Source organism: Tamandua tetradactyla, chromosome 11, assembly GCF_023851605.1.
Source record: "Tamandua tetradactyla isolate mTamTet1 chromosome 11, mTamTet1.pri, whole genome shotgun sequence".
In the NCBI taxonomy this organism is placed as follows: Eukaryota; Metazoa; Chordata; class Mammalia; order Pilosa; family Myrmecophagidae; genus Tamandua; species Tamandua tetradactyla.
The window spans coordinates 1065966-1138054 of record NC_135337.1 but is presented as its reverse complement, the minus strand read 5'-3'; the positions used below and the strand labels follow the sequence as shown (position 1 = coordinate 1138054).

At 43.4% G+C, this 72089-nt stretch overlaps 1 protein-coding gene and 1 pseudogene across 5 annotated transcripts; both read right to left on the bottom strand.

The window, feature by feature from the left end:
• Nucleotides 1-1819: 1819 nt before the first annotated feature.
• ZNF697 (zinc finger protein 697) lies at nucleotides 1820-29929 on the bottom strand. Of its 5 annotated transcripts, none has more exons than XM_077119728.1 (4): nucleotides 29868-29923; nucleotides 28645-28742; nucleotides 8892-9139; nucleotides 1820-6703 (listed from the first exon to the last, which is right to left on the bottom strand). In XM_077119728.1, exons 3-4 carry the CDS (start codon nucleotides 9097-9099, stop codon nucleotides 5301-5303), a joined length of 1611 nt encoding a protein of 536 aa, XP_076975843.1. In that variant the 5' UTR covers nucleotides 9100-9139; nucleotides 28645-28742; nucleotides 29868-29923; the 3' UTR covers nucleotides 1820-5300. The 5 variants fall into 5 exon arrangements, with proteins under 5 accessions (XP_076975843.1, XP_076975844.1, XP_076975842.1 ...); XM_077119729.1 differs by lacking the exon at nucleotides 28645-28742 and adding an exon at nucleotides 16006-16175 and having other exon boundaries at nucleotides 29868-29918; XM_077119727.1 differs by lacking the exon at nucleotides 29868-29923 and adding an exon at nucleotides 16006-16175 and having other exon boundaries at nucleotides 28645-29274.
• Nucleotides 29930-60587: 30658 nt separating this feature from the next.
• Nucleotides 60588-61100, bottom strand: LOC143650993 (male-enhanced antigen 1 pseudogene; annotated as a pseudogene).
• Nucleotides 61101-72089: the final 10989 nt, after the last annotated feature.

Genomic DNA, 72089 nt, shown 5'->3' with positions numbered 1-72089 from the left:
AAGAGGCACACTTATCCACTCTTGGTGGGAATGTCAAATGGTACAACTGCTGTGGAAGACAGTTTGGCGATTCCTCAGGAAGCTAAGTCTAGAATTGTCATATGATTCAGCAATACCATTATTAGGTATCTACTCAGAGGACATGAGGGCAAGAACACAAATGGACATTTGCAGACCAATGTTTCTAGCAGCATTATTTACAATTGCCAAGAGATGGAAACAGCCCAAATGTCCATCAACAGAAGAGTGGCTAAACAAACTGTGGTATATACATGCGATGGACTATTTCACAGCTGTAAGACAGAATAATGTTATGAAGCATGTAACAACATGGATGGACCTTGAGGACATTATGCTGAGTGACATTAGCCAAAAACAAAAGGACAGATACTGTATGGTCTCACTGATATGAACTGACATTAGTGAATGAGCTTGGAGAATTTCAGTTAAGAACAGAGACCATCAGGAGCTAGAAATAGGGTAGAGACTGGGTAATTGGAGCTAATGGGATAAAGACTGTGCAATAGGACTGATTGTAAAAATTCAGAAATGGATAGCACAGTACTACCTGATTGTAGCACGATAACGTAAGTACACTGAACGAAGCTGAATGCGAGAATAATAGAGGGAGGAGGGCTGGGGGCACAGATGAAACCAAAAGAAAGACTGAGATGGTATAATCTAGGAATGCCTCGAGTGTACAATGATAGTGACTAAATGTACAAATTAAAAAATGCTTTTGCATGAGGAAACAAAAAAATCACCTGGGGAGCTTCTATAAGATTAGATACTTGGGCCTTATCCCAGACCAATTCATCAATCTGCGCATTCTAGTGTGCTTCTTATGTGCAGTTAAGGTGAAGAAACCTCCTGCCTGAGTTAACCGAACTCGGATTCCATGTTGACCGGAGACACTTTCTCCACATGGAACACGGACAGAGCCTGCCCTGCTTATAAGCTGAGATCAGGCATCCCTTCAAGTGACAGCTCTGAGGCCCAGGTTTACTGCTCACCCCCATACGGCACCAAACACTCACTCACTTTAATATAGTTTTTCCAGGAGAAACGTAAGGAACCAGGAACTGGGTTACCAGTAGATGCTTCAGCCTTGAGGAGGGATTAGGATGGCCCTGCTGGGACCGAAACGGTTTGGAGACGTTCCATCAAGGAGGTGGATTGATCATTAAAAGGAAATAAGAACTTTGTTGCTGTTCCCCTTTTCTATTTCTTGTGGATTTCCACCTACAAACTGCTGTTTCATTGTTTCCATAAAGTTGAGCAGAAAATGAGCTAAAAAATATTTTGCCTAGCTGATTAAATTCCATACAATATTATCAGCAGTCATTAAGTTACATTTCTGAAAAGCAGGGGAAAGAAAATACTTTGTTTTGTGGGTTGGGAATGCATTTTTTGTAGATTACAGAGCAGACTGGAGACTGTCTCCCTTCTCCGTAACTACCCCCGCGCTGTCCGACCCCTAAAATGCCCCACAGGTTGGTACTTACGAGGAATGAAGACACAGATGATTAGAAATTGATACTTATGGTATAATACTGCTAGTTCCCAATCCCCCAAGGCCACACTGGGGCACAAGTGTTACGCTTCACTCCTGGTAAGAATGGGCAGACTACTTGGACGTTGGAGGGTTCCAGGGTGATCTAGGCCCTGCCCGGGCATTCTCGCACAGGAGTCAGCAAACTCCCATAAAGGGCCAGAGGGATGGTAAGTATTTAGGCTATACGGGTCACATCCACTCAACTCCGGCACTGCAGTGCCAGAGAAGCCAGAGAAAATGAAAACGTGGCTGTGTGGACGTGGCTGTGTTCCAAAAAAATTTTATTTACAAACAGAGACAGGCTGGATTTGGTAGTTTGTCCTCTGTGCTAGCAAAACATAACTTCCACTGACTGAACTGAGTGATATCCAAGGGATGACGAATAAGGAAGAAAACGTTACATGGTAAAGACTGATATGGATTTAATGACAAATATTCCATTTTGGTTGCTGAACACCAGAATGCTGTCCAAGGAACCATCATTAAATAAAACAACCTGAAAATAAAGCAATTCTCACATACACATATACACACTCACACAAAAGCTGTTACTATTAGGATCATTAAATTATTCACTATTTTAAGAGTTGTAAAATCATGTTACACAGAAGCAGAATGCACACACTTCAGAAAAACAGTTCAGATTGTCTATGAACACAGGTTTTTGATTTGTACTTTTTCACAGATGTGCAGCCTCTTGATCTCGAAGAGACCACATGGCTCAAGGGGTTAACGTCTCATCTTCTTCAGCTCAAAGCTCAAGATTTAGTCAAACCGTTTCACCTATTTAAACTGCTCCAGGTTTTGTTCCGTCAAGGGTAGGAGAGGAAGCTGCACTTGACCCAACTCCCCAGAAAACAAATAATACATCTGCCTCTACAGTCATTAACGAGTCGATGGAAGAAGTCTTCCAAACATCAACATTTCCAAGGGTGAACCACAGATAACAGGGTTTGCTGAAGAAACGGTATTATTCTAGTACTAGATGTAAGAAATAACTTCCTGAATGCATCTAACCCTTACTTAATGCAAGATACGTTCCCTGAAGAATTGCATGAAACACGGAATCACACTTTGAACGCGCCATGAGAACGAGGTGTCGGTGGCTGAACTGTTTTCTTCTTAGAAGGGATTTGCTCACAAAAGACGGCTGAGGTGGTGGCTGACTCTCTTATCCATGGATTAGAAAGAACAAGAGAGGAATATGAAATCCAGAGATTTCCACTGCACTACGTATTTTACATCAGCTTCAATGTCTTCTTTACATTAAACCCTTTCTCTATAGCTGCTGATACGTAACATATTTGATGCACAGATGAAACTGTGCAAAAATATAAAGACTGGCAACAAAAGGCCAATAGCCCATAAAGTAGATAATCAACTCATGAATAATGAAATGATGGATGAGATTTTTATAGTACAGACTTGAGAGAACTTAAAGCAGCTTGGAAGAGGTAGATGGAATGGAATGCATGGAATAAAAAAGGAGTATGATGACCTACAAACTGGCTATTTTATCTTAAAGTGGGTATTATATACTTAGATTTCAGACTCCATGAGTCAGAATAAATACTGGATGCTTACTTTGCTTGCACTATCCTTCACTAAAAGAAAATAAAGAAATCGTGTCTTCCAAAACTATCCATATTTTGAAAATCTGTTTACATTGTTGAATAACAATAAACTGATTAAGACAGTATCAACAGGCATTATACAAACCGAGAATTCTCAGGAACTATTTTTTTAATGTTTTCATAATGGCAAAAACCTGCTTTCTACAGTCCCCAAAGAATTTCTTTGCTAGAATACAGCTTTGAACAAGTGTAAATTATCGGCATCCTCAGAAACTGCTGGAACTGTAAAAACTTGCAAAGTGGTAATAATCCCGTAGCTTTTTTTTTTCTTCAAGTGTGTCCCACAGTTTGTAAAAATGCTTCCATGAAAAGTAGAATAACAATTATAGTGAAGAAAACAATACCGTTTTCCACAGCCGTAACTTCTAAAAGCTAACATACGGGAGGGACTTTCATCCTAGAGAACTGAAATCTATACAAGAGACATCTAACTATAGTCCCCTACTCGTAATGGAACATAGCTAGGACACTCTAAGAGACAAAGACCAGCTTTGTCAACAAGGACATCTTTGGCCCTTCTAGACTAGCCTTAAGTTTTCCATTTAGCATAGAATTTTCAGTGCCCTTACTTCGTTATATAAATCACAACAGGTAAGTCTTCCTAGCAGCTGAGCTGGAGAGCACCAAAGGCCAGACCACACCAATTCACACTGTCTCAGCCTCTTTTCAGGACAGGCTGCCTGTACTCCTAACACAGGGGTCCTAATACTGATCCACCTCACAAACACGTGAGAAACAGCTGACAATCATTAAAAAGCATAAAGCACTTTGCAAATATCAAAGTGCTATTTTGGCATTTTATATAACCACCAGAAAACATTCGTCGCTTGTGCTATTTGGCAATTTTGCATTCACGCCTCTCTCTGACTGCTCCCTCCTTGTGTAAAGACTTGAGATTTCTTCTGAGCCTCCAGTTAGAGGACAAAGAAATTCCTACTCAGAACAGGTCCCACACCAATAAGGATAGAGTTGGAAATTCAGGTCTCTCTTCCATTTCTAAAGTGGGGAGGGGATGTCACAGACACAAAGTAAAGGGAAACGAGACAAAGGAGACTTGTGCCCCAATCTGCGAACACCTTGCTTTCCTGTATTTCTCACCTAAGGCCAGTGAAACTCAGAGCTAGTTGACTTTTACTGTAGTTGGCTGGGGCAACTGTGGATGGTCTGAGCACTCGAAACACAGGCATGGGAGCTGGTCTGGGAAGGAGACAGTCACCCACAGCTGAAGTTGTTCCGTTTCCCTGTATTTAGAAGATCACAAGTGAGACCTGAGGACCTAACTGGGTCTGGCAGACACCTGACACCAGGGGCCAGGGGGCGGTCATTCACAGTGACCACCTTGAACTAGCATGAAGCTAGAATATTTTAAAGGAAGTAGCAAAGAGCCAGGAGCAGAACCTAGATTTCCCAGGCGACCAGAGAACCAGTTAGGAACGAATTTCTAAACCCCAGAGGTTGCTCCCTTGAAAGGAGGATGTGTAGTTTTGCAGCTCAAGTTTCCCCTGGATGCCTCAAAAATAGCAGCTAACTGACTCAGAGAAAGGGACCGGAAGAGTAAAGAAAATATCCTCTCCTACAGGATTGCCAAGGTTCCCCTAATTTTCAGGGGACCACAGTTGATGCGTGGGGTCAGGGCAAACGCTGGCTTTAATACCCGGTGGCGCAACCGGAACAGGCATTTACCCCATAACCCATTCCAACCACAGCCTCTCTCCTGATTCCCAATGGCCATTAAGGCCCACCTCAGTCTATTGCCCGCCAGCCCGTCCCCACCCCACCCCACCCCACCCCAACTCCCCTTTCTCCAGGTCCTCAAAGTGCCTGCTTCATGCCTTCATCCCTCCCTACAGTTTTGGAAGAAACCGTCAATCTCAAGCACATCTCCCAAACGGCTCCTTGGGTGGGAAGGAGACAGGCAAAACTACAGCACCCGGAAAGAAGTGCCCTCAGGCAGCCCTCCCCTCAAGACCCCTAACACCCAAAGACTCCCCAGTGGCTCTCGGATTGTCCCTCCCGCCCTCTCCCCGCGTCTCTCTACAGGACCCGTCCCCGGGCCATCTAACCTTGCGCATGCTCCCCAGAGCCAGCCCCTCCCTCCGGCCGGGCCCTCCCTAGCACAGGTGCAGCTTCTGGTGCTGCGCCAGGTGCGTTTTGTAGCGGAAGCCCTTGCCGCAGCCGGCGCACTTGTGCGGCTTGTTGCCCGTGTGGATGCGGCGGTGGCGGATCAGGTGCGAGCTCTGGATGAAGCTCTTGCCGCACTCGATGCACGTGTAGGGCTTCTCGCCCGTGTGCGTGCGCTGGTGCTGCGTGAGCGTGGAGAAGTCGCTGAAGCGCTTCTCGCACTGGCTGCAGCGGAAGGGCTTCTCGCCCGTGTGCACGCGCAGGTGGTTCACCAGGTGCGAGTTGCGGCCGAAGCCCTTGCCGCACTCGCGGCACACGTAGGGCCGCTCGCCCGAGTGCGTGCGCTTGTGCGTGAAGAGGTGCGAGCTGACGCTGAAGGTCTCCCCGCACTCGGAACACATGTAGGGCTTCTCGCCCGTGTGGACGCGCTGGTGCTTGACCAGGTCCGAGCGCCAGCTGAAGCGCTTGCCGCACTCGCCGCAGCCGTGGGGCTTCTCGCCGGTGTGGATGCGCTGGTGGTTGGCCAGGTGCGAGCGGCGCACGAAGCCCTTGCCGCACTCCCCGCAGGCGAAGGGCCGCAGCGCCGCCGCCCCCGCGCCGCTGGCCGCCGCGTGCGCCCGCCGGTGGCTCAGCAGGTGCGAGCTGAGGCTGAAGGCCTCGCCGCACTCCGGGCACGGGTAGGGCTTCTCGCCCGTGTGCAGGCGCCGGTGCTTGAGCAGGTCGGCGCGCCAGCTGAAGCTCTTGCCGCAGTCGGCGCACAGGTTGGGCCGCTCGCCCGTGTGCAGGCGCAGGTGGTTGGTCAGGTACGTGTTGCGGCTGAAGCCCTTGCCGCACTCGCCGCAGCGGAAGGGCTTCTCGTGCGGAGGCCGGGCCAGCGCCGGGCCGGGCCCGAAGCCCCCCGGCACGCCCACTCCCATCATCCCCACCACCGGCCCGCACTCGCCCGCGAAGCCAAAGGGTTCCAGCCCCGCCGCGGCCGCGGCCTCGGCCAGACGGTGTATGCGCTGGTGCTGCAGGAAGGCGGCGCCGGGGCTGAAGCTCTCCCCGCAGTCCGGGCAGATGGTGGGCGCCTCCATGATGCTGGCCACCAGGCTGTCGAGCTCCCCGAGGTCCACGGCCACGGGGTGGTGGAGCCTGCGGAAGCGGCGGCGGGCAGACTGGGCGCCCCTGGGTCGACTCCCCAGGGACAGGTGCCGCCTCCAGGGCAGCACGGGAGCGGGCGGCTGCTCCGCCTCCTCCCCCAGCCGGTTCTCTCCAGCGCTCTCCTCCTCCTCCTCCTCCTCCTCCTCTCCTCGGGGGCTCCGGGATGCGCTGTCGGACTCGGACAGTGCGGGGAACATCGCTGTCTCAGCCACGCTGGGTTGACCATCCTCTTCCTCGCTCCGCAGCCCCTCTGCAACAGAAGAGGGGGCGGGGAGGGGCGGTAACTATACCTGGCTCTTAAAAGGTATTAAATAAGCCCTCAGGAAGCGAGTCTCCTCTTGGGCAAGCCTAAATCAGAGAGGCTCTGCAACCCGAGGAAATCTCATCATTGGCCCCCTTTGCGCAGCAGTGTTGGGGGCAGGTTGCCCCGGAGTCTCGGCCCACCCCACTGCCTTAGGCTCCCCTCAGCAGAGCCCTTTGAAGGCCGGGTCGGTCTGCAGGCCTGCGGGGTGGTCGAGTCTGAGCCACGTGGGACTGGGAATGCCCTCCGGAAGGGAGGGGTGCGCATTCCAAGAGCTCTAGCCTGAAAAAGACAAGTCCATATGCAAGCTCATGGGCATGGAATCTAGAATATAGGCTACCAGGAGATAGAATGAAGCTAGAGAATGGGGCGCGGTTGGTTAAGATGTGCACAATTTTTATTTAGGTTGAATTTAAATGAGCGGAAATGGAGAGAGGTGATAGCACGTTATTGTGAATATAATTAAGTGCTGAATCGTTGCGAGTGTGGTTGATAGGAGAAGTTTAGAGTCATCTCTGTCAACAGAAGGAAAGCCAGAGGTTAAAACCTGGGAATGTGTAAGCTCAGTAAGTCTTGTGATGCACAATGACTGTGATTAACAGTACAAATATTAAAAATTTCCTCCATGAACTTGAGCAAATACACAGAACTATTACAAGGAGTTAATAACAGAGTGGTATGTGGTAAAGAATGCACCTACTGCAAACTGTGGGCTATACAACACAGTATTCGTATCTTAATACATCAGCAGTGACAAACGTACTATACCAATGTTAGGGCTCAGTGATGGGAAGGGGGAATAAAAGGTACAGGATGTTTTGGGTTTTCTTTCTTTCTTTCTTTTTTTGCCCTGAAGTAATCAAAGTGTCTGAATACAATCAATCGATGGTGATGAAGACACAACTATGTGATGATACTGTGAGCCACTGATTGCATACTTTGGATGGATTGTATGGTGGGTGAATATATCTCAGTAAAATCGCATTAAAGGAAAACGTTTTTAAAAAAAACGATGGTCCGTTCTGACCTGACCACAGGAAAAGATCACCTAGCATAACCAGGCCCTGGACTGATTTTTAAAATAGAGTTGGTCTGAAACAGCTTAAGGTAAAAAACCAAACTGAACTCGCTCCAACTTACGTACTTTACACTAAGTGTGAGGGAGAGTGTTCCAGTAGATAAGAGGGGAGTGAGCAGGCAGCCCGGAGCCAGTAACCTGGGTTAGAGACTGGTCCAGAACACACAGCTGTGGGCCTCTCACTGCTTAGTCTGAAGCAGGGCAGTCAAGGATGATAGTGAGATGCAAAGGACCGTGGGCTCACGGACACCGAGGGGAGCAGGCAGTTGGGAGCCAAAGGCTGTGTCACGGGAAGAAATGTAACCTCCTCGTGCTGGCATAATGAATTTCAGCTCATTTCTGTCCCCAAGGGATGCACAGAGCAGGATAAAGCAACAGATGCCCAAAGACTAAACCAAGGAGATGGAAGGAAGCCAAGTATCAACTCTTCCAAGTGAGGAATGAGGTATTGACAGCCCTTGGCAGCAAGGCTATTGGCTGCATGAACCTCGGCAGGTTACTTCCCACAGAATTTACCTGTCTGTAAATGGAGGTGATGATTCTAACTAAACACAGCACTGCCCAGCACTATGCCATGTTCAGTCTTTACATGCAGCAACTCTTTAAACCCTCCCAACAACCCTACGAGGTAGGTTCTGATACTACCTGTGTTCCCTGCTACAGAGTGTCATTAGAGATGTTAATTCTATAGTAGTACACCGGATGCTGCCAAGTGCTGCCCCAGTGAGTTGCCCTGTGCCCGCCAGCACTGCCCCTCTGAGACTGGACTGAAGCATCTTGTTTGGACCCACCAGTAGAACTGAGGCAGGGCAGGCCACGGTGGCTCAGTGGCAGAGTTCTCACCTGCCATGCCGGTGACCTGGGTTCGATTCTTGGTGCCTGCCCATGCAAAAAAATAATAATAATAAGGCAGTAAAGAATCCTCTAGAGTATGCCTCCACAACGAATGCAGCCCCTGTTGTAAAACTTGAGCTAAAAATCAACGTGAGTGGGCAGTACCCATGGAGAGTCCAGCTTTCTCCTCACCTGTGCACATGTCTGGCACTGTTTCCCTCTCACCTGAGTTCCCTCTTAGAACTTCATGCTGCAGAGTGGGGCCCATCTGTTCCGGGGGGTTCTCTCTGTCTTCTGTGTCTTGTAGATTACAGCCCGTTCCCCTTTCTCCTGGGTCCTCTTCCCTGTCCTCAGAGTTCTCGAAATCAGAGCCCATCCCTTTGTCCTCCGAGTCCCGGGCTTCACACACACCCTGCTTATCTTCTTGTTCCATACAGGAAGATGCACACAGGGGAGATGACCAGGGATCCCTGCTGCAGGCAAAACACAGAGAGAAAGGTCACATCAGTCTGGTCTCATCCCCCTTCACCATGTCTGGTCTTGACTTCCATGAAAATCAGTGGCACAGTCCAAAAAAAATGTACAGTGTCCTAAGCCCCAGTTGGCAAATCTCAGCTTTACTCCACGTTTTGGAGTAAACAGGACCGAGTGGAAAGGAGGCTGGTCTGGGTGGCAGAGGAAAGGTGGCATTCCTCATTCTGAGGCCACATGCCAACTCTCACGGGACTACAACTTGATCTGTTCCTGTCTCGGAAGTGGATATCTAGAAGCATTGGCTGTGTAGTTTAACAGTGGGGTAGGTACTATCATTTTACAATTGAGAAAACTTGAAGCTCAAAAGGACACTGCTAGCCTCAGCATGCATAGCCTGTGAGCAGTAGAGAGGGGACTGAATCTAATGGTACAGCGTCCAAGTCCAGTCCTTTCCTTACTCTTATTGCAGCTTGCCCTCCTTAAGCCTGTAGGAATCTTGTGAAGAATTTAGCTACTTATGAGTGGGCCTTTAAGAAGCTAGAGGAAAAGTACATTCAAGGCACAAGTATAAGAGAAGCACGGGTACAGTGACCTCATTTCTAAGTCCATACACAGCCTGGCGTTGGGGTGCAGATCTGCTGTCTTGCCGGAGAGGAGAGCAAAGATGATTCAAAGCTTTCATGGATACAATGGGGGCAGGTGGGAGAGGCACAAGGAACCGCTGTATTAAAAGCTGTCCACGTAGTCCTTATTACATTTTTTAAACTTTTTAATTGTAGATAAACCTTAGCAAGAATGCACTGCGTACATGAGGCATAATCAGTCACCCCTGTACAGAAAAGCCCCGTATGTGAATTGCGGGGCAAAAAGGACATCCGATTCCTAAACCTCTCATAGATGTCAATCTTGCACTTCACATTTAAAGGGCCCTCTGCCAAGACTGGGCAATGAAAGCCAAACATAATTTCGTTCTATCATCCATTTCTCCTCCAGCTTCCTTGAAGGCAGCGGAGCAGTTCCCAGGGTACAAATCTTGAGTGATGACTTTGAAGAGAGCTCTCTCACCGTCTCGTCAGTCCCCAGACAGAACATTCAAGAATATGGCTGAGCAGCTGATGCCCCTCCCTTGGCTGGGAGTTTTTCTTGCCTCTTCCATTGAGAGGCTTCCCCAGCACAGCCCTGGCTGGGCTACAGCGTCTGGAGTGGAACGCAGCAGTGACCATTCTGTCACCTAGTGACAGTTCTAGCTGGGCGGGCCCTGCCCCACAGCCCAGGGCAAGTCAATTAGCCTCACATTGTCATCAGTGGAAGGAGGGTAATGCTACTTAACCTTTCTCACCAGGAGGGTGTCAGAAGGAAACTAATTAAGAAGCACTTTGGAAAATACTGCCGAGACTAATTAATGCCTGAGTTTTATGAATACAGAGTACACTATTTTCTTTTAAGTCCTGGAGTCATTCGAGCACACCTCAAAGGCACGCCAGCCCTTCCATCGTTTTTGGCACACGCACAGCCTCAGGTGGCATCACACTATCTCCTTTCTCAGGAATGATGAGAAAGCCCTTCTTTGAGTGAAAAATCAAGCCCTTCCCTTCAGTGTCATAGGAAAATGGCGGGGTCTGAGGTTGGTTAGTAAGCAGTATCTAGGAATGCAGCCACGTTTCTATAGAATGGACGCTGTTGAAAACTCCAGATTTCAAAAGCTCAGAGAGGTTTTCTTCTACCAGATAGTAGGTGAGAAATCCCACTACAGCCATAAACCTTTTAAGAAGTCTGTTCCATAAGACACGGTTGACCCCAAATCACTTCTACTCGTCTCTCTTTGCCTTCTGGAACAACCTCAGTAGTCAAGAACATCCCTAGACTCCAGAGATAGAACACGTGCCCAGGGAAGTGGGGTGGTGAAGAGGCAATAGTAGAGTTTGCTTACCTATGACCTACAGGTTTGTGGTAACCAAAAGCAGGGCTAGGGCAGGGAGCCGATCAATTGTTTCTCCCAACCTAAGTAAGACCAGCAAGAACTTTACATCAATAAATAAAGGAATCAAGCAAATCACCAGAAACTCATAAAACTAAAATAGCGGGAGTGAGGAAGGGTGGCTGCACCCAGCATAGTACAGAGGTGACCGCAGCTCTCTACCCAGAAAAGCAGGGTCCAAGGGTCCAACCTGGGAAGCAGGAAGCAGTTTTACCCCCAAGCTCTTTTTTTTTGAGGGGGGACAGGGTGTGCATGGTCCGGAAATCAAAACCGGGTCTCCCACATGGAAGGCAAACACTCTACCACTAATCCACCCCCAAGCTCTTTTAAGAAGGCTCTTCGTAGTGCCTCAGACATGACAAGAACACAACAAAAGCATGTTGTGATTTCTTGAGAGCCAAGAGATAATTCATACTAGAAATTTCAAACAAGGAAACATGGTTTTTCTAGCTTAAAAAAGAAAGAGTCTGAGTTCCTCAATTAGGGTTCACAGTGCTATTCACAACCAGAATTAAAGAGATTCTGAACCCTGAAAGGTAGCATATCCTAACCCTCATTCATACCAGGAGAGAGAGAATTGGGTTTGCTCTGAAAAGAGTAAGAAGTTCCTGTTACCAAAAGACACAATTTATGGCATATCTACCTAAAATTTGTTAATGCAAAGTTGGGAATCTGCACGCCTAGCGATAATGGATTGGTATAGGACAACCATGCCATCACACTGAGTACTAGACAGGTATCAAGTCAGAAAAGACTATTTAGAGGTAAGGAAAGTGGTGACAATATATCTCTAGATGAAAAATAGCTGATTGGAAAAGAATTCACTTTTGTATCTTTAACATATATACACTAGCATACATGTATACACAAGTCCGGAGAGGAACACCAGGCTATTTAAAATGTCAGAAATCAAACGTCTCTTGGGCTTTACATCTATTAATTAATTTAATCTTAACAATCCCATGAAGTGTAGGGCATTATTTCCACCTTCATAGCTGAGGAGACAGGCATGGAATTTAAGTAGCTACCCCAAGGTTAAGCCAATGATAAGGATCGAAACCTGAAGTCTGGCTCCTTCACGCACATTCTCAACCAGAAGCTGTACTGATTTTCCTCATAATGTGTTGTCTGAGACGACTTTTCCTTTTGTGCATATTATATTTTCTCAATAAACTTGCATTTTTACCACCAAAAAAGCTAGCTCGTTTAAATGCAATAAATATGTTCAGGGAAAATCTATGATTATTCTAGAAGCAACAGAAGGGAAGACAAGAACAGGAGACGGTTGCTTCAATCTAGATGACTATTTTCACAAACATTGTTTAGGCACTGTGGTAAAACTGAAGTGTCAGTCAGTACAAAAGATATGCAAGAACATTTTGTCCAACTCCTGTTCCATTCATTCTCAAAAACTAGCAACATGTTTTCTTTCTTAGGCAAAGCAAAGCAAGTGGGATGGCCGGGAGTGTGGCAGCTGTGTGGCCACACCTGGGTTCAAGTCTTCTGCTATTTACCAGCTGTTTTTATCTTGGGCAAGTGACTTAAACTTCCTGTCTCTGCATCCATCAAAACTAGGATGTTGACACCTACCTTGCAGACACAAGATCATGTCTGTAAAAGCAGGTGGCACATAGTAGAGACTCAATAAATGGTATTTCTATTATGAAAACTAGGCCAATTCCTTAATTAAAAAAAAATAATACACACACATCCCATCACCTATCAGCAGCTTAACCCTGTTCACCAAGAATGGCCCTTGGGAGGCACTACAGGCAGAGTTCCCAAAAACCAAGGAAGAACTAGGTTGCTTAGGGGAACTGGAGCAAGGGACAAAGGTTCAGTTCCATTTTGGTCTACAGCTACTGATAACCCGTCCTGTGCACAAAGCTGAATGCAGCAGGGGTGCAGTTCATCAGACCGTGACTTACACCCTATCTATAAGGGGGCACAGGTGTTAGTCAGACAGACATAATTTATTTTGCATCTAGTTCTAATCACTGAGGCAGATGCAACAGCAGAAAAAAAAAAAAATCAGGGAGTGAGCACTGATTTTTGCCAGCACAGCCACTGGCTTTGGGTACATATTTGCCCTCACTGGGCTTCTCTGTTCAATGAGGAGGTTGGCTTGTGAATACGGGTGACAGCTCTTCTACCTGTTGCCATGCAATGTGTGTAAGCAGCAGAAGTCATCCAGGGAGGCAGTGCTGTCAGCTGCACTAGCGATTTTCAGCTCCAGCTTGTTAACTCACACTTGAAGTTATCAGCTCCAGAAACACCCCAGTTGCCACCACTTGGCATGTAGTATGGGGTGGGGTTGGGCCACTTCCAGCAAGACTGCTCGAATCTCAGTTTCCAGAACTTGCAATATCATGTCCTTCCCCCCACCGTATGCCCCGCCCCAACACACACAAAAAAGTAACGTTCATTTTCCTATAAAATCAGCAGGAAAATGCTCAAGTGCATCGTAGATGAGCTCAAGAAGAACTAATCAGCAGGTCACTCTGAAGACAATGAATGCTATTTAGTGGAAGTAAATATGAAAAAGAACTTTTAAAAAGAAGGGAGAGAGGAAGGTAAGAAGGAAAAAGAGGAAAGGAAGGGAAAGGGGAGAAAAAAGAGAGGGGGAAGAGCGAGGTGGAGAAGGGGTAGTGAGGCCAGAAGTGGCATCTGGCCCGAGTTTATAGGCACATTCCCTCTCCCCTCTCCCGACCGCCCCGACTTGGCAAAGCGAGAAACCACGGGTCCCACCGCTCGCCCCCAGCGGAAAAGCGCTCGCAGCGCTCGCCGCCTTCCTCCCGGCCCGGCCCGCGCTCTGCACTTGGACCCCACGCCGTCCGGCCACCTTCCGGCCAGGACGAGGGTCGCGGGGCTGGGGGGCGGGCTGCCGCTGCTGCTCAAGTCCCGAAGTGACCCGACCTCGGCGACTGCAGCTGCGCTCCAGCCGATCCCGCTCGCTGGACCCGGGAACGCCGTGAGGTCAGCGGGGGTCACCCTGTTTCTCATCGCAGGTAAACTGAGGCCCAGCAAAGTGGCGCTCTGCGTGCTGGGTCTCCTGGGGAGAGGGTCAGGCCCGGGAGCCCGGACCCCGCCCTCGGTCTCCTCCTCGGCGTTTGGCTTGCGAAGAGAGACTCCAGCCACGCAGGAAAGGAGCCCGGGGCCCCGCGTGGCTCCCCCGATGCGGGCGGACGCTGGGTGCTGGGAGTGAGGCCTGGGAGCCGGCCTCCCGCCCCTGCTGCGGGACCAGGCTGCCCAGAGGTGGGCCGGGAGGAGTCACGTGCCGGGGCCCGGTGGCCAGGAGCCAGGCTGGTGCAGACAGCACATGCTTTCCCGGCTCCTCCTCATCTCGCGGGTCCCTTCCTTCCCTCCTGGACCCGGGCTCAGACGCCCCCTCCTCCGCAAGCAGCAGTCGGAGGCTCTTCACTTCCCACGTTCCCTGCACACCCCTCCGTCCCACGGGAGAGTTTCCATAGCAGAGAGCTGGCAGGGACGCCCGACTGGGGAGAAGGCTGGAAAAAAACAATTTAAGCCTGCAGTTCAAAAGGCTGAACTCATGACCATAACTGGGGTCTAAGCAGAGATTCCAGGGAATTAATCATTTGTCAGTCTTCAGCACCAACAGAGTAAAGGGCCTCCCAGTCTCTTAGGGAAAGGAGCCCTCAGGGTCCTGCCTCCTCAGCGGGGAAGCCAGGTTAGGGAGAACAAGGCAATGTCACCATATCTGCAAGAGACCGGGGGCCCCTCTACGAGCAGGAAGTAACCGCCTTGCACACAATGTGCCCACACCGAAGCGGACTTTTCCCTCAGCTGGCTTCCACAGCCCTAGAGCCGCATGGTCCAACCCGAAATGCCAGCTCCCCAAGTGGCAGGCTGCTTTGTGAGATGAGCATTAGTTTCAGGGGTAACCAAAGGATTTCTGCAATTCAGTGTTGATCACTCTCCAGACAAGAGAAGCTGAAATTATATGGTTTCCAACTTGTGGTTACAGCTTTTTTTTTTTCTTTTTTATCTGGAGGGGAAACCTAAATTGAAAACAGAGGAAGGCTCGAAAGCACAGCAACAGAGAAATCAATTTAGAATGCCATTGGTCAAGGCTAATCTGAGACCCTTTCTAATCTCTGTGGTCAAGAATAGCGCGAATGCCCTTGGGGTCAGGCATTTCCTGTCTAGTTGGTTGGGCTGGAGCCCCTCAGTGTGGCCTGAGGGCCTCAGCCTGTCACAGCTGCCGAGCCTCCACTGCTGACTCCTGGGACACAAAGTAAGAATTACTGAAATACAGAGACAGATCCTACGGGCCCTCAAAGTTAGACCATGCATCCTCAGTCGGCATGTGGGCCTCCGATGAGAAGGCACAAAAGCTAAGGACCTTCATGAAGGCATCTGCTCATCCGTGTTTTACATTCCGCCTCAACAGAATGGGAATCCTGTTCATTTTTTTCCCCTTTGTACTTGGCATCTACCACCACATCTAACTTTATACACCCTTAGCTTTTTGGTTTCTCATTTAACAAGAGAAACCCTAGGCAGTTCGCATTGGATTATTTTCAGACACCTTCTCAGTAGCTGGCTCAAAGGTTCGAAGTTTGGATTTCATGGAATCACAGACCTTGGAACTCCCTTATGTCAAATTCCTTTTATAGACAAAACACTGCAAGCGACCAGGTCAGAGTCTGCAAGGCAAGTGTTCGAGGAGTTGCGGAATTCCAATGTCCTGTTGGCCTCTCTGGTGAACTTCATACCTCTTTAACATAAAACACTGCTTCCAAAGAAGACAGACAGACCTAAAGACATATACTTACTTGTCTTTTTTTTTTCTTTCACTGTAGCTAAAAAACAGACCACAGTAACCCCAAAATACTCATAAAGGCCTTTTGGTGCCCATAAAATCACCTTGGTTTTCACGAAGACCATTGTTGGATGCAAATAGTTAAATGGGGGCCAGAGCGTGTCCCCTACAGCGGACAGCGGGGAGGATCCAGATTTATCTTAGATGTTCAGAAACAGACGCGTGCACACACACAGCCACGGCAGAAAGAGGCGCCACTGGATGATCTATCTCACTGCAAGACAAAACAGAAAAGAGCCTCGGAAGGCACAGGAAGTTTATGTAAGACATGGGAGTTGTTAACAAACAGCTTTCTTCTGGGAGAGGCGATGCTGAATCCAGTGTGAAGGGAGCCAGGTGAGACATCCGAAAGTCTTTTCCAACCCAGATGATTCTGTGATTCTGTCACCAAAGCAAATGGGGAGTACATGCGACCATCCCAGCTTCCCACTGTCGGAATGGGGAGTGCATGCGACCATCCCAGCTTCCCGCTGTCGGAATGGGGAGTGCATGCGATCATCCCAACTTCCCACTGTCGGTTCAGTAAGAAACTGTTCTTCCAGCTCTCTGCTCAATAACTACTTGGTGGTGTTGATGAAGAACGGCTGGCGTGGTCCAGGCCAGTGCATGTCAGCCATGACCTTCTGTGCACAGTCTACAACAGTGTCTTCCCACAAACAGAAAGCAGGAATAAAAATGTAAAGTCATCAAGTCATCCGATTCTTTAATTTTCCTGCCTAAATTCTTAACCCCACAGCTGGACTGCTTTCAGCTTAAAGTGAAACAATTACATACACTTGAATAGACCTTTTAAAAAAATAAATACATAAATACTTGAGTTACTATTACATCCTTAAAACACAGCAGATTATCAACAAACACCAAGACTGTGGGAAATTATTTAAGATGTGTAACCCAGTTTCTTCAACAACAGCAAAAATGGCAAAAATTTTTAAAAAAGAAGAAATGAAGGGAAACCTATAGGTTAAAAATTTTGAGCTATATCAATCAATCTCAATGGACAGACCTTATTTGAATCCCAATTCAAATAACAAAAGTATGAGACAACTGGGGAATTGGGAATGCTGATCAGATTATTTGATAGTTAAGAATTACTCATTTGTAAGTTACTAATTTTGTGATGAAGTTTACTAAGAGTTCATATATCTTTCAGAGACATAGAACGAAATAGTTGCAAGATGATACAATACATCTGGAGTTTGCTTCAACACCATTCCAGGGCAAAGGGGTAGGGGTGCAGATGACACAAGATTGGCCATATACTGATCACCGTGGAAGCTGAGCGATGGCGTTTGTAGGTTCATTATATTACTCTATCTACTTTTACATTTGCTGGAATACTTATATAACAAGGTTTTAAAATGTCCACCATAAAAGATTATATATTTTTCTGAAATTTAAGGCTGATTATTCATTTAATTCTGAGCACACCAGAATAAAATGTCAGTGATTGCCACAAAAGGAATAACCTACTTTTGCAAATTATGCCAAATCAGGAGTGATGACTATGCTTAATATCAAATAGAGACAATGGGAACTGGGGGGGGGGGGGGGGGGGGGGGGGATGGGCAAGGGGGTAAAGGGACTAAGCAAAAAAGAAAAACTTTAGTTTGATGCATTTTTGGCTTTTTCTTTTGATGAGATAGAGCAACTGCTGTTATGTCCTAAATCGATCAGAATACCCTCTCCACTTTCGTCTACTTTATGCTACCGGCCAGTGCTTGTTTATTGCCACTGCTAGGGCAGGAATTCCATACTCAAAACCAAGAAAAAGGCAGCAGGTTGGGGGTCATCACGACCCTGTGAGGCCGTAACACTTTGTCCCCAGGACAAATGAATGAAACGATACGAGTGACCAGCAGATGAACTGCAAAAAAATAAAATTGATCATCCCAGAATGGTCACCTAAGGGGGGTAGTTGAAAAGAAAGATAATATGCTAGTGATTTATGAAATGGGATTTGCAAATGATGAACCCTGACAAGGACAGAATTACATAACTAGCCCCAAATTCAGGACTTTTCAATTTCGGTAGTGTCCTGCTCAGAGAAACTCCGAGGCTGCCATCCCAGGTTTCCGCACACTGCACCATGACAAAGCTGCTAGGAGACCTCGTTTCCCACGCTGTGTTAGCAACCAAAAGTGCGTGGAGACTTTCCGTCTTAGCCCACGGCTGCACCATACGTCTCTACCAGAACCTGTCACAGGACACAGCTTTCGTCCAGGAAGTGAGACTGCCTATCTCAAGAAGGGTATTGTAAGTGTCCAGGGCTCATTCACAGCTTGAACCCCACAGTTACCGAGTCAGGCTCAGTCTGGGGTCCTCATATCCCTCTTACCTCCGGTTCCTAGCAATTCCTGAAGGGAACAGCAGCACTACACAAGCTTGTAAAGCAGAATAACGGCATTTTTCTCAAGCATGGGTTCTTAGCCTGAGGGATTTCAGAGTCCATGAACTCTCTGAGACCTTATGCAAATTTGCCTGGAAGAACTTTCTTCTGATGAGACGGCCCATCGCTCTACCTCGGACTCTGAAAGGGTCCACGAACAAAAACAAAACAAATTCTAATTATAGACCACCACCCCAGAGGACTCACGATAACATTTCTTTTATTTCAGAAATCATCCAGAGTGGTTTGGGGGAGGGAGGTAAGAGCAATTTCACCACTGTATGCCATGAGATCTTTTGGTGGGCTACTGGAGAAGGGAAGACACGGACACTAAATCCAAAAGCGGGGTCTTGCATAGACAAAAATATCATTACACTTCAAAGAATGGGGCAGAATGAGGAACCTGGCAAATGCAGCCTGCCTGATTCAGTTCAGGGTTGGGGTTTGCTGATCTCAGCTAGCACCTTATTTCACAGATCGGGCAGGCAATGAAGACCCAGAAATGTTAAGTAAATTAATCAGGAACACACCAGTTCATAGCAACTTCTGCTCCAGTCCCCTTTCTACTCAACCCAATCCAGCCTAGGATGCTTGGTTAACATTCACACCGGTAATCTGGTTTTTCCAGCATCATCAGTTTACCTGCTTTTCGCTTGCTAATAGCTCCTGTTATGTGGCAGATGCTCCCAGAGAAAGATTGCTCTTCAAACCTCCAATGCACTGCCTCTGTGGGACGTTTCTACTTTATGCAAGTCTGACCCCAGGGCCAGGGCTCCCATCAGCTGCCTACTTGGGCAGTGAGAGAAATCATATTGGTTAAACCATAACATACCCTCTGGACACAAAGTGCTTTGTTAGTTAATCCTTCCCTTACTTCTCAAAGTGAAAAGAATTAAAATCTGACCAAAGTGGACCAACTCATTCCTAACAAATCTTTGGAGTGTTAGCAGTCACTCTGTCTGCAATCAATAACATGGAAACACCTGGGTAAAAGTTTGGGCGTCTGGGAATAACACAAAGTAACACAAAACTCCACAATTTAGTGAGCCCACAGTTCATGCTCAACGTAAAGACATGCACAAAAGAAGCAAGGACCCAGCTCATCCAACATGGCTCACCACTACAAAGACAGTTTCTCGGATTTGTACTCTTTCCTAGTACATCTTTCTGCTGCTGTTTTACTGCTTTGCATCCCCTGTGCGGGAGGTGATCGGTTCAGAGGTGGGCCAGGCAGCAGGAGCAGGTCAACCGGGAGCTAAATCATACTGAAGAGACTCTATCCACAGATGAAAGAATTCACAACTTTCTATTGAAAAACCATCTCTAAAAGATCCTCTTATCTTCCAGATGAGGTAAATGAGGACCAAAGAAGATGAATCCTGTCTCTGTTTCACAAAGATTGTGAGTTGGTGGATGACTCTAGTGGTCAGATCATGCAATTTCTTTTACATACAATCTACCCCTACACCGGACTCCCCCCAACTCATTCTAAACTATTCATGGTTTATTCCTCTAGCTTGAGCGATCACATTTTACTTTCGTCACCTCTTTCCTCCTCATTTTCACTGCTTTCTTGCGGACTCCTGGCTAATTTTCTTTCTACTGTAATTTTAATTATTTTCCCTCTGAAACCCACAGAAAATGCTCTTCAAAGGTAACTTCATATGATGCTCAGAAATGGTCTCTGATTTAGTGGGGTTTGAATCATCTACTGTTTTTACTAGAGAAAAACAGAACATCTTGTTGGCTAGAAAAAAGCAGTTGCTTGAATTAATATTGACTTAATGGAGTATTATGGTAAACATTGAATATTTCCACTTTCTTTGTAGAGCATTTGAAAAAAAAAGTCATTGAGAAAGAGAAGAAAGTGCACGAAGTCTGTACCTGAATCTTTTAAGGATATTTTCCCATTCAAACTATGAAACCCTCTCATTAAAAGGGGGGACTTCTGGGTGGGCCACGGTGGCTCAGTGGCAGAGTTCTCACCTGCCATGCCAGAGACCCAAGTTCGATTCCCGGTGCCTGCCCATGCGAAAAAAAAGGGGGCCGAGAGGAGACTTCCTGAACATCTGCAGTATAATTTGTTAAATGCTTAAAACTGATTATCAAACTGTATTAGAGTGGCTCTTGCAATGCCACGTTTTGGCCAAATGAGTCTTTCAGGCTGTTGGGAACAGGAGGGAGAGGTGTCAGTGAGCACTGATGAATGCTAACATGCCACCACATGCTCTCCTGTAGGACCAAACCTGGGCTTCCCAAATGTGAGCCATTTTAGGCGACTAATACCAGATAATATTAATTGCTAACTTGTAGTGAGCCGGGCTTACACCAATACCAGCAATAATTTTCTATTCTCCAAATCCAATGGTCTCTTCTCATCCTTTGATTTCTCCATCAACACCATAAAGTGCTAGGCATATAACAGAGATTCAGTTAACAACTGCAGAATTTCTTTTGAGATGTTCTCCTGGGAAATTCTCCCCTTGCTCAGTGTGCATGAGATTGCACCCACCTAGTCTTCCTCATACTTCCTCATATTGACCATACTGTCTCCTCTTTCTAACTCCTAAAGCAGGTCAACCTTCAAGGCTCCTTTTCACATTTTCTTTTCCCTCTCTGTTCATGATTTTGATCCTCCCTGCTAGATATCTCCTCTGTTCTGAGGACTCACAAATCTGAACCTCCAGCCCCAACCTCTACCCATACTCCAGATCCACATTTCAAATGAAGCACAAAAGATGTGATGGCAGAGAAGCCTGAAATCCCCTTCCAGTCCTGAAGTGCTGCCCTGCATCTCAAAAGCCACAGGGGACATGAGGCAGCCTACACACCCTCTGATCTTTGCACATGCTAATTAGTCGAAGCTGACCTAGGTTCAAATATAACTTTTGCCACTTATAAACTACAGCCCTTGGGACAGTTATTTCACCTCTTTGAGTCTTAGTTTCTTTATCTATACAATGGAGGAAAAAAGGACTCATCTTGAAAGCTGTTAAAGACTTAAGTGAATTTCCATACGCAGTGCATCTGGCCCTAGCCCTATTTAAAATAAATTTTAGTTCTCAACCCCAATCTTTGCTTCAAATCAGCTCCTCCTGACAGCGCCCATTTCTGTTAGGATTTCTCTGTTCTTACTCACCCAAGCTCAAAACCCTGCAGTCGGCTTTGACCCGTCCATCACCCCTTTCAATCAAATCAGTTGCCGTGTCCTTTCTTTTACTTTCCCCCTCTTTTTTACCATTGCCAGTATCTCTGCAGAAGTCACGCTTAATACTTGCATGCACCCAAGTGTTCCAGCCAGATCAATCTTCTTAGAACACAGTTGCCGCTCACTCCTTCTCCTGCTCGGAAACCCCTGGTTGACCCCGCGATTGTCTCCAGACAACCACACACTCCTTGTCCTCAACAATGTAGCCCCAGGCCCTCCTGATCTCTGTCCCCTACATCCCAGCCAAAAAGCTTACTCTCATATTCCCTTATGCCACGCCATTTCTCCTCAAGAAACCTGTAGAGGTTAAAAACTCAGATTCGGGAGCAAGATCATCTGTTTCCACCCAGTCTCTAGCTGTGTAGCCTTAAGCAGGTTGCCCAACCTCTTTGAGCCTTAATTTTTTTCATCTATGAAATGGAAATAAGAGTACCTACCTCGTAGGGTTATTGTCAGCATTGAGTTAATGCATTGTAGTGCTGAGAGCACAAGCCTAACACAAGGTAAGGGCTGAGATAGCATTATTACCTCGCTTTTATGGCTCTTTACAGCACTTGCCCTTATCTTATTCTGTCTAATATTAGTTTCATTAATATAAGCATAATTACAACAATCCATATCTTATTGTTCACTTGCCCCTCCTCCCCTACTACCTCTTAACTATAATCTCTTTGTGGGGACAAGAGATTCCTCCATATATTGGGACCTCACATATCTCTTGAAATGGCTAACATTGGGTATAATTATCTCTCTCCCGCACATCTAAAAAAGAAGAACTAAAAGAACCGGAAATCAAGTGATCTGATCAAGAACACATCAGGTAAGGCAGAGCCACGGAAACAACCTAACTCTCTTAGCTGGGATCCAAAACCCTGTCAGCCCCAGGAGCTTAATTATCCTGCTAAACAGTTGGTCATGACAGAAAGTAACAATGAGCTTCAAAAGTTAGACAAAACGTTCTCAAAAAGGAATCCTGCATTCCTTGGCCAAATGTCAGTAGCCCTTGAAGTATCAGAGGACCCCATGAGAGTCAACTGGTACCCCCAGCCCACCCCCGCAGGTTTTAACACCCAATCCAGCTGTGCAAAGGTCCGAGGCAGCACAGAGCTGTGTTTGCACTCATGGTGGGAAATGCTACTTGACTCCCCAGTCTGATAGGACAATTGCTTCTCTACTTTCCCGGGAGGAAAGACAGAACTGGAATTAACAACAGACCTCAAAATTAAGTGATGAATGAAAACAGATCAACACTTCAACCTAATTGTGAAATTTCAGAGAAGTTTAAAAGCAAAAATTACAAGAAATCACAATATAATGAACTATATAAGATGTTCCTTTGGGGTGGGAGTGGGGCAGCACATCCAAATATAGGAGAAATTTGTATTGAACATTAAAGAGTGTATATTCAGACTGAAGTGTATTCTCTGGCAGTTTTCAAGGGGGTTTTTTTGTTTTGTTTTTCTTTCTAGGTTAGGAAAAGCATGCATTTCTTGATTTCTCTTCTCACCTTTATATAATTATCCACTTGGAAAACGCTTTTCATAAAAGTCCACAGTTAAGTAGTGAGACAAACTCAGGCCCCAGAGAAGTCTGCAAAAATGACACATGCCATAAAGGAAGTGGGTGACCAGAAGTATTGATCAAAGCCCAATTCAGTCAACAAACACAAGTTACCCAGTAAAGAGTTGGGAAAACAGACATTCCTAGGGTAGTATCCCCAGACCAGTTCCAGCTATGTCTCCATTAGGTTAATTTTAATTGACGATTACCTTATTAAAAATGGAGGGAGAGGAGGGTTCTTTAAGTTTATTTCACTCTTTAGATTCTCATTTCTGGGGTAAACTGGTTTTACACTAACAGATCTGGCACACACACACACACACACTTCAAAAAAGAAAGAGAAAGATGGGGAAAGTTTATATGAACAAAATCATTTCCCCAGCTTATATAATTTTAAAGCCTACATCGTTTGCCCTAACTTGCTTGTAAAATATTGGCAGTGCCATCACATTAGGAAAGATTTAGAATGAAATATGCTAAATTGTTGAACACTCACCACATGTGCTGTGCATTATTCTAGATGTGCAGGCTACAGTTAAAGAGAAACAATCTCTGCCTTGTGGAGTTTACATTTCACTGTAATTTTTTTTAATCCACAGCTTTCAAAACCACCTAATGCTATTTTTACCATTAATCCCTCCCTGAGGGATTCTTTAAAAAACTGATTTAAAGAATCAGTGATTCTTTGAAATCCACAAAGTTTCCTCCAGTGTGGGGGAGAAAAAGGTCAACAACTAGAGAAGTCTTCATGCAGTGCCCTAAGCCTCATCAAGCCATCAAACAAGGTGTGCTAGCCAAGGACAGGTAAGGCACTGGGACTCTGGGACCAACGCTATGCATTTCCTACTAAACAAAGTCTAGAAAGAATGGTTCCTCTTTTGAAGATTATGGTGAGATCCTCTTAAGACTCTCAGAAGACCATACATATCTAAAATGCCCCTGGGAATAAAAGCGAGCCCCACACATAAAATTTGCTACACATATTTTAGCAAAGTAGAGCTGAATGCACAGGACTCAAGACTTCTCCCTCTGCAGAAGAGGTAACCTGAGGCAGGGCAAACAGCTGTCACTGGGGACACCGCTGCTAGACTGTGGATAAGCGAGGCTTGACTTGCCGAGTAGATCACAAGAACTGTCGTAGGCTCCTTTAAAATGACTAAGGTTCTCATAACAACCCACTGCACACTGCAAGGCACTAAGTAGACTTGAAGTCAGACCCAAACATGGCCGAGAGACTCTGATGGGAAAAAGAAGGTTTTAACTGCCTGAGGAGATAGCTTCAATCTTTTGGTGGCTCATGGCATCAGAGCCGCTGATCTTTTTCCTATTCTGTATTAATACATAATGCAGTAGAGCCCAAACTCAAGTCCCACACAAATCGTGCTACTCCATCAGAGGTGAAAATGGAATGAATTATCACCCTTCCTCACCAGTCTTTCTGTTTGTTTTCCATACATGCAGAGGCAAGGAAACTCCTCTAATTTTCTGAGCAGCAAATTTTATAAGCAAAAAGGGCTTTCCTGCAAGACGAGGTAAAGGATGAGTATGACGGCATGGAGTAGGTACTGAAGCAATGGCCCCACCCATGCTTGCCAATATCATTAAAATGTTCTTATCAGTCAGTGCTGGTGTTAGTCAGGCTCATAAAACTCAGCAAATCACAGGTCTGCTCTGGCATGTTTCCAGAGGGTGCTAACCTCTTTTGGCAGTCACGTGAAAAAGATGAAAATTAACTAAGAAAATGATTATCCTCACTTCTGATCCATCTCCTACAACAGGAGCAAACTGTCAACATGCAAATAAAGTTTCATGTTTCCGCATTTCATCAATCCATCAATTCACAGATTCTGAAAGCACACCATACGCCGGTCTGTGTTCTAGATATACAGTCCCTGCTATGTGCAGGGAATATGCAAATATTCCAGCAAGCTGCTGAAGCTCACTCAAATCCACTTTTAGAAAAACATTTTGCTGAGGTATTTCATTGAGAGAGGCTGCGTGTAGACTGGGGTGGTCAAGAAAGGCCACCTAGAAGAGGTAAGACTTGTCCAGGAGGGAGGGACAGAAATAATTCAGATAGGCTAGGAGAAAGGGGAAAAGAATTCCATGCAAACAGTTCTGTGCTGTGCCCATAGGTCTTACTGAAGATTCTCAACCCTGTCTTTCCAACTGATGGCCATAGGAGTTTAAGGACCTAAACATAATGCATCATGGAAAACCAATGCTTCTCAGAATGAGAGCCACTAAATAGTGATTTTAGAAGACCTCAGAGGAAGATGGTGAAACAGAAGTTCATCTCTAGTTCAAACTCTGAGACTCCAGACACATTTCTCAACTTCTCTCTGAGCCTCAGTTTCCTCATTTTTAGAATGGAGGCGTAATATGTAAACCATCAGACTCAATGAGGCAACACGTGTAAATTACCAGTTCAGAAGCTGATACGTAAATGGTGACAATTGTTGCAATCATATAAAAAGGAAGCATGAAAAATTGCCAGCTGCTCAGTTATAAATAATTAAAGGATTTCCTAAATTTCAGTAGTCTCAAGGGAAAGTTGAGAGTCTGATCTGTCTTGCACTTCTACATACTTCATTTTAATCCCGGTAGGTTTGTTCTGGTTATAAAAATCGAAACAACACGTTGAATGTCAGTAGCTCAGTTGCAAATAGCAAGTCTTTTTGTAGTGCTGCTTTTAAGTGAGCACATTGTACCTTCACAATCGAGAGAAAACAGTCACCTTCTTAAGTCTAGAAGCATGGCAAAGGACACTGATTATCCACTTGGGATTGGTCCATTCTATAAGCTGCCCATAGAGTTTGAAATTTAGGCTGGCAAGGAGCTTATTACCAAACTACCAATGAATGCTTTTCTGGACGCTGTGATTAGGGTCTCTCAACCCAGGAACACAAAGAAAAGCTTCAGTCTATCATGTACTAGATATTTTACTTTAACAATTGTAATGAATTTTTGCAGGTTATGAGAAAGGCTTCATCTTCTCTTACTGACAAGGAACAAGATGAATTAAGATGTATTCATTCTTTCAATCATTCATTCATATACTCATTCATTCATTTATTCATGTTTTCCAAATCAAACATCCTCTTTGCAGCCGCTAGGTATAAAGCACTGGGTAGAGAGAGCCACACCCTCAAAGAGTTTACAGTTTGAAGGTGAGAAAGATAAACTTCTAACTGTCACAAGACAGAATGAGGTGCATGTCATCAAAAGGATAGACAGTACCTTGGGGAAAAGATTAATTCTGACTGGGAGACCTAGGGAGATTTCTACAAGGGAGCTACATCAGCTAGGCTAGGATTTGGACAAAAGTAATCAGGAGACAGTGCAGGGACCAACAGCCATGGGTCTAGTGGCATGGAATCTTGGATAGGGAGTGAGACCTTGTTGGTTTGTACAGGTTAGTGTGATGCCCTGAGTAACTTGGGCAGAGAATAAAAAAGTATTTGCAAAGTCCCTTTGGGGGACTGGGGAGAAAGGAGGAGATATCAAACTTCCCCACCTGGGGAATTCCTGATAGTCTCGCAAGCGTTGGGAACGACCAGTTTAATAAGCCAAGCCCTCAGTTTGGGGGCTCATAAAACATCTTCCTGCAAAGGAGAATCTAAGCCTCCTTATAATTATGCCTAACAGTCATCCCCAGAAAAGCTCTTTTTGTGGCTCAGATACGGCCCCTCTCTCTCTAAGCCAACTAGGCAGGTGAACTCACTGCCCACCCTGCTACGCGGGATATGACTCCCAGGGATATAAATCTCACTGGCAATGCGGGACACGACCTCGGGGGATGAGCTGGGACCTGGTATCATGGGATTAAGAACGCCTTCTTGACCAAAAGGAGAGGAGAGAAATGAGACAAAATAAACATTCAGTGCCTGGGAGATTTCAAACAGAGTCGGGAGGTTATCCTGGAGGTTATTCTTATGCATTATATAGGTATCCCTTTTTAGTTTATAGGTGTTGGAGTGGTTAGAGGGATGTACTGCAAACTGTTGAACTGCGTTCCAGTAGTCTTAATTCTTGAAGGTGATTGTATAGCTATACAGCTTTTACAACATGATTGCGAAAACCTTGTGGCTGATACTCCCTTTATCCAAGGTATGGACAGAGGAGTAAAAAAAATAAGGACAGAAAATAAATAATTTATTTATTTCCTAGGGATAAGGAGTTTTAAAAAATGGGTAGATTGCAATACTACTGGTGAGAGGGAGGGGTAAGGGATATGGGATATATGAGTTTTTTCTTTTTTCTTTTTATTTCTCTTTCTGGAGTGATGCAAATGTTCTAAAAATGATCATGGTGATGAATACACAACCGTGTGATGATATTGTGAGCCACCGATCGTATACTGTGGATGGTTGATATGGTGCATGAAGATACCTCAATAAAAAAATTAAAAACAAAAAACAAAAACGCCATGGGTCCAACCTGATGGTAGCACAGAGGTGGAAGAATATCTGCTGCATCTGGGAACGGGGAGATGCTAGCTGCAAGCATAGGTGGGTAGTTTGGGGTGGCCAAGGCCCAGTATAGGAAAGGGGTAGGTCGGCACTGAATCGTGAAAGGTTTCGAATGCCCTTTCAACCCTACATAGTGTGCAGTACTAAAGAGAGGAGGAAAATAAAAGAAAAATGAAGTGGGATCTTTAGTATAATGAAAAGCCCAAATGGCCTCAGCACAAGGCTCAGGCTCCAGACCTCCAAACACCACTACAGCTTTTTCCCCCCCTTTCTTTCTTTGTACAAAAGCAGGCACATTCACATTCTCTCTCGCAGGGTGAGGAACTGTTGCAAATGCATCAGCCATAGTCACACAACCTTCAGTACAGTCACCCTTTTGCACCCCTGAGCTCTCAGTCTGATCCGAATTGGCTTACCCCTGTCATCTCAGTTGATTTGCAGGCCATCTATGTCTCCTTCTATAAAGTTAAGGTCAACCATGCTTCCCATGTATGGTCTTACGTCCCTTCTGATGTCATCTCATCCTCTCTTGGACCCGGCTGGACTTCTAATCTCCCTGGACAAAGACTCCCACCTCTAACACATGCACAACCAATAATGTGGTCCAACTGGAAATCATCCGGATTCAAAGAGCTTTTTCTCTTCCCTCGTCCATTCTCATGCCCTCGGCCCAGACAACTGGTTTTTCCTTCACTCCATTCTTAGTTCAGACATCTGAACCCGTGGCAGGCAGTGAAAACGGCTTTCCTCTCCCCACAAGCTATTTATATACAGGGGGCAGGGCTCGAGTCCCACTTCATCCCTCTCACCCTGAGCCTTGGGTGTTGCTGTCTCACCACTCAAGTGGCATTTTTAAAGGCTCACTTGGCTCTTACAACTTATTCTACAATAAATAATAGTCTTACGTTGGCTTCTTAAGAGCGGGAAGAAAACAATAAGATGGCACCGGGGAAGGGGGGATGCTGGGGGGGTGCGGGGGAGGGGACGAGGAGGGAAGAAGGGAGAGGCAGAGAGACTCCATAGACGGAGGCGAGGTGGGTTACTGTAGCCATACCCGAGCTGTGTTCAAAGTTGTCCACTCCTCCATCACTGCTCCTTAAAGACAATGAACTTGCTGACCATCGTCCAGCTGTCTTTACCACACCCTCAGTCCTATGAGAGGAAGAAAACGCCCTAGGGGATGCGGAATATCCGTGTCACCCCACAGGGCAGGGCTAAATAAGGGTACGACATCCCCAAACAGAATCCAGCTAAGCGGGAGGTGGGTGATTCACTACTGGTGGGGGTTGGGGGAGGGGGGCGGTTAGGAAAAAGGAAAATCGTGGAAAGCCCCAAAGGAAGTGGTAACCCGATTACCGGGGCCTGGTCATATGTACACTGGCCACAATGTCCACTCAGTGCCCCCCGGTGCCGCCTCTCACCCCTCAGCCTCCTCCAGTCTCTCTCCTCCCAACACGCCCCTCACCCCGCCTCCTTCCGCGTCTTCAGCCTCCGCAGTTCCCCCCGGGTGGAGGCTCCAGCTTAGCTGTCCCCCACCGCCCACACCCAGCCCAAGGCCATCTGAGGTTGGGAAAGCCCAGGAGGCGACGGGAGCTGGACGGCAACCCCGCTCCGGCGGCGAGAGGAGTTGCCCACCCTTGCACCCACTCGTCCCCACTGCGCCATCTGCCCAGTCTGATGGCAGCCAAAGAGCTGATATCTGAGTCCGGGTGGGAGGGAGGGGAGAGGGCAAGGAACGGCACATTTCACAAGGACCCACGATGACCGGCTGTTCCCCTTTCCCCCCTTCCCCAGCGCCCCGCTTCCAACCCCGCCAGCGCGCGGGGGCGCAGGCCAGCCCGGCCAGGGGAGCGCAGCCCGCCCGGGTCGGCAGCTGCACACAAAGCCCTCCACCTTCTCCCGGCCTCCCAGGCTCCTCCCCACACCGCATCTTTCCGAGGGTCTCGGATGCCCCCTTCGGTGGTGGGCGGGACGGCCCGGCTCCCTCTCGCCGCGCTGCTGCCCTTCGCCCTCGCGGCTTGGCCGCCCGCTCTCCGCGCTCCCCCTCCCCACCAAAGACCCCGCTGGCGCTCAGCCGGGGCGTGGGGGGCCGCCGGCAGCCCCTGTCGCCGGGACCCGCGGGCCCCAGGGGACCAGACCACGCTCCAGTCCCCGAGGCACAACTTGGGCCGGCCACCGCAGCACCAGCGTCCCGCAGCCCTCCCTCCATCCCCGCCGCGGTCGGGCGGGTGGCGATCAGCCCCCAGGGCCCAGCCGCAGCCGCAGCCGCGCTCCTACCTGCGAGCGGAGCGCGCCCCGAGGCCCCGGGCACGCAGCGCCCCCGCCGAGCCCCGCGCCGGCACGTCGGTCCCTGCGCGGCGGCGGCTGCAGCGGGCTGGCCGGCAGGCTGCGGGTGCCCGGCGGACTCCTCGCGGGGGGCTTCCTGTGGGGCTGGACAAAGGACATTTCCTGGGAGGAGCGGGGAATGCTCCCAGCATGCCCCGATTTGTAGTTCCCGGGGACTTCCTGCCACCACGGCGGCCGAGCACGCGGGACCCCGCTAGGCCCGGGGGGTGGGGGCCGGGGGGCGGGGGAGGTCACCTGGTCCCCACGCCGCAGCGCCCACCGGGAGCTGTCTCTTTTCTTTCGAAAGGAGGAAATTTGGTATGGGTTCGATTTGGGATGACGGGTGGTTGTTGTTTTTAATATATGCAAGATTTTCCTTTTTTCATCTTTTTTGCTTTTTCTTCTTTTAAGCTTCTGAAATCCTGCTGGGGGCGGATGAAAGAACTTGGCTGTCCACCAGGAATTCAGGTTCTTTGAGATGTCGTCGCTTCATCCTTAAAGCCGTACAGAGCCGATTGTTTCCATATCCTGACGCGGTGACATTCTTCCCTCCGACGTTGGCTGTCTCCCGGGCATCTTTTCAAGAAAAGCGATTTACATTGAGAGATTGCCCATAAATTACAGGAATCAAATATAAGGCGCATGAACACCCGTGTGCTGCTGAAATAGGAATGTGCTGGACTTCGTGCTTCTTTTTCTCTCATTCGCTTTCAGTTTCCTCCTTCCATAAAAGACACCCACTGCAGAGTGAGAGAGGAGAGGTGGAGGCTGTGGCTATCAGAAAAGGACAGACGTCCAGTGACAGGAATCTGTAATGACCCCCCCCCCCCCCCGCAAGTTCCTGTCCAATTCTGGGAACGCCCACCCAGGACCCTCCTGGGAAGTTCAGTAAAGGTCCACAAGAAGACAAAATAAATGCAAGCTGTGTTCTCTCAGGGAGAGTGAGGAGAAGGTAATGGCCCCACCTAGAAAAGAGGGTGTCCTGGGATGGAGCTGAGGAGTGTCTGAAAAGCAGTCAGACGGAAGGTCCCGATTACCTGTCATCTTCCCTTGGCATCTCACAGTTTGCATCCACATGAATGAGAGCATTCTGAAGTGAGGGGTTTAGCTTCCATTGAAGAAGAGTTCCTCCGTTTGTAGAATGTAACTCTCTGCCTCTGGAGATTCACATAGACTTCCCCCACAGGGATAAAATGCGCCGGATTAATTTAAGGTGCAGGTTGATAAGAAACATGCAGACGTGATCACCCACCTCCCCAAAGCTGTGTCAAACCTCACCTGTTGGACCCCCTGCTTAAATTAATTGTGCTGTGTCCTTCCATTTTTTGAACCCTACAAATTTACTGTCTGGCAGCATTCCACTGCAACTCCACCCTCCAGAGAGCACTGATAATGCCTGGCCAATCCAATGGCCTCTTCTCAGTGTCCAGGCTAAAAAGAAGATAGGCTTGGCTGTAGCATTTAACACTCTCTCCACCCTCTCACTGAGGCTGCTATCCTCTTGTTCCTAATATGCCACACTGTGCTTCTTCTCTGACATTTCTAACTTCCGTTTAAGATACTTAAAATTTCACTTGTAATTCCCATCTCCATATCAAACCCATCCTTTCTGCTCTGATGCCAATCATCTAACTCATTACTTCAACAGAGATTCATTTAGCACTTACTACACACTAGTCACAGGGCCTGGCGTGCACGTAGGATAACATTCCGACAGTGAGATATTTACTGAGCATCTACAAGCGCTAACCAAAGCCACACACAGGCGTTTGTGTTCTCAGAGTGGTGTCCTTAACACAGACCTTTTGTTCCATTGAGAGGCATGAGTGGCCAGAGGAGAGAACAGCAAAAATAGACACTCAGTATGTGAGCTTGGTTGCGAAGGGGTGGTAACTGGTATCAGAGGAGGTTTCTGTTGGTGAGGCTTTTCTTTGTTTTAAAGAGGAAAGATCCTTGGAGATTTTAAGTGTTGCTGGAGAGGCTCTGGGAGAGCAGCAGAAGATGAAGATAGAGGAGAGAGAATGGGTAAGGGATCAGGCACTCACTCAGCAAATACTTGTTGAATTAGCTCATTCCTACTAGGTATCATTGTTAAGGATGTTGAAATTGGAATGAATAAACTGTACCTATCCAGATGGCATATGCAGAGTCTGAGACCAGAAAAAAAATGACATTCTTTTCTCCCTCATCATGTGCTCTCTCCAGTCCCGTGTGTCCACAGGGGAAGGTAAAAGTGAGTGAAAGGAGGAAAACAAAGCCTGCCCCAGTGCTGAAAGGATGAAGACTTTTCCAGTTTGACAATAGGTTTGAAAGCCACACAGAAACTTCTGAAAAGTCTAAACTTTTAAGCCTGTGACTTTGGGTTTTAATTTTAAATTAAGCAAATATTTTATCCTTACCTCTTTTTTCTTCGCTGCTAGCAAGCATCTGTCTTCCCCCCACTCTTTTCTTTTTGGTAACAGAAACGATGAGGAAATAACCTCCTTTTCAACCTTAGTTCTGTGGGTTACAGAGCTGCAGACCCGTCTCCACCTTCACTTCAGTGGAGGGTACATGAGTAAATTCCATTGCGTTTCAAGGGATAAGCTACCAAAGAGAGCAGGTGGTGTATGTGTGTGAGAGAGAGAGAGAGAGGAAAAAAAAAAAAAACTCATGTGAAAGCAAATCCTTACAAAATTATTTGGACATGCCTGAAGCCAAGATATGACCAGGCTTTTCAGTCACATGACCTAAAATACTCTCTTTGGTGCTTAAGCTATTTTGAGTTAAGTTCTGTCTATCTCTTGTAGCCAAAAGAGTAGTTCTGTATTGGTGGGCAGGGATGTTGCAGTACAGATTCCTAAACATGCAGTTGACTGAGTGTAAGTTCACCAAGGAAGAGTGACAGGAGGAAAAAAAATATTTCTGCTCCAGGCTAAGGAATTGGAAATCCTTGTGGCATGGTAGTCAAACAACTGGCTGAACAACCACCTATTTTTCTTGGCTCCCAGACCCTCAGCATTCCAAAGGTGGAGTTTTAAAGAACTTGATAGAAAATATCCATGATTTTAGGAAGGTTTGGGCCACTTGTTGTTTTTATAAATGTCATCAAGAAAGAGACATGCTGGTGCTGAACTGGTCATTTAGAAGCAGAGAAAAAAAAGTTTTAGCCTGCCTTAAAGATGACCTTTCTACCTGTAGCTAGCAAACCTAAATGGTCAAGAATCAAATGTGTTGAGCTGTGCCAAGTTGGTCAAATGAAATGATCTGCCCCTTGCTATCGCTAGTGATGGCATGGTAACAAAAAGACTATCCCCAGGGTCTGTATCATGTCTCCTGCTGTGCTGGCCCTGTCTGAATAAGAGGAAAATTAGCCCCATTTTAAGTAGGGTGACCATATAATTAATCATCCAAACTGGGACAATTTTGATTGTGAGTAGGGGTGCTATTAATAATTACGCCTGGATAACAGCTACAGAGCAGGTCACCCTAATTAAGAGCTATCCACTAGGATACAGCCTAGCGCCAAGAGACAGATGAGTTAATGCTCTTCACCCCCAGATAATTATTTCAAATTGCCCCTAGACACAGGCCAAGATGGAGCCCATTAAACCAAAGACTGGAGAATGAATCAACCCTAAGCCCTCTCAGTAAAAGATAGAAACTCCCAGGCCAAGGTCTAAAGGTAAGACAACACTATAGCTGTAAACCACAGTAAAAGTGGGCAGCCAAAGCAGTTCTGTTCCAGGGAATCCACTCCAATGTCCATCACAGTTGTTCTCATGGAGGGAAATATTAAGACTCCTTCCTCTAGGGCAGATAACTCTTGCTGTTTGTAATTAGCAGAAGTTGGCACATGCGGAGGGACAATCTTAATGCTTATTGTTTACCTTTTTCCTTTACTTTCATACAGCAGTTACTCTGTTTTCCCCCCACCATTTACACTGACCATGTGGCAAGTGGTCAGATTTGCAGTTTAGCTATAGACTGTCAGAAAGAGAGAATGAAGATCACTTAGAGGTCATGGATGGGGAGCTAGTCACGAAGTAATGCTGTCTCCATTTGGCGTGTGAGAGAATGCCCTTCCATGCATATGTAGAATCATAGGACACTGTTAAGTGGGGCATTTTTCAAATAATATGTATGGAAGAAGGGAAGCAAGAGATGGGCTGGAGTACACCCTATTGTTTTCTGATGACCCACATCCATTTCCACTTCATGTAACACCAACCTAATTTTTCTTTGGAAGAGTCACTCTTCCTTCAGGGTTGGTTCTTTTATCCATCTTTTCATCCCCCAGCTCCAGAACTGGGCCCACATAACTCAGGTCTGGCCAATCAGAGCCTCCCACACCCCACATAAGTGATTGTTCAGAGATGGGCGCGTGACCCAGAAGCTAAAGGGAATGAGGCCTTCTTTTTCTGCCAGAATTGCTGCTTGGAAAATAACATAAATCTGAAGATGCTGAAGGATGTGACCTGAATAGGGAGCCAACTCAAAGGAAAGAAGGGCAGAGAGAGGGAAAAACAGAGCAAAAGAGGGAGATTTATTTGAGCTCTTCAGTTCAGCCATCCCTGATCTGTCCCTTGACTCTTGAGTTAAATTCATCCAATTCCCCCCCCACCATGTTATTTATCTAGTTTGAATTTAATTTCCACCTATTTCAACAGAAAGAGTTTTAACTAAACCCAGAGACTTTGAATGTTTCTCATGTACTCAGGGAGGGGAGGGGAAGAACAACGAAAAGGGGAGCAGATAATCTTACCTGGACTACAACAATTGATGAAGTGTTCCTTTTCTCAGTAGATTAACTGCTACTTCCAGTGCCAGCTCTCTGATTCCATAATCCAGGTTGGAGGATTTGGGTTGTGTCTGGCCAATTGACCACTCTTTAGGATTTAAATGACATGGGGAACACGTGGATTAGTCAATTCCTGAAATTGGAGAACACAGCCATCTACTGGAACTTTAATAAAAAAGAGAATTTCAACCCTTAGTGTCTTTGTCTAGCCTGATTGATTGACTAACCGGTAATATGCAGCCTTTTGTTATTGTTGGGGGGAAGCAGGTTATGTTTTGTTTTGTTCTGTGGGGGCATTTAGCTCTTCGTCTATCCATTCAGTTGGTTGCCAGTTGAACCTTTACTGTGTTAGTGCATGCCTGCCCCTTCCAGGCGTAAGGCTGAATTGTAGAGACACCGAAATGAAAGACACAGGCCCTGAGAGCAATCTGGTGGAAGAACAATAACCTCATGAGAAGACAAGGCTGTGACTGTTGCGTAGTGTACAACAGGGGCACAGAAGAAATTACCTCAGCACTGAGGCAATGAAACACAGACCAGAAAAGAAAATATCTATACTGGTAGACAGACTGAAAAAAAAAAAATGGCTCAATCCTATAGGATGAGTGAGGCAGGAGTTAAATTGCTTTGATTTGTTTTACTATATCTACGTTTGTCTTGGATTGCCAGGTTGCCATGACAAATAGCACAGAGCGGGTTGGCTTAGACAACTGGACTTTATTGGCTCACAGTTCTGAGTCTAGAACAAGTCCAAAATCTAGATATCAGCAAGGCTTACTTTCTCCCGGAGTCTGTGGCATTTTGGTGCTGGCTGCCAGCAAACCTTGCTTGGAACTCCTAGGCTTGTATCTCTGCCTCCCTTGGCATGGTGATATCCTCTCCTTTCTGACAACTGTGACTTCTGGATTGTCTTTATAAAATGTCCTGTAAAGTGGATTAAGATCCATGCTGTTAAATGACCACAACTTAACATCATCAAAAATAACATCATCAAAAAGTCCTATTTCCAATGGTTTCACACTCACGGGGACCTGGGTTAAGATTAAGAACTGTTAGTTGGGGTCCATAATTCAACCTACTGCAACACTCAACAGAGTCAGTTGTCACTTCCATTGACTTGCTAATTTTCTGTAATTTACCACTACTCATGGCTTTTTAAATGGTTTTAACCAAAGTTTATCCTACTCTGAACAAGACTGCTCTAGCATCTAGCAGACTTGGTTAGTACTTCCCTTTCTCCACAGGTCCCCACCCTCCACCCACAATCCAAGACCCATCTTCTTTTCTTTGAGCACTGTAGCTCCATTATCAGCTTTGCCACTTCTCATCATGTGAAGGGTCCCCCAGTATGGCTTCAGCAAAGGAGAAAAGATAAATCCACTTATACAATGAATATTTAGGGGCATTTTGAGTGCGAACAATACAACAGTGAATAAAATTGTGTTCCTACTCTCAAGGAGCTTTTGAGTTTCTCAAGTCAACCACACAGGTAATAATAATATTTGACATCACTGTAAGCAAAATTTATTGTTCTACATGCTTCTGTTTATAAATCCTTCAATCATTTAATTCTCATGTCATTGCTATGATGGTGGTACTACTATTATTGCTTATGCCCAATTCACCCGGCTAACCAGTTTGGAATCTGATCTGGTCAGGAAACGTTTTCTGGAAAAGTTTCAAGGTGAGCCTGGAAGGAAGAATAGGAGTTCCTGGGGTAACAGAGGGAAGAGGAAAGTGATTCAGTATCAAAGAAATCTTATGTGCAAAGACATTGAGCCTAGAAAGACACTGAACCTAGATATTCAAAAGGATTGTGGGACATCTTGGAAGGCCAAAGTGAAGCCCAGATGAGTGAATAGGGGTCAGAAGGAGTAAAGTAAAGTTGGCAGTTCTCAATTTTAAAATTTTAGTGGTGGAAGAAATCGCACTGACAAAGTAATGGAGCTAAGTCCCAGAAGACTCTGAATTTAAAATTAAATCCCATTCAAGGCATGATAACTTTTTTTCCTCACCCCAAACTTAGAATCATTTTTGGGTTCTTGGATTTCTTTAGGTAGTATGTCTCAGAAAACTATTTAATATTAATTATCTGGAGTTGCATTCATCTTTGTGGATAGAAATAAAAATATAAAGAAGATATAAAATATAAAAGAAATAGGAAATTACTCCATATACAAACAAATGCTGTGATTTGACTGTCATAATTCTCTTCATCAAGTATTTATTGCATACCTACTATGTCAGTCCCAGAATATGGCACTGGAGAACAGCACAGCGAAGGAGACAAGATCCTAAGTTCATAGTATGAATATTTCAGAAAACACTTGAAATCTTGAGCATCTTATAGAATACATAAGGGCTTTTGTCTAAGCATCTAATTCTACAGACGAAGAAACTACAGAGCTTACATGATGTATCCAAATTCATGTGTCCCTTTTTAGAGTGGTGCTGGGGCCCTCACCTGGCGCCTGCATGTCCAGACCAGTGTTCTTTCTACTCCTTCCCTACTCCCCCGTTTATTCTGGCCCATCGGTTCAAGAAAGTGTTTATCAAGAAGTCAAGGGATAAGGAAGACGTCACCATGTTCATCACATACCTTTCCAATTGAGAGAGAAACCCTGAAGTGCACTGGCTTTTCTTGAGTGAAGTTCGTCCTCCAGAACAACTACTAAATAACCAGAAACAGTACAGAACAGCTCCTGGGGCCACGTCAGTGACCGGACACACAGCGTACTCCAGTCTGGACCAGCTGGACCGGCTGCGAGCCCCTGCAGACCCGTGAGTTCCCCAAGCCACAGCAGCCAGAGCCCCTCCCCCACAGGCTGCTTCCCAGAGTGGAAAGGAAAGGAACTTTATCAGCAGCAGCGACTGAGCACAATCAAATGCCAATTGTGGAATTAATTAACAAATTCTTGCTACTAAAAATAGGCCCCCAGTTTAGGTGAACCTGGTCAAAACAGGTTGCTCATATTTGCCCCGGTGCCAAGGGGGCAGGGCTGTCAGAAAAAAGGGAGAAAAAGAAAAGAAGGAAACAGAGGTTTTTGTGGCTGTGTTTCTACAAAGGCTTGACTGCCTTTGGATATAGCAGCAGGACTTCTCAGGCTGCAGCTGCCCCAGGCATAGGCAGAAGCGAGCTCCTTTGGGGGCTTTTCTGGAAACTCTGCCTTCCCCAGGGGAGGGGTGAAGGCCAACTCAGGTGGAATCCCTCCCTCAAGGAATTTAGACTCCAGGGCTTGGTGATTTGAAGCCATTAAAACCAGCCTACAACCTCTCCTCTGTCTCCACCAGGCCCCCAGCAGGGAGAGTCTGCCAAAGTTAAAGGTACTACATCATCTTATGCTGGTGGGACCTGCAGGCAGACAAGCACCACATACTGGGCAGGATAAGAAAAACAGAGCCCAGAGACTTCACAGGAAAGTCTTTCAACCTGCTGGGTCTCACCCTCAGGGAAAACCAATGCAGGTGAATCTTTCCCCATGATAGGAGGCCAGTTTGGTCTGGGAAAATCTGGCTGCAGTCTATAATACCTAAGTAGACCCTCCTAAGGGTGGGGAAAAAACATCACCATACAAGCAGGGCAAGAAACAAGAAAACAAGAACTGAAAAATTCTCCTCTGTTAAAAAAAAACTTAAGCTAAAGGTTCAGATAAAGCTGAACTGAACATCAAAGAACAGATAGACAACAAATTCATCCAGCAAGAAAACCCTAGGTAAAAGAAGTGAAAGCAATCTCCAGAATAAACTAATTAAGGTAATTAAATGCCTAGACGCAAGCAAAAAATAACAACTCACACTAGGAAAATTGAAGATATGGCCCAGTTAAAGGAACAAATCAACAATTCAAATGACATACAGGAGCTGAAACAATTAATTCAGAATATACGAACAGACATGGAAAACCTCATCAAAAACCAAATCAATGAATTGAGGGGGGATATAAAGAAGGCAAGGAATGAACAAAAAGAAGAAATTGAAAGTCTGAAAAAACAAATCACAGAACTTATGGGAATGAGAGGCAAGGTAGAAGAGATGAAGAAAACAATGGAAACCTACAATGATAGATTTCGAGAGACAGAACATAGGATTAGTGAACTGGAGGATGGAACATCTGAAATCCAGCAAGAAAAAGAAAATATAGGGAAAAAGTGGAAAAAATATGAGCAGGGACTCAGGGAATTGAAAGACAATATGAAGCACACAAATATACGTGTTGTGGGTATCTCAGAAGGAGAAGAGAAGGGAAAAGGAGGAGAAAAACTAATGGAGGAAATTATCATTGAAAATTTCCCAACTCTTATGAAAGACTTAAAATTACAGATCCAAGAAGTGCAGTGTATCCCAAAGAGAATAGATACAAATGGACGTTCTCCAAGACATTTACTAATCAGAATGTCAGAGGCCAAAGAGAAAGAGAAAATCTTGAAAGCAGCAAAAGAAAAACAATCCATCACATACAAGGGAAGCCCAATAAGACTATATGTAGATCTCTCAACAGAAACCATGGAGGCAAGAAGACAGTGGGATAATATATTTAAATTACTAAAAGAGAAAAGCTGCCAACCAAGAATTCTGTATCCAGCAAAATTGTCCTTCAAAAATGAGGGAGAAATTAAAACATTTTCAGACAAAAAATCACTGAGAGAATTTGTGACAAAGCGACCAGCTCTGCAAGAAATACTAAAGGGAGCACTAGAGACAGATACGAAGACAGAAGAGAGAGGTGTGAAGAAGAGGGTAGAAAGGAAGACTATGAGTAAAGGTAAAAAGAAGGAAAATTAGATATGACATCTAAAATCCAGAAGGCAAAATAGTAGAAGGAAGTACTACCCATGCAGTAATAACACTGAATGTTAATGGATTAAACTCCTCAATCAAAAGACACAGACTGGCAAAATGGATTCCAAAACAGGACCCATTTATATGCTGTCTCTACTCAAAGGACATGAGGCCAAGGACACAAATGGACATTTGCACACCAACGTTTATAGCAGCATTATTTATAATTACCAAGAGATGGAAGCAGCCAAAATGTCCATCAACAGACAGTTGGCTAAACAAACTGTGGCATATACATAAGACGGAATATTATGCAGCTGTAAAACAGAATAAAGTTATGAAGTAGGTAACAACGTGAATGGACCTTAAGGACATTATGCTGAGTGTGATTAGCCAGAAACAAAAGGACAAATACTGTATGGTCTCACTGATATTAACTGACATTAGTGAATAAACTTGTAATATTTCGTTGGTAACAGAGACCATCAGGACATAGAAATAGGGTAAGATATTGGGTAATTGGAGCTGAAGGGATACAGATTATGCAACAGGACTGAATATAAAAACTCAGAAATCGACAGCACAATACTACCTAACTGTAATACAATTATGTTAAAACACTGAATGAAGCTGCATATGAGAATGATAGAGGGAGGAGGGTTGGTATAATCTAGGAATGCCTAGAGTGTATAATGATAGTGACTAAATGTACAAATTTAAAAAATGTTTTTGCATGAGGAAGAACAAAAGAATGTCATTACTTCAGTGTGCTGAAAATTGATGGTGTGTCAGTTAGATTCAGTTGTCAACTTGGCCAGGTGAGCATACCTAGTCTTGTTGCTGCGGACATAAGCCAGCGGTACGTGAACCTCATCTGTTGCTAATTACATCTGCAGTCAGCTAGGAGGCGTGTCTGCTGCAATGAGTGATGTTTGACTTAATTGGCTGGTGCTTAAATGAGAGATTGCAACAAAGCACTGCTAAGCAGCTCAGCATTCCTCATCTCAGCACAAGCAGCTCAGCCCAGGCCTTTGGAGATGCAGAAAGAAGTCACTCCGGGAAAAGTTCTTGGAACCCAGGGGCCTGGAGAGAAGACCAGCAGAGACCATCTTGTGCCTTCCATGTAAGAAAGAACCTCGGTGGAAAATTAGCTGCCTTTTCTCTGAAGAACCAACAAAATAAATCCCCTTTTATTAAAAGCCAATCTGTCTCTGGTGTGTTGCATTCCGGCAGCTAGCAAACTAGAACAGATGGTATTAATATTTTAAAATTTCAACTTATGTGTGAGACTAAAGCAAAAAATGTTTATTTGGTACAAATTTATATTTTGACTAGTGCATCTCCTAATATAACATGCAGCTAGTTGGTTGAACACCTTAAGTACATGGACCTTTGGGTAGGACATGAGATTTTGTTGGTTTGTCCAGGTGATGCCCTGATGAATCCCAGAGTGATTTGATCAGTGAGTGGAAAAGTATTTGCAAAGTCCCCTTCAGGGAATGGTGAGAACGGGGGAAAACTCAACTTCCCCAAGTTGAATTCTTAATATTTTCACAAGCAGTGTGGACAACCAAAGCTATAGACTGAGCCCCCAGTCTTGGGGTTTGTTCATATGAAACTTAACCCCACAGGGGATAGGTCAAGCCTACTTAAAATTAGGCCTAAGAGTCACCCCCAAGAGAACCTCTTTTCTTGCTCAGATGTGGCCTCTCTCTCCAGCCAACACAGCAAGCAAACTCACCACCCTCCCCCACTGTCTACATGGGACATGACTCCCAGGGGTGTGGATCTTCCTGGCAACGTGGGACAGAAATCCCAGAATGAGCTGAGACTCGGCATCAACAGATTGAGAAAACCTTCTCAACCAGAAGGGGGAAGAGTGAAATGAGACAAAGTGTCAATGACTGAGAAATTCCAAACAGAGTCAAGAGGTTATCCTGGAGGTTATTCTTACGCATTAAGTAGATATCACCTTGTTATTCAAAATGTAATGGAGAGGCTGGAGGGAACAGCCTGAAAATGTAGAGCTGTGTTCCAGTAGCCATGTTTCTTGATGATGATTGTATAATGATGTAGCTTTCACAAGGTGACTGTGTGATTTTGAAAACCTTGTGTCTGATGCTCCTTTTATCTACCTTGTCGACAGATGAGTAGAACATATGGAATAAAAATAAATAATAGGGGGAACAAATGTTAAAATAAATTTCATTTGAAATGCTAGTGATCAATGAAAGGGAGGGGTAAGGGGTATGGTATGTAAATTATTTTTTTCTGTTTTAGTTTTATTTTTCTGTTGTCTTTTTATTTCTTTTTCTGAATTGATGCAAATGTTCTGGGAAATGATCATGATGATGAATATGCAACTATGTGATTATATTGTCAATTGTTGAGTGTATGTGTTGGGAATGTTTGTGTTTCTTTCTTGTAATTTATTTTTTTGATTAATAAAAAATTTAAAAAAAAAAAGAAGTCAAGGGATCCTGCAAGTTGGGATTCTCGTTGGAATACTCCTTTACCAATCTAACATTCTCCCCATCACATAAAATAACACACATGGCCAGCAATGGCCAGTTTACAACATTGTTTCACATTCATTGTCTCATTTGGACCTAAATTGGCCTTTTGAGCTAGACTGTGTAGATATTGGTATCCCCATTTTACAGATGAGGAAACTGAGTTAGTTTCAGTGATGTGAGCACAGTTATACAAAGAACGAGAGTAAGGGTGGGGCCAGCTACCCCAGGCTTCAGTTGCAGAGGCCCTAAAACATCTCCAGAATTAATCAGCGATTCAACGCCATTTAACTCAGGTTTCTACCCACACAGTGATGAAAGGTAAATAGGTTGTACACCTACTGAAGTATAAAGTGACCTTGGAAAGAAATGTAAAAGCACTCCAAGAGCTGTGGATTTATCTTTTTTGAGATTTTCTGGGATATATACATGCACACTTATTGGTATAATTAGAGCCCTATCCTGAGAAGACCTGAGGCTGGCAGCTGAAATTCTGAAACCAAACGAGATGTGGCATAGTACAGTGCTTAAGGTTTTTTTTTAATATAAATTTTAATCCCTTTAAATTGCCTCAGGTATGCCTTGGATGAAGTCATCTGGTTGGAAAATTGAAATGAAAGCTGAAGAGAGGACAAAAACTTTAGAAATGTAGTAAATGTGTCATTTGCAAGTAAGCCAATAAATAAATAAATAGCAGAGAGGAAATTAAAAATAGAGTCAAAAATACAGATTATAAAAGTGATATGTGAATACGTTCTTTCTTGCTATTAAGGAATTAAACAATGAAGTATTTAGATAAAAAATAAAGTCACCCTTCACATACCACTGTCTTGCTACTCTTCCAGTGATTTAAGAAAAACATTTTTTAAAAAAACATATTTTTAACAAGCCTGGATAACTATATCCAAATAAGTTATGACTATCCTCGGTGAGTGTGAGTGACTAATGCACTACAGTTTTGAGTGCTGGAAAAAACTGAAATAAAGACACTTCTAATAAGTAAAATATTCCATTACAGGTAGTACATACTATAGCTCCCTTATCTGAATATAAAGAAGAGGGCTTCAATTTTTATTAATAGAAATCAGCTTTTCCTCTCTACTAAAAGTTATTAATTTGAAGGAACACAAAATTAGCCAGGGTCTAGGACTGGCCCTGAGGCCTTTTTGCAGTGGCTGAAGCTTAGTTCTTTCACTCTACAGGGTTTTTTTATCCTAAATCCCTTGCTTCTTCCAGTATCAGATTTCCCACCCCGTAAATGTCTATAGGGCCACATTTATTTTATGCTCCCTTTATTGATTTGGTAGATGTTTTGTGCAAGTTGTTGGTTCTGTTTCCCCAACTAGACTCAGTGCTCCCTGGGGCAGGGATACTGTCTTCTGGTGGTCCCCACCTGCTTCCCCTCAGGACTCTGCACTGAGCTTAGAGCAGGTCCACAGACCCCTGGTGGGATGTAGCCTTCCCCTCCTCTGGTGTTCTAGTTTGCTAGCTGCCGGAATGTAACATACCAGAGACGGAATGGCTTACAAAAAGGGGAATTTAATCAGTTGCTAGTTTACAGTTCTAAGGCTGAGAAGATGTCCCAATTAAAGCAAGTCTATAGAAACGTCCAATCTAAGGCATCCAGGGAAAGATACCTTGGTTCAAGAAGGCTAATGAAGTTCAAGGTTTCTCTCTCATCTGGAAAAGCACATGGAGAACACGGTCAGGGTTCCTCTCTCATCTGGAAGGTCACATGGCGAGCATGGTGTCATCTGCTAGCTTTCTCTCATGGCTTCCTGCTTCATGAAGCTCCCGTGAGGCATTTTCCTTCTTCATCTCCAAAGGTCGCAGGCTGGTGGACTCTGTTTCTCATGGCTATGTCGTTCTGCTCTGCTCTCTCTGAATCTTTTATTCTCCAAAATGTTTCCTCTTTTATAGGACTCCAGAAACTTATCAAGACCAACCAAATGGGTAGAGACATATTGTCACCTAATTCAGCTTAACAACCACTCTTGATTAAATCACATCTCCAGGGAGATGCTCTGATTACAGTTTCAAACATACAGTATTGAATAAGGATTATTCTGCCTTTATGAAATGGGATTTAGATTAAAACATGGCTTTTCTAGGGGACAAACATCCTTTCAAACCATCACGTCTGTGTAACTCAGACTACTCTTCAGTAGCCACAGGCTCTCATCCTTAGTGCAGCAGGAACTTTTCAGAGCTGAGCAACAACCCAGAGTAGAGGCAGAGTTCATGATTTCCCAGAAGAGAGGTAAGTCATGAACGGCCCTTAATATGTGAGCTCTGTAGGCTTTCCGTCCCTTCACCTCGAGCTTTCCCTGGCCCACTTCTCAGAATAGCCTTTACCTGATCCTCGAGTTTGTTTGTACTTGGGCTGCACTCAGTTATTTAACTTCCTAACTGTCTCAGCCGGAATTTCCTTCCTGTCCAGGGCTTCGGCTACACAGACACCTTCATTTCTCTTTGTTTCCTTCTCCTCCTGGATTTCCTCTATGAGTTTCTGTTTTCCAGAAAGGTCTTTATCTGCTTTCAAAGGCACTTGGTCCATTACCAACGGACTCTTTAACAGTTGCTTTAATTATTAACACTTATAGTTATTTATAGAGATTACCCAGACAGCCCATGAAATGTTTATCTCCATTCAGGCCTATGCAGTGGGAAACTCTGTTCCCATATGGTTGTGTTTTATGTGCTTAGATTGTACCAGCATGTTCTCCTGCCTGGAATACCGTCTGTCCATCTGTTACTTTGAAGAGAACATAACGCACATTTTTTTTCTGTGAGATTTTATTCACGGTCATTTTCTTTGGCAGCTGATATAAAGAAACAAGTTTGCCAGCTCCAAAAGGTCAACTGAAAAAACAATCAGCCAACCTGGGTATCCATTATAAATAAATGGAAGACTTATGGAGAGTTATATTATATGTCAAGACTTTTTTTCTGAAGGAGTAGTGAGGTGGGGGTGAGTTGGGAGATGGACAGTTAATTGGGATTATGCCCTTAGCTACATCTGTTGTGATATGTGGGTTTACCCTGAAGAAGTGGAAAGTCAGAACAAGAATTTATCCCAGACTGGAGTCTCTAGAGATAAAGATAATGTAAAGGGGTTTGAAAACACAGAATCAAGGGAATAACTATCCTAAGAGTTCTGATTGCTACAGAGAATGCAGTTTTAACCTGAAGCCAAGGTTTGCAGGGACCATAGTGAAAAATTGGCTCTCCACGTAGAGAGGAAAAAGATTGGAGCTGTAAAGTCAGAGTTCAGCTAAGCAGGTTGGAATCAATGCCCACGGTTAATACCAGTAGCTTCTCTATATGTGGTGTGCGTGAGCCCCAATTCCTCATCCTAGAGAAAAATATTTTTTAATATAAAAACCCAATTACGTCTTGAACTTATAACCAGCTCAGGTGTAGGGAAGAAAGGAATAGGTAGGCAGGGCTAAATTTTAGCCCCAAGTTAACAATTTAGCAAAACAATATTGGGTTCTCTTGAGGTTGTATAGAAAGGACCAAAATGAGGTATCTACTCGAGGGACACTGAGGCATCACATTAGCAGACCAGGGCACAAGACTGATTTTCAACTCTGTCTCCAGTTTAAGACTACATATCTGCTCTGTACAGTTTTTAGAGAGAAAGAAAGAGACCAAATACTGTATTTCTGTTTTGTACTATAGTATAAGTGTATGGGCAGTGTTTTCATCCTTGACTTTCGTGGTAACCCTTCAGATCACAGTGGGTCACGGGAGTGTTGATGGATGGCACAGTCAGGAGGGATGGCTAATCTGCAGCAGTAGGGGAACAGGGTCGAGCCTGTCTTAGAAGATCCGGTGTGCCTCTAGGGACAGAGCTTTGGAAAAATAATGGCTGACAATATTATTAAGAGTTTCAATTATTCCAGACACTGTGCTTTAAATATTTTTCTTAATTTACTCCTTGCAGCAACTCAATTAGGTACTTACTGCATCCTCCATTCTAAATATGAGGACACTGAAGCTCAGAGAGGTACAACAACTTGTCCAAAGTCACAGAGCGGGTAAATACAGAGTCAGGTCTCAAACCTAAGTCTGACTTCTGATCTCAAGCTGATAGTCATTGAGTTGTCCCAGGAAAGACACCATTAACTCATATGGCTGAAGGGAAATCTCATATAGCTTTTTATTTTTTAACCTAGCAGTCTAAGATTAAAAAACAAATGTAAGTTTGGCAGTTCCTCAAAAATTTAAACACAGAATTACTATATCACCTGGCATTTCCACTCTTAGGTATATACTCCAAAGAACTGAAAGCAGGGACTCAAACAGATTCTTGTACAGGAATGCTCATAGCAGCATTATTCACAGTAGCCAAAACTGTGAATTAAGCCAAGGGTCCATCGACAGACGAATGGGTAAACAAAATGAGGGTGTATATGTGCAAAGGAATGAAGTTCTGAAACATGCTATGACGTGGGTGAACTTTGAAAATGTTACGCTCAGTGAAAGAAGTCAAACACAAAAGAACTGATATCATATAATCCCACTTACATGAAATATCTAGAATAGGCAAATTCATAGAGACAAAAGTAGATTAGAGGTTACCAAGGGCTGGTGGGGAGAGGGAATGGGAAATTATTGTATAATGAGTACACAGTTTCTGTTTGGGGTAATGAAAAAGTTTTGGTAATGGATGATAGTGATAAGTTGTGCAACATTTTGAATATAATTAATTCCACTGAATTATATACTTAAAATGGTTAAAATGGCTATTTATCTTTAAAACAACATGATTTTTTAGAAGTATTTCCTTGCACTGTTTTCCCAGTTTACTTCATGTCATCACCTTTCACATCACATACCCAGATTTTCCTGGAATTGTGCTTTCAGTTACATGCTGAGATGTGGAAAGGGAACAGGGTTTATTTCTGTGGAAGACTGCTCATCAAAGAAATAAAAAAGCAATAGCCTTCAAAGCGCTCTACAACAAGTAGTTACAGGACAGATCCCAGAGTTTGTCATGGGCTACCGTACCATCCTCTCAGATTTTTCCTTCTAGCTGCTCCAGAACATAGGAGGCTAGAGGGCTTAAATATTTTTTATCATCACAATCGACTTTTTTCCTTCTTTTTTGTGAAAAAAAAAAGCATATATACAAAAAAGCAATAAATTTCAAAGCGCAGCACCACAATTAGTTGTAGAACATATTTCAGAGTTTGACATAGGTTACAATTCCTCAATTTTAGGATTTTACTTCTAGTTGCTCTAAGATACTGGAGACTAAAAGAGATATCAATTTAATGATTCAGCATTCATATTCATTTGTTAAATCCTATCTTCTCTGTATAACTCCACCGTCCCCTTTGATATTTCCATCCCTCTCTTTAAGGGTGCATGGGCTCTGGCCATTCTAACTTTTTCATATTGGAAGTGTCTGTCACTGATATGGCACATATATGAATGATACACGGTACCAGGGTGTGTGTGAGTGGAGGGGGTGTGTACTGTCCTTACTCTGAGGAAATTTATAATCTTCTTTAGAAGATGTACATTTTTAAAAAATGACCCAAAGCAGCATATGGTACGTGCTAAATCAATAGTAAGTAAGTACATTTTGGGGACAGGACAGACCACTTCTGAATAGGTGGTCAAGACAGGATTCCTGGGGGATAAAGCATGATCTGAAGAGTGAGGAATGACCTTTATTGGGAGGTGTGAGATGGAGGCACTGAGCCAGGAGGTGAAATGTGTGCTTGGGAATTGTGAAAGGACTAGGTTGATACAAGCTCAGCTCACTAGGGGAGGAGTTGGAGATGAGGCAGGAAAGGCAAACAGAAATTAAATCATGTAGAGCCTTGAAAAAAATGCACAGTAGTTTAAATCCACTAAAGGAGATGAGATTCACAGTGTAAAACACCAGGTCCATGTAGGCACTTGATAACTGGGGAAATTGTTATGCAGTAATAGGAGAGAGAGAAAGGCCTTGGAAAGAAGGTCAACCTTGATTTGAATTCTAGCTCTGCCGTTTACTATCCGTGTGACTTTGGATTAGTTACTTAAACTTTGTGTTTCAGTTCTTCATCAGTGCAATGGCTATAATTCCCACCTCATATGGTTATAGAGCAGGGGTCAGATAACTTTCAGCAAAGAATTAGATTGCAAATATTTTAGACTTTATAGGCCATTGGGTCTCTTTTAAAACTACCTAACCCTGCCATTGTACGGTGAAAGCAGTCACAGACAATATGTAAATGAATGCACATGACTGTGTTCCAGTAAAACTTTATTTACAAAAACAGTCAGCCGGCCAAAATGGCCTTTGGGTGGTAGTTTGCCAATCCCTATTATAGAAGATGAAGTGAAATCATACCTGTAAAACAGATAGCACAAAATAGCCGCTCCCAGCTCACTCTGGTAATTCCTTTTGTCCTTCAAAGTGGTTTGTGCCCCCAGTGCCACACTCTGATGGAGCTGATATTTATGCCCAGATTCTTTATCACCTGCCTTTTTTGCAATGCTGGCCATGATTTTGTCCTATGAAAATGGAACTCAAAACCAATAGATTTCTTAATGATTTGATTTGCTAAAGATATGAAGAAAGGGTCCCTCTCCTGGGCATAACCACAAATGGGAACCATGTTCACTTTCTAGACTGAGAAGGAATGAGGCAGTGCCCTCCCTTCCCTTGCCACTTAAGGCTAAGAAAAAAACTGGAATTCCAGCTACAGTACTGAACTTGTAATAGAGCTATGTAGGGAATTTAGAATGAAAGGACACCACCTGATGAAGCTTTACAGAACTTAGCTACTTTCTGTGTTTCATCACAACCAGATTAATCAAGGAATATACCTTTAAGCAGTTTACACTTTACAATCCCCCCTCAGGTTTTACCTCATTTGACCAACAACAGTGTTATGGGAGGATTTCGTCCCTGAGGCAAGTTGAAAAAGAAGTGGTTAAGGACTGGTCTAAAGTCACCCTTTATGGGGCGAAGCAATACAGAGAGCAGAGAGCTGGTGGAGATGGACTTAGCTGAGGTTTCCAAGTATTGGGAGACTTGACCCACTCCCACAATTTTATATTGGGCCTGCTGCCAGCACATTAACAAATTGAACTACAGTAAGAAACCATCAAACTGTCTCCCTGAGACCTTACTAACTGCAGGGTGGCGCAGTGGTGGCTCCGTGGTAGAATTCACTCTTGTCATCCTGGAGACCTGGGCTCGATTTCCGGAGCCTGCCCATGTCAAAAGAAAGACACCTTACTCACTACAAAAGAGAGCTGACCAAGCTCAATAACCTCTACACTCCAGGCAAAGCAGTCCTGCTGCAGAGCCAAAGTCCTCAGCAAGGAGAATCTTAGGGTTCTTCACCAAAGCCACCCCTGGTAGCCACAGGGACACTCATTTGCAGCCGCCTCTTCTCCATCTTCCCTCCCCAGGAAGTCACCTCCTCCAGGGCTGAATGAGCCCAAGTCCCTGGAATCTGCATTGCAGAGAGTCTACAAAGCCACCCTGAGGGCCTCTGATAGTCACCAATTCTTCTGCAAGAACTGGATACAGAAGATAAGAAGTAAGCAGGGTCACCTTAAGGAGGCTGCAAGGAGCTCTTCCTCCATAGAGTAAATCCTCAGTAAATTGGACACCCGATTCATCTTTTAAGTAGTCAAATAACAGGATTTGCAAGGCAAATTGAGAGCAAAACCAAGGTTGTGTAGTAGCTGTTTACCTACAAAAAAAAACAGTTCTGAAGCAAACTGAAGTACAGATGGGCTAAATTCTAATGAGCCTTACTTTTCCTTAGAGCAATGATTCTCCAATTCAGCTACTATTTCTTCCATAAACTAGTTTGCTTGTTTAATGGCTAAAATCAAATAAAAGTGGCATTTCCCCAGGAAAAAAAAAATAGGTTAATGAGAAAATTTTTCTAAACTGTATTTATAATTGTTTATCTTTTACTTGAACTAAAATCCAGCATCAGCACAGAAGTATTCCTTTCGTGAACATTTAGGATAGCAGCATTTTATGTTTTTGTGTGTGTGAAGAGCGCGTTGGCGGCAGGCTGCGGTGTGCCTGAAATAGTTACGGATCACTGCCTAAACTCAGCACTGCACACCGTGTGTTACCTGAGAGCAATATGCTAGTTAATATTTTATTATCCTTCAGCTTTTTCCAACTCAACCTCCTGCTTACTCCACTTTGAAGCCTGTTAGAATGAGAATTTTCTCTCCTGTGTTGACACACATTCGGAAGCATCAGGCGTCCCACTTGCTCCCTGGCTCTCTTCTGTTGGATCATCAGGATCGTCCGGCTGTCCATAGCCAGTGTCCAGTCACCTGCCTCTGCTCATGATCTGTGATAATTCTCGCAATCTCATTGACTTCCTGGTAAGCCTTGCCTTTATGAAGATGACCCAGTGTGGAAAGCCAGCAGACTCGCCAGTCACCATGACTTAGCCAGGCATGCCATACACTGTCCAGGAAGAATTAGGTTGGCCTAATTTAGATCAAGCTATTCAACTGGCGGTGGGTCCAAGTTTTTTACTTTTAATTCCCAATTCTCAATTTCTCCTCAGGGCCTAGCTAAGAGGCTTGCATGTGGAGGTAGCAACACTGACCCCTTAAGGTCCTACATTTTTTGTTTTGTTTTTGTTTTTGTTTTTTTGCATAGGCAGGCACCAGAAATCGAACCTGGGTCTCCGGCATGGTCCTACGTTTTTTAAAAGCACTTACAGAAAAGCACACAAATCACATGCGTACAGGTCCATGAATTTTCCCAAAGAGGACACACCTGTGTACCCAAAATCCAGATCAAGAAACAGAGCATTACACTCCTCTCAGGCCCTCCTAAGTGTAAGGGCTAGCCTTACCTCTAAGACCATACATTAGTTTGGTCTGTTTCTGAACATTTTGTCGATAGAAACATGCATAATTCTTATGTCTGGCTTCTTCCTCTCAACATTACATTTACGAGATTCACCCATGAAGTTGTGGTTCCATTATCCTCTGTGCTGTGTGGGATGCCTTTTGAATATACCACTATACTTTTATCCATTCTACTGCTGTTGGATATTTATGTTATTTACAGTTTGGGGCTCTTATGTATAGTTGTGTCATGGACATTCTAGCGCGTGTATTCTGGAGAACATGTGATGTGGATATCTTAGTGGGATTTCTAGACCATAGGACATATGTATATTCACTTTGGTAGATAACTGCCAAACAGTTTTCAAAAGTGGTTATGCCAATTTGCACTCCCACTAACAATGTTTGAGAATTCCAGTTGCTTTACATCCTCTTCAACAAGTGGTACCATTTGTCTTTTTTTTTTCATTTTAGTGGGTGTGACATATACATAAAATTTTGTTTTATTTGTAGATCTGGCAGATTCCCTAAAGTATGCCTTCCAGTTATTAAGATTCTTCTTAAAATGTGGCCAAATGGAGTCCTCAATATAAAGGTCCAAATGGGTTCTCTCTTAGAAGTTGAAAAAGTTTATAAGAGAGTTGGGTTATAGAAAATGCATTTCTCTGCTGTCAGGGCTTGATGACCTGAATGTAAGGGCAAAAACTAAACTCAAAGGTAGGTGTCAGGGTGTTCCATACAACGTGGACATGTCCTTTCCTTCCTGACCTGGTTTTTTAATAAGATATTTGTGTAAGTCTCAACGCTTTTATCTTTTCTAGAAGAGTGGCAACATCTCTTCTGATGTCTGGTTCCAATAGCATAACACAATGGGTCACTGATTTAGTCTACACATGCCAGAGCTAAAGACCTGAGCCAGCATTAGTGGGAAGACTGCAAGGTTTTCTTATAACTGATCTTGAAATGCAAGACTTGTTTTCTCACAGACCATTTCCAAGGGCAGCTGTGTTAATTTAAGTAGAAACAATCTGTTATGAACAATCACAGAAAATAAGACAAATCTGGGAATGGCGTGGGGCCATTTCTTCTCTACAGATCGATGAATAAAATGTGTATGAATTAAGTAAGAAATTAGAATACAGGTTACCAGAGGTATGAGGAGGGGTGGGATTTGAGAGTTAATGCTTAACTGGCACAAGGTTTCTGATTGTGATGATAGAAAAATTTTGGTTATGGATGATGGTGATTGTAACACAACATTGTGAGTGTAATGAATACCACTGACATATATTAGAAAGTGCTTAAAAATGGGAGATTTTAGGTTGTATGTATGTGTTCAAGTTTGCTAGCTGCTAGAATGCAATATACCAGAAACAGAATGGCTTTTAAAAAGGGGAATTTAATAAGTGCAGGTTTACAGTTCTAAGGCTGAGAAAATGTCCTGATTTTAAAAAGTCTATATAAATGTCCAATCTAATGCATCAAGGGAAAGATATTTTGATTTAAGAATGCTGATGACATTTAAGGTTTCTCTCTCAGCTGAAAGAGCACATGGCAAAGTCTGCTAGCTTTCTCTCCAGGCCTCTTGCTTCATGAAGCTCCCCAGGAGGCATTTTCATTCTTCATCTCCAAAAGTCGCTGGCCAGTAGACTCTCTGCTTTGTGATTCTGCAGCGTTCTGAAGCTTTCTCCAAAATGCTTCTTCTTTTATAGGGTTCCAGTAAACTAATCAAAACCCACTTAGAATGAGTGGAGACATGTCTTCATCTAACCAAGTTTAATACCCACACTTGATTGAGTCACATCTCCAAGGAGATAATCTAATTAAAGTTTCCAATATACAGTACTGAATAGGGATTAGAAGAAATGGGATTAGGATTAAAACATGGCTTTTCTAGGGTACATAAATCCTTTCAAACCAGCATGATATGCTTCCACAATAAATGTTTAAAATAACCTACAGAACCATACGATGTAAAGAGTGAATCCAAAAATAAACATTGGACCATAGTTAATATAATTATAATAATATTTTTCTTCAGTTGTAACAGAGATACCACACTAACACAAAATGTTAATAAGAGGGAAAACTGGCAGGCAGGGGTTGGGAGTGGGAATATGTTATGTTCTCAGTAATGTTTCTGTAAACCTACAACTGCTTTAACAAAAAAACAAAAGATTAATGTTTATGATTGGTTTTGTCATTTATTTTCACTCTTGGTCTAGGGATTTTGAATTCTGCCGAACAATTTTTGCCTTCAATTACTGGCTTTATCTCAGAGTATTAGCACACTTGTCTTGGTGCATGAGAACACTGAAAAGATTGAGTGGGAATGAGGGATTCTCAAATTCTATCGGTAAGTTTCTGCTGTAAACAGGTTTAGTTGACTCGACTTGACTTGAAAGAGAAGATTTCCCTACAATGCCCAAAAATAACTTTTTATTTTTATGAACTGAAGCCAGATTTATGTATTTGCCCAAACATGGGCTTTATTCTCCAGTGCTGGTTATACACACTCAAAATAATAAAAACAATGATAACTGTGTTAATGAAGAGGCACATGAAACGAAACAGGAAAGAGGTCCCCTGAAAATTTTTAAGAATTATGTTATTAACATTTTCCTCAGAGACACTTATCATAAAACTTTGTAAGTAAATTTGGGTTGGACTGCATGGAGGGAATTAGTGACATAATTACCTAGTTGTCACCTGAGACGCTTCCTCTTAACAGCACTTAGTTTCACAGGTTAATAGTCTTGTTCTCCAATCAGACTCTGGAGAACAGGGACTGTTTATTCACTAGAAAAATGTCTTTAAGCACATGCTAGGTGCTGGGAATGGTATTGTTCAATCTTGCTAGCTGCCGGAATGCAACACACCAGAGTCGGATTGGCTTTTAATAAAAGAGGATTTATTTTGTTAGTTCTCCAGAGGAAAGGCAGCTAACTTTCAACTGAGGTTCTTTCTTATGTGGGAAGGCACAGGGTGATCTCTGCTGGCCTTCTCTCCAGACCTCTGGGTACCAACGACTTTCCCTGGGGTGATTTCTTTCTGCATCTCCAAAGGCCTGGGCTGAACTGCAAGTGCTGAGATGAGGTATGCTGAGCTGTTTGGCTGTGCTACATTGAGTGTTCTGATTTAAGCACGAGCCGATTAAGTCAAACATCATTCATTGCAGCAGGCATGCCTACTAGCCAACTGCAGATGTAAGCAGCAACAGATGAGATTCACATACTATTGGCTCATGTCCACAGCAACAAAACTAGGCACCTTCACCTGGCCAAGTTGACAACTGAATCTAACCACCACAGGTACGATGAGGCTTCCTGCTGTCAGACTTTTCCAGTGCCAGCCACTTGTCGGAACCTTTAACTACTGCCTGTTCTCAAACTCCTGGAAATTATGCTCTCCTCTTCTAGAGACAATCCTGTACGTTTTGTTGAGCCTTCATGAAAGCAATCATTTGTTGGGGCTAACACCTGTTGCTTACTTGAACACATGTTTAGTCTAAGTGGCCTTTCTCTCAGCACCTGGAGCCAGTCTTCTACCCTAACCCCCTTCTCCCAACTCCTCTTCCAAAGGCGTGTCTACTTGCAGACTCTAGACCCTTCCAGGCTGCGTCTTCCAACTCCTTTCTGAGCTATGTATGCCATTATAGTCACAAATGTTTTCATTCCACAAATGCTTTTTGACCTTCTACATAGCTCCAGTTGCTAAGGATACAGATGTATTTGTGGTCCCTAGACTGTAAGGGAAACACGGGGATGTGAACAAATGCAGGTAGGAAAATCTTACAGCTGTCTCAGTAGATGCATATATGGAATACTGTAGGGTACAAAGGAGTAGGTGATCAATACTTTTATGAGGTTAGGGTTTAGGCAGGTGAAATAGCCTTATGTATCAACTTGGCCAGACTCTATGTAGTACTCAGTTTTTCAGTCAAACACTAATCTAGGTGTCATTGTTTTAAGTGTTTTGTAGATGCAGTTGACATAAACGCACAATCAGTTGACTTTAGGTAAAGGAGAGTACCCATAATGATTTGGTTGGGCCTCATTGATCAGTTGAGGGTCTTAAGAACAAAAACCAGGTTTCCAAGAGAAGAGATTCTGCCTGAAGACGGCAGCATAAAATCCTGCCCGAGTTTCCAGCCTGCTGGCCTGCTCTACAGATTTCAGCAAAATTTAACTCCCATGTTCCTGTAACCCAATTCCCTGAAATGTCTCTTTATAGATCTATATGAAGAACAGAATCAATAGGAGAAAGAGACATATATGTAGATGTAGGTACATACAAAGAACACGGGAGAAGCCCAAGTGATACATAGAGTAGGTAGGGTTTTGTAAGGGTGGACAATAGATAAATTAGCCCTAACTAGATCTCTGTACCTGCAGCAGCTCTCCGCATTCTCACCTCGCTATGATGCATTGCTGGCTAGAGATCTGGCAGCAGTGGACACAAAAAAGGGCAAAGGCTATCTAAAAGTATATATGTCTAGCATGCGTGGCAATACTGGAGTTTTGTTTAAATTCTAGAGTGACTAGTGTGGTAGTCATTAATACTGTTTGCCAGATGCTCCCAGTTTTCTGTCTTCCAGCCTGTTTTAGTTTGCTAGCTGCCGGAATGCAACACACCAGAGACGGATTGGCTTTTAATAAAAGGGGATTTATTTTGTTGGTTCTTCAGAGGAAAGGCAGCTAACTTTCCACTGAGGTTCTTTCTTACGTGGAAGGCACAGGATGGTCTCTGCTGGTCTTCTCTCCAGGCCCCTGGGTTCCAACAACTTTCCCTGGGGTGACTTCTTTCTGCATCTCCAAAGGCCTGGGCTGAGCTGCAAGTGCTGAGATGAGGAATGCCGAGCTGCTTGGCTGTGCTACTTGGCGCTCTCTCATTTAAGCACCAGCCAATTAAGTCAAACGTCACTCATTGCAGCAGACACGCCTCCTAGCTGACTGCAGATGTAATTAGCAGCAGATGAGGTTCACGTACCATTGGCTTGTGTCCGCAGCAAAAGAACTAGGTATGCTCACCTGGCCAAGTTGACAACTGAATCTAACTAACACACAGCCACATGGTAGAATTGTATTTCCTGGCCCCTTGTAAAGCCATGACTAATTTTGGAAAATGAGTTGTAAGCGGATATGACTTTGTGGACTGTACATTTAATTGCCACTCTGAGTGACTCAAAATTTTTCTCTTTCCCACTGGTGGGATGACTGACAACATTTCATATAGTGTTTCCTCCACCATCCTGAGTACTAGAGTGAATAGAGCCACAGACAACTTTTGTTGGACATGTGGAATCAACAAAAGATAAATCTTCATTGTTTTTATTACTGATATTTAAGGGATGGATGTTATAGAAGCATGATCTAACCTTAATTAACTGATAAATCCAGAGAGTAGCATCTTGCAGGAGATAACAGCTGTCTCTTTTCAGGAGAACACTGGGAGATTAAGAACAAGATTGAAAACAGAGGGAGCTACCTCTATCTCTATGAGTTATTTCACTCTGCACGTATGTGGAGGGAAATGGAGGCACAGATGTCTTTTACAAATTCACATTTTTTTCCACTCAGATCTTCCTTCTCTGTCTTATTCCTCTCCTATCCCTTGCTTCAATCCCACATGCACTGACTATTCAAGTAAGGTCAGTCCCTTACTTAGTTGCATGCACATTTGAAAAATACTTATCAGAGCATTTAGTATGTGTCCAGCATGGCAATAGATAGTGGGACGATAGAAATGAATATAGATCCTACCTTGAAAAATACCACCAGTGGCAGATTGATGCCAGCACAAATTTAAGCCTAGAGATTGAATTCTAAAGAAAAATCCGCTTAATATCACATCAGTAATTATGTATTTAAATGAGGAACATGTTGTTTACAGCAACAAACTTAAAATAGTTCACTCATAAGCTTTCTAGACCTATATTCCAAAATAGAACAAAGAAAAAGATGACTCCTAAAAACAGGTTTATTGAGATATCATTCACGCAGCATATAGTTTACCCTACTGCAGGGTACAACTCAGTGGTTTTTAGTGTGTTTACAGAGTTGTGCAATCATCACCACAATCAATCCTAGAACATTTTCATCATCTCAAAAAGAAGTCCCAGAGGAGACCCGATGCAGAGGGAGGACTTTGTGAACAAGCTACGGCAGCTGCACATTGCACACGTGTGAACTTACAAGACGCCAAAAGTGTTGCATATCATAAGTTCATACATGCTGTTTCAGAGAGGGTGCCAAGTGATACCAATCCATCTTAGAAGACAATTTTCAGTATAAAGATATCTTGCTGATTTAAAACAAATTTTTTTAAAGGCACCCCGGTTCCTAAGGCAGATGATGTGTCCACAAAAGAGAAGAAGAAACAAGGCCAGAAAGCTCCAGATCGAGATGCTATATTCTGACCCACGGTCAGCCTGCTGCCCTGCAGTGTGGACCAGGTCATGGCACAGCACAACACGGAAAACTTTCAGACAGAGTTCAGGAAAATCTTGAAGTCTCTCATCAATTGTTATCACTGACCCCTTGATGCAGGTGGATTATGTGAAAAGGCATCTCAGATGCCCTCTTCATGTTAAATGAGGAACAGAAAGAGCACGTGGTAACACCCTGCCCCAGCTCACACAGATGGACTTCCCAGGGAGCAGAGCCCTGAGCGTCCTTGACTGAACCTCAATGTCAGTGATTCAGGTCATGGAGTGGTTATCTGAACGTGTAGAAGACCCAGTCATAGACACACTTATTCCAGGCCGAGCCTGGAATCTTCAAAAAGATGATAAGGAAAGGGGAATTTGGGTTGGATCCTTGGGCCATCATTTCCCTGCTGGAGATGGGATTCTATGAAAAGGAAGAGACTGATGATCTTCAGAGTTTACAACCAGCAAAATGTCACCTGCAAGAGGCTGCTGGAGCACCATGAGCCTTCTCCAGAGGAGCTGGACAGGGGCATCCACGCCAAAACTCTCTTTCACATCATTATAGATAGCCCCGTTGTGCAGCTGGGTCTGATCGAACTATCAGCATTTGGAGACATGTTTGGAAACCCACTAATTATTAGCACTCCGCGGATGCACGATCTGGACTCAGGGCCAGTCATGGATCTTCTCTGTCCTGAACCACACATGGGGGAGGCTGCCCACTCCACAACTCAACTCCGCTGCTACCTGCTGCAGCCAGAGCTGCAGAGGGTGGTGGGCAGGGCTTGAGTGGGGACCTCCTCTTCTTACTTCTCAACCAGTGTGGTTGTGGCCCTGGAAAGTTTCCTGGTGGGTTTAATGATAACAGGGCAGCCGTGAACACCCTTTGGTTCAGCTAAGGGTGGGAAAGGGGCAAGACAGGGGCAGGAGGGAACCTCACCTAGAGAAACCTGCCTGCAGAGCCTCAGCCTCGGGTTGTTCGAGGTACAGTCTGTTCTCATTTTAGAATCTTACTGCATAAAAAAACTTCTGTGATGGCTGTTTTTGTGTTTATATTTTTAGCATCCAAAAAAGTGACTGATTGCTTCACTGGGGAATTGAGTGATCACCTGTCTCTAAAGATGCAGCTCTGACAATGCTACTTGAACTGACCCTTACGAGTTTGCTTTTTAGAGTTCATTTGTTATTGAAGGCAAGTTTCAATTCAAAGTTTTAGTCAACCATGCTAATGTAAGCAGAGTAACTCACAGGTGACTTCTCTTTAATAAACAATTCACTTTCTACTTAAAGAAAAAAGAAATCTGGCATCTTTTTTTCCCAAGGATCCTCTGCATCCTTGGAATTTCCCATGATAGGAATGTATTTTGTCATTCATGATGGGCCCAGGACCTCACCAGATAGTTTGTATGCTAAAGAGATATCAGGGGTGGGGCTAGACATATCTGTAGACTTAGGGTGGAGGCTGGCTTCACCAGAAAGAGGAATCAAGTGATTGGGGCGGGGGGAGTTTGGAGCTTTGACACATGTTATTCTAATAACATCCAAACTTTCCCCATGTGATGGCAGTCATTTGCAGTTGGTGTCGGAAGTTACTGATGTTTTACACTCCATGTGCTAGCACATTGTCATTTGTAACAGTATTATCCTCAATAGCCAAAAGATGGAAACAGCTCAAATGTCCATCAAGAGATTAATGTATTAACAAAATGTAGTATAAATATACAAGCAGAATGGCGTTTGCTAGGGGCTTGGAGGATGGGGAATGAGGAGTGACTGCATAATGGGTATAAGGTTTCCTTTTTGCATGATGAAAATGTTCTGGAATTAGATATGATAATGTTGCGCGACATGGTGCATGTACTAAAAACCACAGAATCGTGGCTTTTAAATAGTAAATTTCATGTTGTGTGAATATTACGTTAATAAAAAAATAAAAATTGGAATAATAAAAAAAGAAGTCCCATACACATTAGGAGTCCCCTTCTCCTCCCCTGCCTCCCCACGTCCCACATTCTCTCTTCTTAACCCTAGACAGCCACACTCTACTTTTTACCTCTAGGGATTTTCCCATTCTGGACATTTTATATAAATTGAATCAAACAATATGTGGTCTTTGGTGCTTAACTTTTTTGACTTAGCCTTATGTTTTCAAGGTTTATCTATGTTGTAGTGTGTAGAAAGAGTTCATCACTTTCAATTGTCAAATAATATTCCATTGTATGGATATACCACATTTTATTTATTCATTCATAAGTTGATGAATATTTGGGTTGTTTCTACTTTTTGGCTGTAATAAATAATACGCCTATGTACATTTGGGGACAACTTTTGCATGGACATATTTTTTCACTTTTCTTGGGTATAAACCTAAGAGTAGAATTTCTGAATCATTTGGTAACTTTATGTTTATTTTTTGGAAAATGCAAAGTTGTTTTCCAAAGCAGGCAACTTTTTACATTACCACCAGTAGGTATGAGGGTTCTAATTTCTCTACATTGTGACCAACAGTTTTTTTTTTAATACTTTTTTTTTAGAGAAGTTGTAGGTTTATAAAAAAATTTAACACTTGAATTAGTATGGTACCTTTATTAGAATTGATGGAAGATTATCATTATAATTCTATTAACTATAGTCCATAGTTTACATTTAGGATTCACTGTCTGTGTTGTACAGTCCTACATTTTTTCCAAAATTTTTATTCTAATAACATCCAAACTTTCCCCATTTAACCACATTCAAATGTGTAAGGGATATCAACCTCTAGAAACTGGAAAAGGCAAGAAATGGATTCTCTCCTGGAGAATCCAGAGGCGAACAGCCTTAATGACACTTGCATTTAGCCTCTGAGACCCATTTTCTGACTCCTGACTTCTGATGTGACTCTCTGAAACTACATGGCGTCTGGACGTAAGCCCTTATCTGATACACAGTTTACAACTTTCTCTCCCATTTTCTAGGCTGACTATGAATTCTCCCTTCCCCCTGCCAACACCGATTCATTTCTTTTTGGACGCTTACTTGCCCCTTTTGGGCACCTTGAAAGGGCAAGGGGTTGAGGAGGGCTCAACCTGGGTTCCAGGGCACAGCTCATGTGCTTTTAGCTGTGCACATGAGGGGCTCTGTTCTCTACAGAATCATACACGCCAAGGTAAGTCAGCCTTGGGCCAATGTCCCCATTTGAACAGAACTGAATGAAGTGGGTCTCTAAGTCTGATTTGCCTCGATGTGGAAAGGCAGATGGGGAGAATGGAGATGGACATTAAAACCAGGGATGTGTTTAATCCTGTTCTGGTCCTTCCCTGGAATGAAAGGAAATAAGGCAGCTCTCAGAGTGGCCACCTCCAAGCAGGGAACACTTGCTGGGCTAGAGAGCCTTCTGTACCACATTCTCCCACTAGGCATCTGAGATCTCCTGAGTCCAGGCAGGATCCCCTGGCACGGGTAGGCTTGCTTCAACCATCATCCTTTTCATCAGCTCCGTGTGTTTGGGGTCCATGGAATAGAGCTGTGGTTGTTCAATGCTGTAGCTTCTTCCTCCTCTTCCTCTCCACTCTCTAATGGTCAGTTGGGACAAATATGGATTCAGGGCCTGGTTTGACTTCTGTATATCAATAGCGAAATCTTTTCCACTCCCTACTGGTGCCAACTCCACCTCATTTTGTTCAGGACCTTGGTCCAGGGGTTGGTAGGAGTAGCCTGTTGTGGCTTCCTTCTGCTCTTCCTATGTGTCCTCACCGCTCCAATCCCTACTGTATGTCTCTGGTGTGGCCCCAGTCCCTCCGTCTGATTGGGGAAGACAGGTTATAGGCCCATGTATCTCCCCCTAGAATGATAACCATACAGGCCAGGGCTGCTCCGAGCCAGCAGCCAAAACTACACCTTCACTTCTGGCTCAACCTGTCTTCTAACTTTTTAAATAACATCCTTTGATATACAAAAGGACAATCGACTTGATAAAGTAGAATTTACCAATTGCTTCTTTTGTTGCTCAGGCTTTTGGTGTCATATCTAAGAATCCATTGGCAAATCCCAGGTCATGAAGATTTGTCCCTACTTTATCTTCTGAGAGTTTTATGGTTTGGGCTCTTATATTTAGAACTTTGGTCTGTTCTAAGTTAATTTCTGTATATGATGTGAGATAGGACTCCAGTGTCATTCTTTCACATCTGCATAGCCAGTTTTCCCAGCCTCAGTTGTTGAAGAGGCTATTCTTTCTGCCTTTGCATATACTTGGTACCCTCACTGAAAATCAGTTGGCCATAGACGTGCGTCATATCTGAACCTTCATTTCTATCCCATTGGTCTTTTTGCCTAACCTTATGCCAGCAATCCCCTGGGCTGATCACTGCAGCTTTGTAATAAATTGCAAAATCTGGAAGTGTGAGTCTTCCAACTTGTTCGTTCTCAAAATTGTGTTAGTTTTTTGGGGTCTCTTGCAGTTCCGTATAAACTTGAAGATCAACTTTTCCATTTCTGCAAAAAAGCCTACTAGAATTTTGATAGGGATTATGTTGAATCCATAGATTGCTTTGGGTAGTAGTGACAATTTAACAATATTAAGTCTTCCAATCCATTAGGATGGGTGTCTTGTTATGTTTATTTAGGCTTTCTTTAATTTCTTTCATCAGGGTTTTGTAGTTTTCAATGTATAAGTTTTCACATCCTTAGTTAAATTTACTCATAGGTATTTTAGCCTTTTAGATTCTATTGTAAATGGAATTTGTTTCTTCATTTCCTCTTGAGATTACCCATTGTTAGTGAATTAAAATACAATCGATTTTGGGGGGGAGTACATGGGCTGGGAATTGAACACACAATTGAATTGTACGTGTTGATCTTGTACCCTGCCACTTTACTGAATTTGTCTATTAGCTCTAGTACTTTTCTTGTGGACTTCTTCAGTTTTCTATATATAAGCTCGTGTTGTTTACAAATAGTGATAGTTTTACTTCATGCTTTCTGTTCAGGCCCAGGACCAGTTTTCACAGAACACTGGCAGGTGCTGCCGTGAGACTGAAAAACATGTCAGGCACAGAACCAGACATGAATTTATTGTGACTTATGAACAGGGGAAACTTTCTGGTGGCAGCCATTCTGGACATAAGCACCCTGCATAGGAGCAGAAATGCATGAGGCAATGTGTGAATTCAGAACAAAGACATTCCGTATAGTATGTCTACTACAATCATTAAAGTTGCCTAAAACCTGATGTTTACCAAGACTAGTGTTTGTTTCAGACTAAGATACAGTCAGTGCCTTTTTTACATCCATAGTTCCATTTTTCCCCCTCCAGGAGATTGCTTACTTTCTTGACCTTTGTCCTTGGCTAAAGCAGGTTTGTTATAAGCTTTTAGGAGGAGACCCATGCTTCAGGCTGCCACATTCCACCACCCATCCCCTACCCCCATAAAAGGCTGTGTTGACCATAGGACAGACATTGCATCCATGTGCCACAACAATATTGAAGATGACAGAGTGTAATAAGCCGACAGAGGGCAGATAATTCTATAAAGAAATGCTGCCAAGGTTGAGTAAGAAAATTAAGCCAAGTAGAGAGAGTGTCAGCAAATAATTGATCAGTCCTGTATAGGTGATCGTGCATGTGATTCAAAGCTTGTGAAGCATTATGTGAGTGTTCAGGAATCTATACACAACATTGTATGTTTATAAGGGCACAGGTTGTACTTTGTGCCACAATTAAAATGTCTAAAGCCATTCTATTTTGTAAGACTTCTTTCTATAATTGGGTGGTTTCTTCATTTAATAATGATATTGCCAGTTTAGATTCATTAAGTGTCTGAGCTGTGTGGTTAGCGAAGGCTGTTATGTGCTTTTCAGGAACCATTGCAGAGTCCTGTGGAACAAGAATAGTTAAAGGATAAAATCACCAGGAGGTATGCTTCACTCAATACCTAGATTTAACCATTTCCCGATTACCAGGAGTATGTGGTAAAGAATCATATAATGTGGCAGGGACATATGCCTACCCCTACAGATAGCATCTTGTCGAACTGTAAGGTAAATAGGGCCATCCATATTGCCCACAAGTCCATAGCCACCCAAGGGAGGATCATATGCTCTTTGTCTGTTGGAGGCACTTTGCCATTGGAAAAGGCTATCATTTTGCAGCTAAATGCTAAAAGTACACATTTATGAGGGTAGCCACCACATATCTATTTCTATTAAGAACTTCCATGCAAACAGTGGTGACGTAGTCTAAAGTTACTGCTTCCACTGTCAGCCATCCTAGTCCATCATGCACAGCATATCCTACTACAGACTGGGGCTTATTTACTTGTTCCCTCACAAGGGAAAAGATAGAAGCCTGAATCTCATCATAAGATGCTTATTGGATTTCAGTCTTAAAAGAGAAAGTCTTACTCCAGATTTGTTGATGTGTCAAATTCTGCATGTCGACAGCATGTTCCATGAGTTAGCTGGAACTATGGTCCAGCAAAAGCTTGTAGCTTCCGAAGATGGCAAGTCTGTGCAAACCCAACACTGAGTTCGATTGTGGGCATGGGTTACCGCTGAAGCCCACTGTAGAAAGGTGTTTGCTTGGGTGCTTGACCTTTCTGAGAGAAGAAGAGGGCCAAAGTAATCCATTTGCCACTGGGTCACTGGAGCCTGTGATCTGCTGACGTGTCCCATCTGGTGAGGCAATCAGCATGGTCATTGCAAGGAGCACAACAGGTACTCTTGTGTGATGCCTAGATGGTGTTGGCACATGGTGGGTAGCTGGAACTGCTGGATGAAATGCAATAAGGTTGATGCCCCCAGTGTCCATGCTTTCAATGAAGCCATTCAGCTGCTTCTTGAGTTTTATCAGTGTGCTTCAGACTCCAGTGAGGGTGCTTGCCTCAACATTCCTGGGTAGTGTGGGCAGGGACGTGATAGGCAGTAAACTTTCATTGCTGGCAGCATCCCACATGTCTTCCTACAGCTTTCATCCCCATAGAGGGCAACTTATGACTGCCCATTGTTCTTGTTTCCAGGTTGCCATCCAGGTCATGAGATTTTTGTAAACAGCCCAGCTAGTTCCTGCACTATTACCTTCCATGCTTTACACAGTGCTAGTCTCCCATGATATGGTGGCAGGACTGGGTTATAATGCCACAGCTGTCCATGTGGGTGGCTGCCCACTAGCAGCTCCATCGGTAATCCAAGCGGATTTGGGAATTGTTCCTATACCCTCTACAGTGGATGTTTCAACAGCTATTTCAGCTGCAGCAATTTTACTATTGAATCTTCTACCTATAGCCCTGGTTCTAAAATTTCGTCCATCTTGGCACTAAGAAGGTTGTATTGAAAACATTGCATTGCAACACGTAAGCTTTCCACTTTGTTAAGGTATTTAATTGTGCACTGCTAGAATGTGATTTATTGGCCCTGTCCATAATCGATTCCTGTATAGGGAGGGTGGACCTCCAGTGATGAAACATTTCTGTGTCACACTTTCCACTTGCAATAGAGCATCATCAGTTGAACACAATTGCTTTTCTAAGGGGCTATATATTAATTCTGCACATTTCTGTGATTGTGACAGAACCCTAGTGATACTTGTTTAGAATGCTGCCTTTGCCACAGAACCCACCCAAAGCCCCTGCTTCCAAACCACTTCCTATTCCTCCTCTTCATCATCAGATGAAGAATCTATGGAATGCCAAGCTTTTGGGCCCCACCCCAGATTAGTGAGTGTTCTCCAGACTCAAACTCAGGGTAATTTTCGACCACAGGCTTGAGCATATTTAGGGCTAATGTTTCTAATTGATCATCCACATAAAGCAAGCACTTGGTTAATGTATCTTTCATGTCCACTTGAGTGAGTTATGTGTACCACTCTAGTTTTAATTCTTCTCTAGATGGTGGGCTGTTGTTTTGCTGCCTGTTGTACCTCTGTGGCCATAATAAGGCTCTTAAAAGGGGCCAGACTGTGACCAGAGCTACTTGGCATTCTCTTTTTCTTTTGCTAAAATTTAGTTGCCCTGTTATTTGTTGCAAAACCGTTAGCAACCCTGCTGGGGTTTTTAGGGCATCCCCCATACTCTCACCCATCCAGGAGGGCGGCCACTATTCCCCACATGGACGATATAGGCCACAGATTCTTCCTCCCCTGGACCCATGCTTATTGCTGCCAGCAATGTTTTGGTCTCCTGACTGGTTCGCCAATTGTTCAGGCCCAGACTGAGTTCGTGCAGAGCCCAGGCAGGGTCACAACAAGACCTGAAAACACACCAGGCACAGAACCAGACATGAATTTAACGGGGCAGCCATTCCAGATGTCAGTGCTCAGCAAAAGTAACAGAAATGTGCAAGGCAATATATGATTCCAGAACAAAGACATTCCCTATGGTATGAGGACATCGAGCCTCTAGTACAGTCACTAAAGAGGCCTAAGACCTGATGTTTTCTAAGATTAGTGTTTAAAACTAAGATACAATCAGTGCCATTTTTACATCCATAATTCCACTCCTCCCCCTCCAGGAGATTGTTTACTTTCTTAATCTTTGTCCCTGGCTAAAGCAGGCTTGTTTTGGGCTTTTAGGAGAAGACCTGGGCATCTGGCCACCACCTTTCCAATTTGGAAACATTTTCTTTCTTTCTCTTGCCTAATTCATATGGCTAGAACTTCTAGTACCAAGCTGAATAGCAGAAGTGAAAGCAGGCATCCTTGCTCTCTCCTGAGCTTAGGGGAAAGGTCTCAGTCTTTCACCATTTAGTGTGGTATTAGCTGTGGGGTTTTTCATAAATGGCTTTTATCTTGTCGAGATAGCTCCCTTCTATTCCTAGTTTTCTGAGCATTTTTATTTAAAAAAAGAAAAAGAATGCTGGATTTTGTCAAATGCCTTTTTTTTGCATCTATTGAGATGATCATGTTGTTTTTTTGTCCTTTTACATTAAGGTAATTACTGATGAAACAAACTTACTTCTGCCATTTTGCTAATTGTTTTTGACATGTCATACTTTTTTTGCCTTCCTTTCCTCAATACTGTCATCCTTTCTGTCTAGATGATCTCTCCTAATGAGACATTTTGAATCACTTCTGATTTCCTTTTGTGTAGTTTTTAAAATATGTTCTTTGTGGTTACCATAGGAATTACATTTAACATTCTAAGTCTACTATACTTTAGTTTGTATTGATACCAATTTAACTTCAATAGCCTACACGTACTCTGCACCGACATCCCTCTGCCATTTCGCTCTGTGCTGTCCTTGTCCTAAACTACGATTTTATACATTGTATGTCTAATAACAAATGTTTATGATTGGTTTTTCACATTTGAATTTTAAGCCATATAAGAAGGAATGGGAGCTGGTGCTGGCTCATACTCAACTTACAAAAGCTGAATCTTCAGTAGATTCTCCCTTCATCTGTCACTTCACTGGTTATTCTAACTGTCCAATCTAGTTCCAAGGTTCCCACCTCATTCATTCCAGTCTGTTTTTCCAACTTACTCATTTTTCTGGTGAAGGGAACAATCTCCACTCAATCATTTTGCATCTGCACTCCCCAGGGGATGTCATTTCACTTTTCTCATGGTATTATTTGAAGCACAAAAGTTTTAAGATTTGATGAAATCCAACAAATAAATTTTATTTGGTAGCTTGTGCTCTCAGTGTTATATCTAAGAAGGTTTTGCCTAACTCAAGGTCACAAAGATTTACTTCTGTGTTTTCTTCCAAGATTTTTAGTTTTAGCTCTAACCCTTACCTCTATGCTCCATTTTGAGTTGATTTTTGTGTGTAGTGAGGGAGGTGTTCAAATTCATTCTTTTACATGTGGATATCTAGTTGTTCCAACGCCATTTCTTGAAAAAGCTATTCTTCCCCCCATTGAATTGTCTTCCCTCTCTTTGGAAAATTAATTGACCATAAGTGAAAGGTTTATTTCTGAACTCTCTATTCCATGATCAATGTATCTATCATCGTGCTAGCACCACACTGTCTTGATTACTGTAACTTTGTGGTAAGTTTTGAAATCAGGGAGCATGAGTCCTACAACTTTGTTCTTCTTCTTCAGGTTTGTTTTGGTTATTCTGGATGCTTTTTTTAAAAAAAATATTTGTATTATAAACAATGAACAAGCATATAAACATTTTTGACATACAAACATTCTTGACATACAAACATTCTTGACATGGTTACAGTCAGTGGCTCACAATGTCATCACATAGTTGTGTATTCACCACCATGATCATTTTTTGAACATTTGCAGCTCTCCAGCAAAAGAAAGAATAAAGAAAAAACTCAAACATGCCATACCCTTTACCACTCCCTTTCATCGACCACTAGTATTTCAATCTACTCAATTTATTTTAACCTTTGTTCCCCCTATTATTTGTTTATTCTTTATCCATATTTTTTACTCGTCTGTCCATACCACAGATAAAAGAAGCATCAGACACGAGGTTTTCACAATCACATGGTCACATTGCGAAAGTTATATCATTATGCAATCATCTTCAAGAAACATGGCTACTGGAACACAGCTCTATAGTTTCAGGTACTCCTTTCTTGCCACTCTAATGCACCATAAACTAAAAAGGTGATATCTATTGAATGCATAAAAATAACCTCCAGAATAACCTCTCGACTCAGTTTGAAATCTCTCAACCACTGACACTTTATTTTGTCTCATTTCTCTCTTCCCCCTTTTGGTCAAGAAGATTTTCTAAATTCTTTGATGCTGAGTCCCAGCTCATTCCAGGATTTTTGTCCCACATTGCCAGGGAGGTTTACACCCCTTGGGAGTCATGTCCCATGTAGAGAGATGAAGGGCAATGAGTTCGCCTGCTGTGTAGGCTTAGAGAGAGGCCATATCTGAGCAACAAAAGAGGTTCTCTGGGGGTGACTTTTAGGCCAAATTTTAAGTAGGCTTAGCCTATCCTTTGCAGGGATAAGTTTCATAGGGACACACCCCAAGATTGAGGGCTCAGCCTACTGATTTGGTTGTCCCCACTGCTTACAAGAGTATCAAGAATTCTCCAAATAGGGAAGTGGAATTTTCCCCCTTTCTCCCCATTCCCCCAAGGGCACCTTGCAAATACTTCTTTATTCACTGTCCAAATCATTATGGGATTTATTGAGGCATCACACTAACCTGAACAAACATACAATACCTCATGCTTTATTCAAAGTTCCATGTACTTAATGGTGTTCAATTAAACAGTTCATACAAGTTAAATTAGGAAATGCACTTGTCAAAATATAAATTTTGTACCAAATAAACATTTCTTGCTTTAGTCTCACAAAAAAGTTGAAGTTTTAAAATATGAATGGCCATCTATTTTCAACACCCTGCAATATTTACATTCCTTTGTTCTTCTTCATGCAAAAGCATTTTTAAATTTGTACATTTAGTTCACTATCATTGTACACTCTAGACATTCTTAGATTATACCATCTCAGTCTTTATCATCTATCTTTCCTTCTTGTTTCATACGTGTCCCCAGCCCTTCTCCCTCTATCATTCTCACCTTCAGCTTCATTCAATGTACTTACATTATTGTGCTACAATCAGGTAGTATTGTGCTATCCATTTCTGAATTTTTACAGCCAGTCCTGTTGCACAATCTGTATCAATTCAGCTCCAATTACCCCATCTCTACCCTGTTTCTATTTCCTGAAAATCTCTGTTCTTAACTGAAATTCTCCAAGTTCATTTATTAATGTTAGTTCATACCAGTGAGACCATGCAGTATTTGTCCTTTTGTTCCAGGCTAATTTCACTCAACATAATGTCCTCAAGTTCCATCCATGTTGTTACATGCTTCATGACTTTATTCTGTCTTACAGCTGTGTAATAGTCCATCGTATGTATATATCACAGGTTGTTTAGCCACTCATCTGTTGATGGACATTTGAGCTGCTTCCATCTCTTGGCAATTGTAAGTAATGCTGCTCTAAACATTGGGTGTACAAATTTTCATTTGTGTCCTTGTGCTCATGTCCTCTGAATAGATATCTAGCAATAGTATTGCTGGATCACCTGGCAATTCTATACTTAGCTTCCTGCAGAACAACCAAACTAATTTCCACAGTGGTTGTACCATTTTACATTCCCACCAAGAGTGGATTCGTGTGCCTCTTTCTTCACATCCTCTCCAGCACTTGTCATTTTCCATTTTTTTTTTGTAATGGCCATTCTGGTGGGTGTGAGATGATATCCATTGAGGTTTTGATTTGCATTTCCCTAATAGCCAGGGAAATTGAGGATCTTTTCATGTGCCTCTTCTGAGAAGTGTCTGTTCATGTCTTTCACCCATTTTTTTAATTGTGTTGTTTGTATTTTTGTTGTTGAGTTGAACAATATCTTTGTATATTCTGGATACTAGACCCTTATTTGATATGTCATTTCCAAATATTGTCTCCCATTGTGTAGGCTATCTTTTCACTTTCTTGACAAAGTTCTTTGATGCCCAAAAGTGTTCAATTTTGAGGACTTCCCATTTATCTATTTCTTTCTTCAATGCTTGTCCTTTGTGTGTAAGATCTAGGAAACCATCTCCTAGTACAATTTTTAAAAGATGTTTCTCTACATTTTCTTCTAAAAGTTTTATGGTCTTAGCTCTAATGTGTTTAGGTCTTTGATCCATTTTGAGTTCATTTTTGCATAAGCTGTGATATGGATCCTCTTTCATTCTTTTGCATATGGTTATCCAGTTTTCCAAGCACCATTTATTGAAGAGAATGTTCTGTCCCAGATGAGTTGGCTTGACTATCTTATCAAAGATAAATTGTCCATAGATGAGAGAGTCTATATCTGAACACTCTATGCAATTCCATTGGTCAGTATATCAATCTTTATGCCAGTACCATGCTGTTTTGACCACTATAGCTTCATAAAATCAGGTAATATGAGACCTCTGACTTCATTTTTCTTTCTCAGGATATTTTTAGCTATTCCAGGCCCCCTGCCCTTGCAAATAAATTTGGTTATTGGCTTTTCTACTTCTGCAAAGTAAGTTTTTGAGATTTTAATTGATATTGCATCTATTGTATACATTGTGTACATCTCTTTAGGTACAACTGGCATCTTAACATATTTAGTCTTCCAATCCATGAAAATGGTATGCTCTTCCATTTATTTAGGTCTTCTATGATTTCTTTTAGTAATTTCTTGTAGCTTTCTTTGTATAGGTATTTTGTATCCTTAGTTACATTTATTCCCAAATACTTTATTCTTTGGGTTACAATTGTAAATGGAATTTTTTTCTTAAGTTCCCCCTCAGATTGCTCATTACTATTGAATAGAAACACTACAGATTTTTTTTTATTTTTATTAATAAAACCAATCAACATACAATATGAACATTCTTTTTTCTTTTTTTCATCACATAGTTGTATATTCATCATCATGATCATTTCTTAGAACATTTGCATCAATTCAGAAAAAGAAATAAGAAAACAGAAAAAAATTCATACATACCGTAACTTTACCACTCCCTTTCATTGATCACTAGCATTTCAATCTACTAAATTTATTTTAATATTTAGGTAGATAAAAGGAGCATCAGGCACAAGGTTTTCACAATCACACAGTCACATTGTGAAAGCTATATTATTATGCAATCATCTTCAAGAAACATGGCTACTGGAACACAGCTCTACATTTTCAGGCAGTTCCCTCCAGCCTCTCCACTACATCTTGACTAACAAGGTGATATTTATTTAATGTGTAAGAATAACCTCCAGGATAACCTCTCAACTCTGTTTAGAATCTCTCAGCCATTGACATTTTATTTTGTCTCATTTCACTCTTCCCCCTTTTGATCGAGAAGGTTTTCGCAATCCCCCGATGCTTAGTCTCAGCTCATTCTAGGGGTTTTCTCAATCCCTTGATGCTGAGTGTCAGCTCATTTTAGGATTTCTGTCCCATGTTGCCAGGAAGGTCCATACCCCTGGGAGTCATGTCCCATGTAGACACAGGGAGGGTAGTAAGTTTGCTTGTTGTGTTGGCTGGAGAGAGAGGCCACATCTGAGCAACAAAAGAGGTTCTCTTGGGGGTGACCCTTAGGTCTAATTTTAAGTAGGCTTGACCTATCCTTTGTGGGGTTAAGTTTCATATGAACAATCCCCAAGACTGGGGGCTCAGCCTATGGCTTTGGTTGTCCACACTGCTTGTGAGAATATCAAGGATTCAACTTGGGGAAGTTGAATTTTCCCCCTTTCTCACCATTCCCCAAAGGGGACTTTGAAAATACTTTTTTATTCACTGTTCAAATCACTCTGGGATTTGTTGGGGCATCACTCTAGACAAACCATCAAAATCTCATGTCCTACTCAAGGTTCCATGTACTTATGGTGTTCAATTAAGCTGTCTACATAAGTTATATTAGGAAATGCACTAGTCAAAATATAAATTTTATAAGCATTCCTAGATTATACCATCTCAATCTTTATCATCTATCTTTTCTTCTGATTTCATTTGTGCCCCCAGCCCTCCTTCCTCTATCATTCTCACATTCAGCTTCATTCAGTGTTTTAACATAATTGTATTACAGTTAGGTAGTATTGTACTGTCCATTTCTGAGTTTTTACATTCAGTCCTGTTGTACAATCTGTATCCCTTCAGCTCCAATTACCCAATATCTTATCCTCTTTCTATCTCCTGATGGTCTCTGTTACCAATGAAATTCTCCAAGTTTATTCACTAATGTCAGTTCATATCAGTGAGATCATACAGTATTTGTCCTTTTGTTTCTGGCTAATCTCACTCAGAGTAATGTCCTTAAGGTGCATCTATGTTGTTACATACTTCTAAATTTATTCTGTCTTATGGCTGCATAACATTCCATTGTATATATATACCACAGTTTGTTTAGCCA

Excerpts from the sequence above, each read along its gene's own strand:
- ZNF697 (XM_077119730.1), bottom strand. The coding sequence starts at position 9,099 with ATGGAACAAGAAGATAAGCAGGGTGTGTGTGAAGCCCGGGACTCGGAG. Across the intron at positions 6,704-8,891 it reads AGTTCTAAGAGGGAACTCAG|AGGGGCTGCGGAGCGAGGAA; the intron begins GTGAGAGGGAAA and ends CTTCTGTTGCAG.